Below are 72,089 nucleotides of genomic sequence, written 5' to 3'. Positions count from 1 at the left end.
ACACATATATATATATATATATATACAGTATATATATATATATACAGTATATATATATATATATATATATATATATATACAGTATATATATATATATATATATATATATATATATTTATATATATCTTTTAGACATGTATATGTATGTGACTCTATGTTTAAGTCCTGTCTGCCTTTTTTTCCCCTAACCCCTGATACCACATATCTTTGAGCCCTTATAACATTTTTGTGCAATATTTTTATTTTATTTTTAAATAATTTTTATTAGATGGTGGTATCATTAGTGTAACTGTGCTTTGAAATTAATTTTTTAAGTTTTTTGTGACACTTTTTTTGTTTTGCAAAAGAGCTAACCAGAGCTCTGAGGAAGCGTTATCCCGAAGCCTGTTATTTTCAATTGCGCTCAAGCGATATTGTTTACTTTCAACTTGTAATATGAGTGCTACATCCAACGCACGCAAACAGCTGTGATAAAACCAATGTCACTTGCGCGTAACTGTTAGCGCTCCACTCTGGCCCATAATGTATGGGATTAGGCATTTGAATTGTAGGGAAAAGCATCTAAGGCAGGGCTGCCTTGGTACTTTCAAGTGTAGTAATTCTAGTCTTTTTTTAGAAGAATAAGTAATCTTTATATGCTTAAAAAGGTAACTTTCTATAAAATCCTACCAAATTATAGAGGGACTCATATGCCCTTTTAGGTATTTTATAGTACTGCTTCTATGCACAGTAAAGAAACAGAGCATTCACAACACAGAAATAAAGATACTAAAGGCTATACTCTAACTCTCTTTTAGAGTGAGCGTATGAGAAGCAGGCATACATGTGTAAGCTCCTGTCACTGGTTGTGTCCATAGCTGGAGCAGGTGGGGGATGTTCCTAGAGTGATTTGACTCTTGATGGGTTACAAGAGACATCAAATCTTACATTTTCCTTGCATAACTCAGATAGATAATACCTTTTTTTTTTTTAAAGTTTCTAAGGTACTCTTATCAAATGTGCCCATGTTTTTTTTATTATTATTATAAAAGAGCACACCTAAGTAGCACACACTTGCCTGTAGTAGTCAATGAGGCCTATTTAACAAATGTCTTGCAGACAGCAGACCTGATCCGACAGTGCGGATCAGGTCCGCAAGAGATCTCCGTATTCAGCATTGCACCAGCAGCTCTTGTGAGCTGCTAGTAAAACGCCGCCCTCTGCAGACTCGTGGCCAAACGGCCGCCAGCAGGGGGTGTCAATCAACCCGATCGTACTTGGAGCAGGCGGACAGGGTTATGGAGCAGCGGTCTTTGTGACCGCTGCTCCGTAACTTGTGTTTCTGGCGAGTCTGAAGACTCGCCAGAAACACGGGCTGTCAAGCTCCGTTCGGAGTTTGATAGATAGGCCCCATAGTCACAAGTTTGTACAGACACTGCTCTCATCTACTTCTCTTGCACATGTATAACACTGTTAAAAGCATTCTTGCAAATCTACTGCCTTCTAGTCCTCTAGATACTTGCACGCTCCTGAGCCTACCTACCTGGCTTTTAAGCAATGGATGTCAAAAGAACAAGGTACATTTTATAATACAAATATTTTTTTTATTATAATTACAGCCTATCCGAATCAAGAAAAAAATAGGGATCTATACCTTTAACTGGTTTCAAATAATTAAACTCGTAATAAAATAAATGCAGTGTTCTAAACAATGCCCCTTTAATATAGTAAGGCTTATCCCCAGTGCCCTATCTAACTTACTTCAACTTTTTCTGCCTAATTATGCTACAAGTACAAATGATTGTATACTGGGTAGTAATATTTCCCCTAATGCACTGTACTTCATGTACTCATGCACGTGGCAACATCATCTATCTCAGGCTGAACTCTCTGGTCTAGCTGGTGGTATGATTGCTGTACAGCACAGTCTTTGGTCAATACCCACCTCATCACTCTTGTTATAAGAACCATCCGATCTTAACAGCGTGTTAACTATATCCTCTGAAAAATCTCATTTAGTTTGTATTAAACAAAACAAAACTGTGCTGAAGTAGCTCAGCATTGTCTATTACATTATATTGATCTGCTCTGCATGTAGTTATTGCAGATATTTCTTTTCTTTTTTCATTTTATACTGTACATTACCCCAGTTGCTGCGAGTATACAAAAATAGCTATTTACTATTTCTTAACAGAAAACAACAAATCAATGCAATTAAAAAAAGCAATACATTGTAAATTCCCTTACTGCATAATGCAGTCAAATTTGTTAATTCTTTTGCGTTTATATTTTTTTTCCAGATTCTAGTCTAGCTACTGTTCATATATTTCATTGCAATCTTGTTAACTCACTAAAGATCAGAGAGGGTTGCAGCACACTGAGATTATATTATATGAAATGAGTGCAAACTGTAACTGATTTTTTCAGGAACTTGCATGATAAAATACTGTGGCTAGATTACAAGTGGTGCACTATTTAGCGCTTCCACAGGGAGTGTATACACCAGTAGAAGTAATCTTTTTGTACACACAGGTTTACGCAAGTATTAAAAGAAAAACATTTGCATACGAGCAAAACTTGATCCGTGCTAACTTCAGGATTTAAGATATGGTCACGCTAACATTTTCTCCTCCTAGACTTCAATAGAGTGCAGACGGAAAAAAACACTTATAACTTATTTCACATTCTGTATATATCTATACCTGTATATCTATTTCAATAGATATATAGGTATAGATATATATTTATTATCATATAGATATAGAAATATTTTAAAGTGAGAGAAGGTGGGGGTGGGGCAGAGTATATTATACACAAGAGATTCAGTGGTTAAGGGCAAATGGCCCAATTTGAGTTTTATAATCTCCTAACCACTAATACCTCCTGCCACAGATTTAAAGTTATGGGCAAGATACAACTAACAAGTAATTGTAAATAGACTTACAAGTAAGAGTAGGTAACTTAAATCTATGAGGAAAATTCCACCAATGCCCTCGCAAAATCAGAGCTAGATTGTTTTTAGTTAGAAAAAATGTTTTTCTCCATTCATACACTAAAGTTTATTAAAGTCAAAATTTTTAACCACACATACATTTAGCAAGAGCTAAAAATTAAAAACACTGCACCTAAGTTGAGCTGTGAATTTTAAATTAGTCTGAAATCAGTATCAAAGGTATCTGGCAGCAAAATTATAGATATAGGCTAAGCCCTTACAATCCGAGGGCTAGATTAAGTTTAAATTTTTACCAAAAATTTTTTTTGAAAATCTGAGGAAGCGTTTTTTGTGAAACGTACGTCAGGGGTCCTCTGGGAAAAGCTCTGTCTTTCCCCTCTTTTTAACTTGCTCACCTTTGTTGGTCTGGTATAATGCAGCTTTAATAATTGGTAAAAATTTAAACTTAATCTAGCCCTCGGATTGTAAGGGCTTAGCCTATATCTATATTTTTGCTGCCAGATACCTTTGATACTGATTTCAGACTAATTTAAAATTCACAGCTCAACTTAGGTGCAGTGTTCTTAATTTTTAGCTCTTGCTAAATGTATGTGTGGTTAAAAATTTTGACTTTAATAAACTTTAGTGTATGAATGGAGAAAAACATTTTTTCTAACTAAAAACAATCTAGCTCTGATTTTGCGAGGGCATTGGTGGAATTTTCCTCATAGATTTAAGTTACCTACTCTTACTTGTAAGTCTATTTACAATTACTTGTTAGATATAGAAATATATATTTAGTAATACAAATGATATTTTTTTTCTATGTAAAGAACATTGGAATGTAAAATATGTGTAGCGTGCTTTGGGTTTCTAATGCGGTTTCAGATTAGCACACATGAAGAATTAGTTAACTTAGGAAGGTTTCATATGCGCAAATGTACACTCATTTTTCATGTGCACTAACCCATGAGTTATCTTAGGGTGCATTATGTATTAATTAAATGTAAAATATTGAAAAATATTAATAAGTAATGTATAAATTGTATAATAATTATAGATGTGCTAAAAAAATCTAAATAACCTGTAGCATATATATTTTATAGTATCTATAATAATTAATAATAATAATATTTTATTTTTAATATTTCCATAAAGTGCCTTAACATAACTAGTTCTTCATGTGCGTTAACCGACACCGCATTAGACCTAAAATTCGAAAAAACAAAGTGCGTTACACGTATTTTACATTCCAATGTTTTTCTTTAAACACAAAAGGCAAGATTACAAGTGGAGCGCAAAATTGCACTTTCGCAAGCACGATATTTGTGCCAGTATCTGAAGTGGCCCGTAATGCGAAAGTGACTTTGATAGAGCTTGCTTCCATAGGCTCCAATGGGAGTCTCGTTCTCATGTCATCAAACACGGCATGAGAACTAGCACAGCAAAAGGGGTAAGTCGCACAGCGATGGGCAACAAATATAAATATATATGTACATGACTATATATATATATATATATGTGTGTGTGTTAATATGTATATATACGTAGTCACAACTCACTGTAGTGTGCACTCTTCTGTTAAAGGATTACTTTCTGTTATAATTTTTAAGCTAAACAACTAACATATTAAAGTTAATAAACATTAATTAAAACCTTCTGACCTATATTTTCTCCAAAACGAAGTTTCATAACGTTCTAAAAGTTATATCTTTTATTCGCCGATGATGTCACTTTATCCTGCCCACTATTTTCAGCACTGAGTGTTCAAAATACTTAAACCAATAACTGTGTTTAAAGCACCATTTTGAAACCTAGGTATTGTAAACGGATTGGTACAGAGCAAAGGATACCCACGGAGTGGGTTTGGAAAACAATTAAATTTGCAGACAAGATTTCTGATATACGGTAGAGATATGTTAATGAAATGCTATTGATAAAAAACGTATTTGGGGTAGTTAGTTAGTAACAGGCATAGAAAATATTTACTTACAGTGGCCCTTTAAGTCCGGTGTGTAGACACAGACCCGGCACAATGGAGTGTGGGCGGGGACAAACCCCCTTTGTTCGTCCAGCGGATAGGCTGCTACTCCGGGCGAGACTGCTGTGCACGCCCCAAACACAAAGGATATACAAATATACAGGATTCAAGTAGCGCTCAACCTCTGAAGCTAGGCTTCCAAGACAACGTATGTCAGCGTGTATACAGAACAATGAAGGCGCTCCAGGCAGCATAAGAAAAGTAAAAACAAGAAACTTTACTCTAAAAATTAAAAAGTACGTGCTTCAGCGCTGCGGAATCTGTTGGCACGCTACAAATAACTGATAATAATAAAATAATAATAATTATAGACATCCCATACAAAAGCCAGCAGTGACATAGGCAATCAGGTAGATGAACTGATCTCCACGCAGACGCGTTTCGTGCGCATGCGCACTTGTATGTATATATATATATTTATGTGTGTATATATACAGTGCAGGGAAAACACAGCTCCCCATAGACCGCATTGTAAAGGCTAGCTCGCAGTAGCAATAACCAGCCACTTGTAATGGCTGGTTATTTATTGCGAGCCCGTAAGCAGACAAATTTGACCTTTTATGGGCGAGCGATAAATTAGAGCCCCACTTGTAATCTAGCCCAAAGATACCAAGCACTGCCACTTCTGCACAGGAAATCACCAGTTTACTTCTATTATCAAATTTGTTTTTGTCTCTTAGTATCCAAAGATGAAAAGCATACCTAGATAGGCCCAGGAGAAACAATATATTACTGGGAGATAGCTGGTGATTGGTAACAACACACATATGCCTCTTGTCATTGGCTCACCATATGTGTTCAACTTGCTCTGAGTAGTGCAATACTGGTCTGAAGCTAACTGTAACTTTGTGTTTAACTCTTTTGCAGTGTTAAATACATAGCTATATGCAAGCATTAGTGCAAATATAGAATGCTGTGATACATAAGAGCGGTTTTTTTCTTTGCACTTGGAGGTTCCTTTAAGGTCAGATGGTAATAGGTTTAGTGTGATACAGATTTATGGTAAAAGTAGTATAAGTGGTTTTGCAGTGACAAGAGCAGAGTCATGTAGAACTCCCTTATGGTTACCATAATTGTGATGGCAGTACAATCAGAGGTATATAGTGTCATTACATAAATATAGAAGTGGAAAATGTGGGTTTGACTAGTTAGGAAAGTGTCAACCACCAAGGTGGGCTGCAATACATTGCTAAGCAGTACTATGACCACTTCTAGCAGCCAGTGAGCACAACTAGGGTTATGTAAAACAAATGGAAATGTTATGGGAGCGAGAGAATTAGAGTATAAGATATCCATTAATGTGATAAAGTTAGTATTATAAGAGGTAGAGGCATAAGGCTCTTTGTCAGAGGTGAACAAACCACATCAATATATTTTTTTTTAATAAGCAAAATAGTTCAGGTTGTTACATTCCACTACAATGGTCTTGCCAAAAATAAAAAATAATCACCAGCAATAACAGCTTCTTTTTGGAGTATTTGCCATTACGTATTCCTAGTTATCTGTAGTGTGGGATGGTGCTGGCAGGTTTTCTATATCTGGCACATGTAACACAACCATGGCACTTGCCCACTTTCCCATTTTAGTGAGCTGTGTAGGGGTAGGAAAGGCTGTTGTATTGCCTTCTTCCTTTGCCGTGGGCGCCAACTGCATCACGGCATACTGCTTGGTTTATTCATAGGCTTTGTTTTCCCAATGCTTTTCTTCTGTTATACAACCTCTCACAGTAACTTAGTATTTGAAATATTTGCTTGATGATTTAATTTTTCATATCACAATATAAACCGAACAGATCATGCCGCTCAACCTTTAGTATAAACAACACTCATTGTTGTTTTATGAATATGCTTAACTCAGTGGTCAAACTCTAATGACATGAAGAGAATCTCTGCATTTCAGCTTTTTCACACTTGCTGTAATTCTAATGCCAAGGCATTTAATTTTTTTACAGAGAGAATAATGTTTAACATATTTCTATACACATCATATTTCATTTCTTTTCAGCGTTACTAGTCACAAATCTGAACTGATTAATATGCATACCGCAGTAGAACCAAAATAAAAAGGCACATGTACCAAGACACAAGGTCGATGTACTAAACACCATATCCATGCCAAAATAACAAGTTTTTTTTTTGCCAAGATACAAGACTAATGTACTAAGACATGGCCAGTGTGCCAAGGCTTAAGATTCTAGTGCCAAGATAAAAAGAAAACTGTGCCAAAGTACATGGTTTATGTGACAAAATACAATAAAATGTAGAAGATAACACATAAACACACACTTATTTTATCTTCAATTAAATGGTAACTTACAAAAGGGTGAAGAGTTTATATTGTGTCAGGAGACCCTGTAGGGACAAGTAGCCTTAGGTTCACATGGTTTTCTCTATTGTTAAGACTCTCTACACTTCACTACTACACATGGTATACATTTTCTCTAATTGAGCTATTAATTTAATTTTAATTTAAGTCTATGCACCAGAAAATGAATTAATATTAGGGTGAGCATAACAGTGAAAGATGGCCAAACCTGTTCTAAGAGAGCAATTGAATATACAAAATATGCTTCCAGCTAAAATCCCAATTTATATATAATTTTAAAAAAATCCCTAATTTAAGCAAAAGGACACAAGACATGCAACAACTTTAAACTGCTACACTTACACGTAACACTGATGCCCCGTGGGGTATCTCTATATGTATTCATGTTATGCCTATGCATTAGCCCTAATTACATACCTGGCTCCATCACATTAACCCCAAACCCCTAGAACTCCCCATGTAGTTAACCCTACCTGCTCTTCGACATTACCCCCCCAGACCCCACCAATGTAAGTGACCCTACCTTTCCCATTAATACATTTAATCAGTAATGGCCTTCCACCACAGTGATATCTCCAAACCCCAACACAGTTATCTGCTCCCACTGCATAAATGATACCATTGACCCCATGCATAGATAAAGCTAACTGCAACCTGTCCTAACATCGCAAATATTCAACTCCCTTACCACACTTAGCATCTAACATATTAAAACCTTTGAGTGTCAGTACCACCCACACATTAATCCATCTCATAATCACCCCCAACTATAAATTCCCACCATATTTAGCCTTTTCTAATGCACCTTATATCAAGGTTAGCGTGTGTCCATGTAGGATCCCAGTGGCTGAGAAGTGACTCAATACAGAGTCCTAAAAGGTTGGATGAGACCCAGGATGTGACTTTAAGGATTTAAGCAGAGATGTGGTCATAGAAGCATGGTTAGCAACTTGTAGGATATTGGGAACAAAGTTCAGTTCCAGAAGAATGTCAGTAAACAGTCAGTGGTTGATAATTTACAGGCAAGAAAGAGGTCTGCAATGAATCAGACAAAGAGGTACCAAATCAGGATCCATAGAATAGTGAAACAGGAAACAGATCAAACTCTCAAAGCAAGCAGAACACAATCACATCCAAGAATAATATCTAATAAACTGGCAAAATATGGATGCAGTTGTTTCTATTTATAGCAACAAATGCATGGAAACCTTGCACAGGGAAAAATTATGTGACACAACCCGGAGCCAAGCATAGACTAGGCAGCTGTTGGACAAGCCATGTTTTGAAACCTTCTATCCTAGGAGCTAAGCTTCACTCAAATCAAGGTTCAATACCGTAGTAGCCTCAGCACCCAAATAATTCAAGATTACCCCCATGCAAGGAAACCTTCCTTGTGGATTTCCTTGCTAAATCTAGCATCTTGCATTAATTTCACAGCTCACAAAAAGGAACTAGTATCTATCTATCTATCTATCAACTGTCTATCAATCTATCTATCTATCTATGTGTGTGTTTTATTTCTTTTACAAGGTTGCCACAGTTTATACACTCTATAGTTCCCTAAAGTTTATTAAATCTGATTTCATTGTTGGCGCCAATGTTTTATATACAACCTGGAATACATGAGCTATACACAACCACCTATTGTGTATTATCTGTCTTTACAGTTTGTTAGTATGGTATGGGTTGTTTCATTAAATAAAAAATAAACATTTATTGGAATAAGCTGAAGAAGTATATTTGGGAGATTTGCCTGGCTGCCTGAACCACATGGACCTATTGTGGGTCCTTCCTGATTGGCAGGTTCCCTTTCTGTGTCTGAGACTTCTCCATTGACGAGTCCTGCCATAGCCTTGTGTTCCAGCTGGCGTGTTTGAGTCAGCCGAGTGGCTCTGAAGCCTCGGCTTGCGTTTTATTGCACTGGATGTCCAAGAATGTTTGTGAGTACTCTGCTATTCCTTTATATCACACTCACTTTGTTCTCTACGTTATCACACTATTATGCGCCTCCTTTCATCTTGTCTTTTAGGACATTATTGTTGATCTTCGTTTTGCTTCAGGAGTGCTGCCTGCTACCACCTATCGTGTCACGGATCCATAAGGACTTATATCACTACAGTTTGGACTTTTATCTTATTTTGTTGTTTTTTGTTTGTTCGTATCTGCTACAACATATATTTTTATATTATTTTGCTAATTGCCTACCACGTATATACTACCACATATATATTTTATCACGTATATACTATTCACATATATATCTTATTATAATTTGCATATATTGCACATTGTATATATATTTGTTACATTTTATTTTTTTGAGAGATATTGCTATATTATTACTGGCGCACCTCCCACACACAATATTAGGTTTTATATTGTGATATTCACAGAAGTAGATTAGTATCCCAAAACTGTGAAATTGTATGAGTGTAAAAGGGAAGTCAATAAATCTTAAAGAGGCATAAACAGTAAACACTGTTGAGATTGTTGTAGTAGTTCAGTTTTTCCTCAAATATCCCTAACAGGCTGGATTTTCATGATATCCAAACTAAAGCACACGTAAAATAATCAGATAACCAGTAACCATGGTTACTAACATGCTGCCACCCATCAGCTGATTAGGTCACCTGAGTTGAGAAACACCATAGTACTTAATTTATAGCTGTTCCTAGTATGTAAGTTTAAATGGGAAGGGGGCTAATTACTTTTATAGAACCTAAAACTTATTCTTCAATATCTAAACTAATATAATTGAAAACTAATCTGCATTATATTCTCACGCTAATTTTTCTTTGAATATCTCATTATGTTTATCATTTATTTAGTGTTTAGTGTTTCTTTAAAGTGTATTATCAAGTGTAATTGCAGTTATATAATGACTTGGATAATAAAAAAAATTGAAGACAAGCTGTTTTATAGATTTTAGAGTCACGGTCTCTAGCACTTTATTAGCGGAGACCATAAGTTGTTTTTCTAATAAGATCCAGTTGCCAAATGGTAAAAGAAATTAATAAAGCTATCATTCCCAAGTTTTCTTTTTTCCTCTATGCATATTACAAAAGTTTAAAATATTAAAAAGAAATTTGTTTTCAAATCAAATTCCTTGCTTGGTTTCCTGCAAGGTATAGCAAATCTATTCATAAATGATATTTTGTCGTGATGTATAGATTGTGGAATATACATATATTTCGGAAAAGATGAAGTGCCAACATGTCTTCGCTTGTGAAAAAGCAGAATACTCTGGGTAATGTAAGATTTCTGATTTGCTAAGCACTTTCTATACACATTGCAAAAACATGTCAGTTTTCATTATCTTCAGTGACTGCATTACATTTGCTTTAACATACATCAACCAAGATGATATTTTAGACGTGAACCTAATGTGAAATATTCAGGAGGGCTTTTCCTCTGTCATATTTTGAGCTTGATTATTTGTAGAAACGAATACTTTTATTGGCTGCTTGATTTCTCTGTAATTACACACAGATAAGGATGTACATGTATAGTTTAAAGCAGGTACAAAATATTTATAATATTTAGCAAAAGAATTAGAGTAGCATATACTGAAGATAAATGGTAAAAAGCTTGAAAAGACTGTGTAGAATTACAAGAATGTAGATACATGGAACTGTGTCCTGGAACAGATGGTAGAACTTAGTAAAGATGCAAAGATATATTTAAAATAAAGCAATCAATCACACAAGGATTATATTTAAAATTATAAATTTATAAGTGAATGTGGCAAATTAATTAATTGTAATGTTTTATAGTTTCTATAACTTCAAAAACTAATTATGAGCAAAAGAAAATTATATAATTTTTGGTAAGGCGTTTTAAATAATTTATCTTATTAAGTTTCTGTTGCCCTTATATCTATATTTATTCATCCCACACTAACAATGAAGATATTTAGGCCTAGATTACGAGTGGAGCACAAAACTGAACTTTCGCAAGAACTATATTTGCACTCCATTCAGTAATACCAGCGGGGGGGGGGGGGGGGGGGGGGGAGAGAGAGAGAGAGAGAGAGAGAGAGAGAATATTAAATATAACACAACACGGCCCGTGTGAACGGGCTTTAGGACTAGTACATATATATTTAAAGTAAAAACACAGTCCCCATAGACTTCATGGGCAGTTTTAAAAATAAATAAATAAAGATGCTCATTTATTTTTAAATAAAAGGAAATGTACACTTCATCTTTTTAATTAACCAGAGGTCTGACTCGCGGGAGCATTAACCAGCCACTTGTAATGGCTGGTTATTTAACGTGCACCCATAAATGGACAGATTTGCCCCTTACCGGCGCACGTTAAAATAGTACTCCTCTTGTAATCTAGCCCTTAATATGCAGAGAGTAGCATTAAATCTGTGTTCCCTATAAAATTATGTAAAATTGGAAAAAAGACTTCTCTATTGCTTAACTCCTGAACTGCTGATTGCCTTGTTGTTGCTGACCTGTGCCTGTTCCTGACCATTCTACTGGTTAACCTCTGTACTGCTGGATTGCCTTAATGTTGCTGACCTCTGCCTGTTCCTGACCATTCTACTGGTTTACCCCTGAACTGCTGGATTGCCTTATTGTTGCCGACTTCTGCCTGTCTCTGATCATTCTACTGGTTAACCCCTGAACTGCTGGATTGCCTTTCTGTTGCTGAACTCTGCCTGTCTCTGACCACTCTTCTGATTAACCCTGTTCTGTTGATACCTGGATATCCTACTTTTTGCCGGACTTTGCTTGTTTCTGACCATTCACTGCCTTACCCTAATTGCCGTGAAGGACTACCCTCTCTACCGTGAGTACTGCTTACCTCATTTCTTAAACTCACTTTGTTCTGAGATATTTCCTTATCCTTCCACTTGACGCCGGGATAAGAAGACTACTGGCCAAGTTTGGTCTGATAGGGAAATATCCTACGAGCATTACAATTTCTTACAATTTTGAGAAGGCGCCAATAATTTTGTCCAGTCCATTTTTGGAGTTTTGCGTGGAATGTGTCAGATTTGGCTTTTTTTTTCTCCACTTTTTTGTGCCATACCAATACACTCCAATACATTTGTAATTACAACAATTTTCTAGGCGAAATGGGTGCATTATCTGACAAAAATGCATAGATGCCAATATTTTTGGCCATGACTGTGTGTGTATATATATATATATATATATATATATATATATATATATATACAGGGAGTGCAGGATTATTAGGCAAGTTGTATTTTTGAGGATTAATTTTATTATTGAACAACAACCATGTTCTCAATGAACAGAAAAAACTCATTAATATCAAAGCTGAATAGTTTTGGAAGTAGTTTTTAGTTTGTTTTTAGTTATAGCTATTTTAGGGGGATATCTGTGTGTGCAGGTGACTATTACTGTGCATAATTATTAGGCAACTTAACAAAAAACAAATATATACCCATTTCAATTATTTATTTTTACCAGTGAAACCAATATAACATCTCAACATTCACAAATATACATTTCTGACATTAAAAAACAAAACAAAAAACAAATCAGTGACCAATATAGCCACCTTTCTTTGCAAGGACACTCAAAAGCCTGCCATCCATGGATTCTGTCAGTGTTTTGATCTGTTCACCATCAACATTGCGTGCAGCAGCAACCACAGCCTCCCAGACACTGTTCAGAGAGGTGTACTGTTTTCCCTCCTTGTAAATCTCACATTTGATGATGGACCACAGGTTCTCAATGGGGTTCAGATCAGGTGAACAAGGAGGCCATGTCATTAGATTTTCTTCTTTTATACCCTTTCTTGCCAGCCACGCTGTGGAGTACTTGGACGCGTGTGATGGAGCATTGTCCTGCATGAAAATCATGTTTTTCTTGAAGGATGCAGACTTCTTCCTGTACCACTGCTTGAAGAAGGTGTCTTCCAGAAACTGGCAGTAGGACTGGGAGTTGAGCTTGATTCCATCCTCAACCTGAAAAGGCCCCACAAGCTCATCTTTGATGATACCAGCCCAAACCAGTACTCCACCTCCACCTTGCTGGCGTCTGAGTCGGACTGGAGCTCTCTGCCCTTTACCAATCCAGCCACGGGCCCATCCATCTGGCCCATCAAGACTCACTCTCATTTCATCAGTCCATAAAACCTTAGAAAAATTAGTCTTGAGATATTTCTTGGCCCAGTCTTGACGTTTCAGCTTGTGTGTCTTGTTCAGTGGTGGTCGTCTTTCAGCCTTTCTTACTTTGGCCATGTCTCTGAGTATTGCACACCTTGTGCTTTTGGGCACTCCAGTGATGTTGCAGCTCTGAAATATGGCCAAACTGGTGGCAAGTGGCATCTTGGCAGCTGCACGCTTGACTTTTCTCAGTTCATGGGCAGTTATTTTGCGCCTTGGTTTTTCCACACGCTTCTTGCGACCCTGTTGACTATTTTTAATGAAACACTTGATTGTTCGATGATCACGCTTCAGAAGCTTTGCAATTTTAAGAGTGCTGCATCCCTCTGCAAGATATCTCACTATTTTTTACTTTTCTGAGCCTGTCAAGTCCTTCTTTTGACCCATTTTGCCAAAGGAAAGGAAGTTGCCTAATAATTATGCACACCTGATATAGGGTGTTGATGTCATTAGACCACACCCCTTCTCATTACAGAGATGCACATCACCTAATATGCTTAATTGGTAGTAGGCTTTCGAGCCTATACAGCTTGGAGTAAGACAACATGCATAAAGAGGATGATGTGGTCAAAATACTAATTTGCCTAATAATTCTGCACTCCCTGTATATACACATACATACATACATACATACATACATTATAGCCTTTTCTAGTAAAATACCTTGTCATATAGAATATCCCTTTTAACTCATAAAATATTTTTATTAAGTTTTATATCATATTTTTTACCAGTGTAGTATATGTATAAGTGTAATAGTTTATATTAATATGTTTTTGTTGTGTTTTATGTACATATTTTTAAAACCCTTACACTGTATACTAGGGGGCCGAATTGCTGCTCCATAACTTGTATAGTTCACCGCTCTGAACAGTTTAGTTCATTGTGTGCAAGAGGAATATAAATCTTTACAAACTATGGATGCACAAAAGAGTTAACCAATTGCATATAACTCTCCCATATTTCATGCCCATTTCAGGTACGCAGGAAGCTCTGGTGTCTGGCTCTTTATTTTTCTGGTGAGATCAGTATTAGCGTCTCTCTGATAGATAGGGAGATTGGCCGCTGTGACCTAGACATTCGAATTACCTCGTAAAATCAATACCTCAGGATATTGTTGCACATTAGCTCTCCAGACCATGCAAATCACATCAGAAAATGTGAGCTATCAGTATATAACATTTAGAGTTCAGCAATAAATTCCATCTTTCTGCTCTAGTGCTGAATTGAGAAAAGTTTTAAAACCAAACTTGTTAAAGTAACATTATCACATAAAACACTTTATTTCTCACAATAAATATTAAATCATATATTTGGTAAAATATCTTTTCTTTTATCTACATCCATCAGACATATTCACATCACCATTTCTCTTCTACAGCCATAAAAACTTGACATGCACAGACTAAATTTTGTTTCGGACGAATCGTTCATCAAGGGAAAAAAATAAATCTTTTGTTTCATACAAAACGAGACCATGGAGTTGTTTGTTACAATTTTGGCAACCTTATTTATTTGTTAAAGTAATTTATTAATTCCTTATTTCCAGTGAAGAGCGTGTAAAGGGCAACAGAGCAGATAAAATGGCAGCTTAAATTTAAAGAGACATAAAACCCAAAAATGATTTTGTTATGATTTAAGGCCAGATTATCAAAGGATCATGAAAATATTGCAATGCTGTAAAGGTGTCTGCATCACAAATCAAAAGTGCATATGAAATGAAGGGATCGGATGTTTGTTTGAAGATACTCTCGCAAAGAGGCATTTTAGTACATTTTGCTGTGTAATGCGAGAGTTCTTTGCCAATAGCGGAATGTTCTATACTTCAGCCTCACCATGTAGAGCAAGGGTTAATGTAAATGATCCCTTTAGACAGTGCAGAATGACTATACAATTTGCATGTGTGAACTGAAATTCTTTTGTTTGAAAGCAATGGTTAAATTTGTAAATTAATAATAAACATTTATTTCAGTTGGGGCATTGTGGGTATATGTGCATATGCATATGGTGTTTTATATATGCACTAGTCCTAAAGCCTGTTCACACGGGCCATTTTTTGCAGTACAGCGGTCCCACCCCTTGCACTCTCTCCCTCACCCTCTCTTTTGCTCTCTCTCCCCCCTCTCTTTTGCTCTCTCTCTCCCCCTCTCTTTTGAGATCTCTCTCTCCCCCCTCTCTTTTGAGCTCTCTCTCTCCCCCCTCTTTTTTGTGCTCTCTCTCCCCCTCTCATTTGCGCTCTCTCTCCCCCCCTCTCTTTTTAGCTCTCTCTCCCCCCTCTTTTGCGCTCTCTCTCTCCCCCTCTCTTTTGCGCTCTCTCTCTCCCCCTCTTTTTTGCGCACTCTCTGTCCCCCATCTCTTTTGCGCTCTCTCTCTCTCCCCATCTATTTTGCACTCTCTCCCCTCCTCTCTCTCTCCCCTCTCTTTTGCGCTCTCCCTCCCCTCCTCTCTTTTGTGCTCTCTCTCTCTCCCCTCTCTTTTGCGTTCTCTCTCCCCACTCTCTTTTGCGCTCTCTCTCCCCCATCTCTTTTGCGCTCTCTCTCCCCCTCTCTTTTGCGCTCTCTCTCCCCCCCTCTCTTTTGTGCTCTCTCTCCCTCCTCTCTTTTGAGCTCTCTCTACCCCCCTCTATTTTGCGCTCTCTCCCCCTCTCTTTTGCGCTCTTCCCCCCCCCTCTTTTGCGCTCTCTCTCCCCCTCTTTTGCGCTCTCTCGCCCCCCATTCTCTTTTGTGCTCTCTCCCCCCCTCTCTTTTGTGCTCTCTCCCCCCTCTCTTTTGCACTCTCTCTCCCCCCTCTCTTTTACGATCTTGCCCCCCTCTCTTTTGCGCTCTCTCTCTCTCCCTCTTTTGCGCTCTCTCTCCCCCCCTCTTTTGCGCTCTCTCTCCCCCCTCTCTTTTGCACTCTCTCCCCCCTCTCTTTTGTGCTCTCTCTCTCTCCTCCATCTCTTTTGTGCTCTCTCTCCCCCCTCTCTTTTGAGCTCTCTCTCTCCCCCCTCTTTTTTGCGCTCTCTCTCCCCCTCTCATTTGTGCTCTCTCTCCCCCCCTCTCTTTTGAGCTCTCTCTCCCCCCTCTTTTGCGCCCTCTCTCTCTCCCCCTCTCTTCTGCTCTCTCTCTCCCCCTCTTTTTTGCGCACTCTCTCTCCCCATCTCTTTTGCGCTCTCTCTCTCTCCCCCATCTCTTTTGCGCTCTCTCCCCCCTCTCTCTCTCCCCTCTCTTTTGCACTCTCTCCCCCTCTCTTTTGTGCTCTCTCCCCTCTCTTTTGCGTTCTCTCTCCCCACTATCTTTTGCGCTCTCTCTCCCCCATCTCTTTTGCGCTCTCTCTCCCCCTATCTTTTGCTCTCTCTCCCCCCTCTCTTTTGCGCTCTCTCTCCCCCCTCTCTTTTGAGCTCTCTCTCCCCCCCCTCTATTTTGCGCTCTCTCCCCCTCTCTTTTGCGCTCTTCCCCCCTCTCTTTTGCACTCTCTCTCTCCCCCCTCTTTTGCGCTCTCTCTCCCCCCCCTCTTTTGCGCTCTCTCTCCCCCCATTCTCTTTTGTGCTCTTTCCCCCCTCTCTATTGTGCTCTCTCCCCCCTCTCTTTTGCACTCTCTCTCCCCCCTCTCTTTTACGCTCTTGCCCCCCTCTCTTTTGCTCTCTCTCTCTCTCCCCCCTCTTTTGCGCTCTCTCCCCCCCCTCTTTTGCGCTCTCTCTTCCCCCTCTCTTTTGCACTCTCTCCCCCTCTCTTTTGTGCTCTCTCTCCCCCCCTCTCTTTTGTGCTCTCTCTCCCCCCTCTCTTTTGTACTCTCTCTCTCCCCCCTCTTTTGCTCTCTCTCTCTCCCCCTCTTTTGCTCTCTCTTTTTCTCCCCTCTCTCTTTTGCGCGCTCTCCCCCTATCTTTTGATCTCTCTCTCTCTTTCTCTTTCTCTCTCTTTCTCTCTCTTTCTCTCTCTCGTTCTCTCTCTTTCTCTCTCTTTCTCTCTCTCTCCCCCCCCTCTGTTTCTCTATCCCCCCCTCTGGCCATGCCCCCTTCAGGTCATTCACACCCAACCACGCCCCCTTCACGCCCGGCCATGTCCCCGTCCACGCCCACTTCTGCCGCAGATCAGCTAGGGACTCAAAAAGGCAAGGTGTGTTTGTCCTGGTGCTGTCTCTACTGTGCATGACAGCTTCGGACAAACACACTTGGCCTTTTATTTTATAGGATTATACTGTTTCATACTTATTAGGGCTTGACTATAAGTGGAGCGCAAAATATCGATTTCATGAGGGCGATATTTGCACTACACTTAGTAATACCAGCGCACGTAAATGTGCACTAGAATTACAAGTTAGCCACATATTAACACATAAATATATATGTATATAAGCATATGCATATATATTTATAGAGAACACACAGTTTCCCCATTGACCACAATGTAAAGGCACTTTTCAGTGCTGTTTTTCTTCTAATACCCCACACCTGCTCACTTTAACCCCTCAAAACTGCTTCATGCAGTTATTATTTTAAAAAATAAAAATACTACTCTTTTTATTTAATACACTACACTCTATTTTGGGGACAATTGGGGGACATTTTGAAAATTTACCAGAGATCTGTGATGGCTGGTTATTCATTGCACGTCCGTACGGGCAAATTTGCCTGTTTACGGGTGTGCAATAAATTAGTGTTCCACTTGTAATCTAGCCCTACGTAATTTAATTAACTTTATTGATTAACAAAAATGTGTTTTGTATTTTGCCATTTTTTTTTTAAATATCCAGTACGGGATATTGATATCTTGCAGAAAAACATGGCAGCAACTTTACCCTTTTAGTTACAATAGCTAGATTTACATACAGCTAGATTACGAGTTTTGCGTTATGACTCAAAAAGCATTGTTATGGCCCATAACGATGCTTTTTCCCTAATGCGACTATTACAAGTCTTGTCAGAATAGGTGTACCACACACCTTTTTGGCCGGCACGCAACATCAGTACCGCACTTTTAAAAAAGTCCTTTTTCAATGGGAGTTCCATAGCGCCGGTATTACAAGTTTGCCTGGGAGGCCAAAAAGTGAGCGGTACGGCCTAAAATGACAAGATCCATACCGCCATCTAAAGTCAGTAGTTATGAGTTTTATGCTACAAAGTTGTACCATAAAACTCATAACTAAACTGTCACAAAGTACACTAACACACATAAACTACCTATTAACCCCTAAACTGAGGCCCTCCTGCATCGCAAACACTAAAATAAAATTATTAACCCCTAATCTGCCTCTCCGGACATCGCTGCCACTTAAAAAATATATTAACCCTTATTCTGCTGCTCTCCGACATCTTTGCCACTATATTAAACCTATTAACCCCTAAACTACCGCCCTCCCACATCGCAAACACTATTTAAATATTATTAACCCCTAATCTGCTGTCCTCCCATACCGCTGCTATAATAAACCTAATAACCACTAAACCACAAGCCCCCCACAACGAAATATACTAAATTAAACTATTAACCCCTAAACCTCTGGCCTCCCACATCACTACATAAATATAGTAACCCCTAAACCTAACACTAACCCGAACGTAAACCTAAGCCTAAGTCTAACCTTAACACCCCCTACCTTAACTATAATTAAAATAAATCTAAATACAACTTACAATTATTACCTAAATATTTCCTATTTAAAACTAAATACTTACCTATAAAATAAAACCTAAGCTAGCTACAATATAACTAATAGTTACATTGTAGTTAGCTTAGGTTTTATTTTTATTTCACAGGTAAGTTTGTATTTATTTTAACTAGGTAGACTAGTTAGTAAATAGTTATATAGTTATTACCTAGCTAAAATAAATACAAACTTACCTGTAAAATAAAACCTAACCTGCCTTACACTAAAACCTAACATTACAATCAAATAAAATAAATTAAATTAATCAAATACAATTATCTAAATTACAAAAAAAAAATAAACACTAAATTACAAAAAATAAAAAGCCCCCCAAATATTAAAAAAAAACCTAGCCTACACTAAACTGCCAATGGCTCTTAAAAAGGCCTTTTGCTGGGCATTGCTCTTTTACCTGTAAAAAAAAAATACAAACAACCCCCCAACAGTAAAACCCACCACCCACACAGCCAAACCCCCCAAATAAAAACATATATAAATAAACCTAAGCTAACCATTGCCCGGAAAAGGGCATTTGGATGGGCATTGCCCCTAAAAGGGCATTTAGCTCTTTTACATTGCCCAAACTCTAAGCTAAAAATTAAACCCACTCAATAAACCCTTAAAAAAAACCTAACACTAACCCCCGAAGATCCACTTACAGTTTTCGAAGACCGGACATCCATCCTCATCCAGCCGGCAGAAGTCCTCATCGAAGCCGGCAAAAGTCTTCATCAAAGCGGGCATAAGTTTTGTTCCAGACAGCATCTTCTATCTTCATCCATCTGGCGCAGAGCGGGTCCATCTTCAAGATTTAACATCAAAAAAGAGTGGAGGCACCGGGTAGTTTCACAACACAAAATCGTCCTTTATTAAGGTGATAAAACAGGAGACACTTCGGAAAAAGCCTTAAACCTCTGGGGCAATGATGGAATGGAGGTGCCCCACGTACCCTGGTGCTGACATGTTTCGGCAAATGCCGTAATCGTAGCTAAAGGGTGTAAGCTTGTTTGCTTATTTAAATACACAAATCACATGTGATAGGTTAAAAACTAATGTGCTACGTAGGTAACACCCACCTCCACCTGTAGTTAATATATATGCCCTAATCTAGGATGCAATACCATACTATCCACTTTGTGCACAATTTTATCTGTCATAAATATAAACCAGATTAATATGATATAAGTAATATCATTCACAGAACATTCCTTATCATGTTTATATGTATGAGATAATACAAAAATTGAAGAAACATTGGTAAATAATAAAAAATATACAAATGAAATACAAATGAAACTAAATAAATAAATAAAGATAAAGATAAGGATTTGTAAATAGATACAATACTGGAGGCACCAGAGAGTTATCCTTAGCAACTTACACAAGTGGGCATTTTTGCATATAACTATATTTCAATCTAGTTTGCATATACTAGGATATATTTAATCATTTTATTAGCCATGTGTGTGGTTGCCTAAGGGGAAATTTATCCAAGAAATATGTATATACATAAACTTATAAGCATATATCAGCATTTTAATGCTATGTCTCGAATACACAGGTTAACACCAGAAATTAATTAAATCATATTCAGAATTAAGCCCATTCGGCACCCTGGTGTGCAACCTGTGTATCCAAAACACCTCCCTTTTGAGGAGTAAATTCTCCCTATCACCTCCCCTATTGTGTGTATTTACCACTTCAATAATTGTCCATGACAATGTCCCTGGATCCTTATTATGTTTTATCTTGAAATGGTTCACAAGGGGGGTAGTGAGTTTGCCTTGCTTAATGTCATTTATATGTTCCCTTATCCTGGTTCTGACTTGTCGAGACGTTTGACCTGTGTACTGAATGTCACATGTGTCGCAGCTGAGGAGATAGACTGCATATGTGGACCTACAATTGAAGAGCGCCCTGTGTGCAAATGTTTCTCCTGAGTAGGCACTCCTAAATATATTTCCTAGTTTTACATGTCCACATGCTATACAGCTGCTGAAATTACATTTGTAAACCCCTTTATACCTTAACCAAGAGGATGTATTTATTTCCTCTTGTTTTAATTGCGTGGGGGCTACATAATTGCCTATGGTTTTGCCTCTTCTAAAGGCAAACCTCACCCTTTGTGTGGCAATGTGTGCAAGTTCGTCATCAGCCTTCAGCACTGTCATATGCTTGCGTATAATATTGCACACCTGATAATATTGCCTGCTGAACTGAGTAACAAAGGTTAACTGTTCAGATTTAGTGTCACATACAGATTGTTTCTCACTAAGTAGGGTGGTCCTTTTTATGGCCCTTACTTCCTCACGTGCCCTATATATATCCTGCTTGGGGTACCCTCTCTCTTGAAACTTGGTAACTAGTTCAGTTTCATGCTTGAAATGTTCACTATCTCGGGTACAGTTCCTTTTAACCCTGGTGAACTGACCCTTCAAGACTGACTTGAATACCTGTTTCGGGTGACTACTGTGGGCATGTAGGAGAGTATTTCTGGTTATTGGTTTCCTATAAAGCTCAACCTTAACATTTTCTGATTTCACACCATGAAGGGTAACATCCAAAAAATTGATGCTAGTGGGCCCATATTCATGGGTGAACTGTAGGCCAGCCTTGTTAATGTTCAAATACTCTGCAAATATCTCAGCTTCCTCCTCACTTCCATCCCAGACAAATAGCAGATCGTCTATATATCGACGATAATATACAATTTCGCCTCTTTGTCTGTTTCTATCTCCATAGATGTGGCACAGCTCCCACCAACCCATATATAGGTTGGCGTAAGAGGGAGCAAATTTTGCTCCCATGGCCGTGCCACACCCCTGGAGATAAAATGTGTTTTCAAACACAAAAAAATTATGTGTGAGGAGGAATTCGGTGACCCTGACAACAAATCCAATGAAATCATCACTGTATTCAGTAGATCTTCTTAGAAAGAAGGCTATCAGGTGTGCAATATTATACGCAAGCATATGACAGTGCTGAAGGCTGATGACGAACTTGCACACATTGCCACACAAAGGGTGAGGTTTGCCTTTAGAAGAGGCAAAACCATAGGCAATTATGTAGCCCCCACGCAATTAAAACAAGAGGAAATAAATACATCCTCTTGGTTAAGGTATAAAGGGGTTTACAAATGTAATTTCAGCAGCTGTATAGCATGTGGACATGTAAAACTAGGAAATATATTTAGGAGTGCCTACTCAGGAGAAACATTTGCACACAGGGCGCTCTTCAATTGTAGGTCCACATATGCAGTCTATCTCCTCAGCTGCGACACATGTGACATTCAGTACACAGGTCAAACGTCTCGACAAGTCAGAACCAGGATAAGGGAACATATAAATGACATTAAGCAAGGCAAACTCACTACCCCCCTTGTGAACCATTTCAAGATAAAACATAATAAGGATCCAGGGACATTGTCATGGACAATTATTGAAGTGGTAAATACACACAATAGGGGAGGTGATAGGGAGAATTTACTCCTCAAAAGGGAGGTGTTTTGGATACACAGGTTGCACACCAGGGTGCCGAATGGGCTTAATTCTGAATATGATTTAATTAATTTCTGGTGTTAACCTGTGTATTCGAGACATAGCATTAAAATGCTGATATATGCTTATAAGTTTATGTATATACATATTTCTTGGATAAATTTCCCCTTAGGCAACCACACACATGGCTAATAAAATGATTAAATATATCCTAGTATATGCAAACTAGATTGAAATATAGTTATATGCAAAAATGCCCACTTGTGTAAGTTGCTAAGGATAACTCTCTGGTGCCTCCAGTATTGTATCTATTTACAAATCCTTATCTTTATCTTTATTTATTTATTTAGTTTCATTTGTATTTCATTTGTATATTTTTTATTATTTACCAATGTTTCTTCAATTTTTGTATTATCTCATACATATAAACATGATAAGGAATGTTCTGTGAATGATATTACTTATATCATATTAATCTGGTTTATATTTATGACAGATAAAATTGTGCACAAAGTGGATAGTATGGTATTGCATCCTAGATTAGGGCATATATATTAACTACAGGTGGAGGTGGGTGTTACCTACGTAGCACATTAGTTTTTAACCTATCACATGTGATTTGTGTATTTAAATAAGCAAACAAGCTTACACCCTTTAGCTACGATTACGGCATTTGCCGAAACATGTCAGCACCAGGGTACGTGGGGCACCTCCATTCCATCATTGCCCCAGAGGTTTAAGGCTTTTTCCGAAGTGTCTCCTGTTTTATCACCTTAATAAAGGACGATTTTGTGTTGTGAAACTACCCGGTGCCTCCACTCTTTTTTGATGTTAATACTTGAATGGATATGCTTAAAGGCACGGGTACTCACACTTTCTGATCAGCAGTGAATCACCCCAGCAAAGACACAGCGTCACGCTGCAACAACGGTCTCCTTTGGCCGTGGACTCTCTGTACCTGCGGATCCTTCCGCTCCCAGTTGTGACGTCACACAGTTCCGGATCAACCGCACACACGCTGAGACGCTGTAGGGACCCACGCCGCGGCTCGACCTCCAGGCTATCGCTGTGAATTCACAGAACTCGGAGAGAGGGGATTTGGAGCCAAGAAGGTTCAAGGTGGGTCCCCAGAATCAGCGCTACATCAGAATATAAATTGCAGGTCGTATGTGTGTATAAACGGAACTTTTGGGGGCTACTGTGATGTGATGAAATTTGAAGCAGGTATCATACACTAGGGGTGAATTCATAAATAAGTGAGCAACTCAATAATACGATCACAGGTGCTGCGAATCTATCTTATCATCCATCTTCAAGATGTCCGGCGTGGAGCATCTTCTTCTTACGATCACCACTGGTAAATGAAGTTTCCCTTTAAGTGACATCATCCAAGATGGCGTCCCTTACATTCCAATTGGCTGATAGAATTCTATCAGCCAATAGGAATTAAAGGGGAAAAATCATATTGGCTGTTGCAATCAGCCAATAGAATTGAGCTTTCATCCTATTGGCTGATAAACTTCATTTTACAGCGGCGATTGTAAGAAGAGGATGTTCTGCGCCGGATGTCTTGAAGATGGACCCGCTCCACGCCGGATGGATGAAGATAGAAGATGCCGTCTGGATGAAGACTTCTGCCCGCTTGGATGAAGACTTCTGCCGGCTTCGATGAGGACTTCTGCCCGCTTGGATGAAGACTTCTGCCGGCTGGATGAGAATGGATGTCTGGTCTTCGAAAACTGTAAGTGGATCGTCAGGGGTTAGTGTTAGTTTTTTTAAGGGTTTATTGGGTGGCTTTTTACTTTTAACTTAGGGTTTGGGAAATGTAAAAGAGCAATGCCCATCCAAATGCCCTTTTCAGGGCAATGGTTAGCTTAGGTTTATTTAGATAGGTTTTTATTTGGGGGGTTTGGTTGTGTGGGTGGTGGGTTTTACTGTTGGGGGGTTGTTTGTATTTTTTTTTACAGGTAAAAGAGCTGATTTCTTTGGGGCAATGCACCACAAAAGACCCTTTTAAGGGCCATTGGCAGTTTAGTGTAGACTAGGGGTTTTTTAATTTGGGGGGGCTTTTTTATTTTGATAGAGCTATTAGATTAGGAGTAATTCGTTTTTTTTGTTGATAATTTCGTTTTTTATTTTGTGTAATTTAGTGTTTATTTTTTTTTTGTAATTTAGACAATTAGAAAACTCTATTGGAACATTTCACCTGGCATGAGCTTAGCAAGACTGGCAAGACAGAAAAGAACATTTGTCTTTGGATACAGCAACCCTTTGATCATCGGGCCCTAAGACACAGCATATAGTTTCAGAGGCGTAACTAGAAACCTTAGGACCACAGTGCAAGAATCCATGAAGGGCCCTCCTTCCTTCCCAATTCTGTACCTACAAAATAAATAGATATGCATACACAATGAAAAAAAAAATACACACAATTCCTCTAATATACACGTTTTTGTGTATATATATATATATATATATATATATATATATATATATATATAACCAAAATACCAGAGAAGGCACTCGCCGTTTACAAATCCGTTTTAATGGTAAACGTTTTCGGGGTCTCCCCCGTCCTCAGACCACTGAAGTGGTCTGAGGACGGGGGAGACCCCGAAAACGTTTACCATTAAAACGGATTTGTAAACGGCGAGTGCCTTCTCTGGTATTTTGGTTATGTGAGTGTTTGGAAGTGCACCCCGGCAGCTGAAAGTGAAAGTGTGCTGGTTCCCTGCTTGTATACTCGACTTCTGCGTATTACAAGTTGAAAGTAAACCCGACACGCACAAAGTACAGAAGTTACAATATCGCAACTATGTTAACTTATTCTCCCACTGACTTCAATGGAGAGAGAAAAGTGGAAAAATTCTAACGCCCATATTCGCATGCTAACCGAAATCGTCATAAGCCCCCTACTCTAATAACCTCTAACCCACCGCATAGCCAGCCAAAGTCCTCACTACTCTATTAATCCCTAGCCCACTGCATAGCCAACTGCAAAGTCCACTCTACATTATTAACCCCTAACCCATAGCATAGCGCATTGCAAAATTCAAAACTACACTATTAACCCCTAAATCCCCACACATCCCCATTACAAAGTAACCCACTACACTATTAACCCCTAAACCGCCACACTCCTAATTACAAAGTAACCCACTAACATCTAAAACCCCTAACTTAACATCCCTAAGTTACCCCAAAACAGACTAACCTTACCTGTAAAAAAAGAAACCTAACAGTACATAAAAAAAAAATCAACCACCCCAAAATAAAAAAGCCTATTCAAACACTAAACTACAGAAAAAGCCATCAAAGGGACATTTTGTAAGGCATTATCCTAAAGTGTCAGCTCTTTTTCTTAAAAAATAAATCTACACAACTCTACAATTAACCCCCCAAAAAAGGCTATCTAAAAAAACTAATCTAAAAATTGCCTTGAAAAAAACATTTGATTGGGCATTGCCCTTGAATGGGAATTGAGCTATTTTGCTAGGAAAATAAAACAAAGAAAATAAAAACAAAAATTCCCCCTAACCTAAAAAGTGCAAAAGTTAAACTATAATAAAATGTATCTGAAGTATAAAGTGATATAAAAAAGAAAGCACAAAGAGTACATGCATAAAATATAATATAAAATGTAATGTGTAAATGAAGTAGAACTATCATGTCATGCAGTGCTATATTGCACTGGGTTTGTCCCTCCTTCACATTTAGAAATGCAGGGAATGCCCCTGGGAGAAGTAAAACAAAATCTTCCTTTTAAAAATCTCCCTTGTGATCTCACAGTGCTGGAGGATCATTTTAGAATATCTCACCTGAGTGGAGAGGTTTTGAATATCAGGGCCTAACAGTTTTCAAGTCTTTTGTCTCTATGGTGGTTTAGTACACATAAATTGATGACTTGCCTTCAGTGAAATAGAGTCCATAGGTATTAATAAAACATTGCAAACATGAACTATTATTAATACATTTCAATAAACAAAGTACATGCCTAAAAAAAAGTGATTGGTTCCTGAATCACTAAAAACTTTTAGAAAAAATACAACCAATATATCCTAATTTTGTTGTGATCCTGAAAAATAGGAAAAGCATTACAGCCAATCGTTATTGCAACAATAGTGATATTATCCCTCACTACTTTTTTTATAAATAAACAACACACACAATAAACCAGACCAATAAAAGTAGGACCGGATACTACTCAATCACATGCACTTCCCTTTTATACAAATGGGAAATTTCACCAAAAGCACATCCTCTCTACTAGTGCCCAACTGCACAAGTTATACCGTCCTTAGTCACAATGAGAAGGCTGAGGTTCTTTTAACTGATGTTTACTGCACATATCAAGTTCTTACATTGACATTTACATCAACCTGTAGCACTTATAAAGAGAACAAATATGAAGGATAAGTCATCAGACATACAGTCAATTACATTTAAAATACAAGTTATTTGAAACTCATAACTAGACAGAAATGATCTACATACCACTTTTGCCTGCTTGTGAGCTAAGAGAGGGGTTTGTATCTTGAAGGTTCTTAGTCAGATGGCTCAATTTGTACACAAAATAATACTTAAAATGTGAAGAAAACTCTGTTCAATCTCCTTTCCTTTGCAATAAAACAGGAAGTGACTTGTAATAAAGCATGATGGGAACAATAAATAAACAATTAATCAAACATGCACCATCTAGAGGAAATAAACATTATAGACACAGAAACTTTTTGAATTCGAATAAACTCCCACCATCACGCAACGTGTGAGTCTTTATGGAACTCAAGTTATCACAAATAATTTAACATGAATCTATAAAAACATTTAAAGGATGAGCATTCTATACACATTAAACAAATACCGGTAAATTACACATATTACTTTAATCTGCTTCAAGAAATAACACTGTTTTGTGTATGGATCATTCTAGATACACTGGCTTACTTGTGCGTGCCCCCTTGCTATCTATTGCTCTGTCATTAACAAGACGTTTACATTTTCTGACCCTGCCATCAGTTCCTGTGAAGACTTCTACTACTTTGCCTAACCTACACTTATTTCCTAGTGCCAAGTCATCTTGGTGTAGTACAATGTTGTTTGGTTTGGCATTTCGTCTGCTCTTATTCCATTTATTTCTCTGTTGCAAGTTCAACAGATATTCCTTCCTCCACCTGGTCCAAAACTCATTTGTCAAGAACTGAACCTTCTTCTATCTTTTCTGAAGATAAAGATCTTCTTTCACAAACTCTCCAGGTGGTGATGCAAGGATAGTGGATTTCATTGTTCGTATATGATTCGTTGTTAATGGTTCTGGTCCTGCTGGATCATTGATGGTCTCTGAGGTTAATGGGCGACTATTCACAATCATACATTAATGTTTTTAAGAATGAACTGTACAGTCTTCTGGCAGCCTGGTCTAAGATGGATGCTAAGACACTCCTCACTGTTCTAATCTGTCTTTCACAGACACCACCCATGTGACTAGAAGCAGGTGAATTCATGACAAAGTTACAGCCTAACTCTTTCACACGTTCTTGATCTAATCTCTTTATTAATTCCATGAACTCTCCCTTTGCACCGATAAAGTTGGTACCTTGGTCACTTTGGAGTTGACTTACATTGCCATGTATGGAGAAAAAAAAATGCAGTGCGTTAAGGAAGGCATCAGTACTAAGATCATCTAGTACCTCAAGGTGGACAGCTCTCGAACACATACAGGTAAACAAGAGTCCGTATCGCTTCAGCTCTTTTCTTCCTTCCATAGCATAAAAGAGTCTGAAACAATCCATACCACTATAGGTAAATGGAGGAGTGATTTCCATCCTTTCTAGTGGTAGGTCAGCCATTGTTCGTTCTTGGTTGTGTTTTCTTAACTTCTTACAGTTAATGCATTTGTAAATAAGAGATGATACTTCACTACTACATCCCAGGATCCAAATTCCGCTGGATCGGATTTCATTGATGGTCATAACATGACCTTGATGTTTCACCCTTTCATGGAAGTGCTTTATGAGTAGATGAGACACATGATGCCCCTTTGGGAGGATGGCTGGGTGTTTGACATGGGGATGGAGAGTCGCCTGTGTCAATCTTCCTCCCACCCTTAGTATATCATGGTCATCCACAAACAGACTTAGTTTATACAACGTATTCAACTGGTTTGAATGATTTATTTCCCTTGCTTTAGAGACTTAATTTCATCATTAAATACTTCTTCTTGGACTATTCAAATTATGAATTGTTCGGCGTCCTTTCTTTCTTCAAGTGTTGTTGAGTCATTAGATCTTTCTTTCTGACCTCTGACACACTTTGCACAACGTTTAAGACTCTCTATGGCTTTCACTAACCTTTTCCAATCCAAAAACTTTTTTAAGCGACTTAACAGAGGCCTTTCCTCCCTTGACTTGACCGTATGTGCTTGTGCCCCTTTGAGTTCCTGGTCTCCAACAACAATCTCTCCCACCGTAATGTCTTCTTCTTTAGAGAATTCCTTCACTTTGTTTATTATTTTCTATAATGTTAGACTATTTTTAATTTTTTTAAATTTTAGATTAATTTTTTTTTTTTTTTAATTTTTAAAGTAATGTTTGTTTTTTTATTTTAATTGTAATTTAGTATTTTTTAATTTTAGCTAATTGGGGTTAATTTGGGTGGTGTTAGGTTAGGGGGCTTAGTATTTTAATTAGTCCTTTGCATTGTAGGGTTTGGCGGTTTAGGAGTTAATAGCTTAATTAGGTTAATTGCGTTGTATGGGGTTGGCGGTTTAGGGGTTAATATACTTTATTAGGTAGTTTGCAATGTTGATGAATGGCGGATTAGGGGTTAATAGTTTAATTTAGGCATATTGTGATGTGGGGGTTCGGTGGATTAGGGGTTAATATACTTTATTAGTTATTGCGGTGGGGGATTGTGGTTGACAGGTAGATATTGCGCATGCGTTAGGTGTTTTTATATTTTCAGGGAGTTACGGGAGTTACGGTGCTCACATTTTCAGTGTAAGGCATGCTGTGCCTGCCTAGCGGCTAGATTATGGGTCTTGCGGTACAGCTATACCGCTGAAAAATTGCCCATTGCACGTGGAATGGCCAGGAATGCATATTACGAGTCGCGGCGGTATAGCTGTAACGCAAGCATATTAGCCTGTAACGCAACGTCCATTCCACACTCAAAAAATTGACATTTGATTATGGGATTTTCATAGTGCCGGTATTACGGGTTGTGGGTTCAGGCTAAAATGATTGCGTTACAGCCTATACCGACACAATCCATACCACCATCTGAGAACAATAGTTATGGATTTTGTGTAACAAAAATGTTTTATAAAACTCAGAATTAAACTGTTACAAAGTACACTAACACCCACAAACTACTTATTAACCCCTAATCGGCCGCCCACCCACATTACAACTCTTAAATAAATGTATTAACCTTTAATCTGCCGCCCACCCACATTGCGACTCTTAAATGTATTAACCCCTAATCTTCCGCCCACCCACATCGCCAACACTATTTAAATATATTAACCCCTAAACCGCCGATCCCCAACATCGCCGCCACTATAATAAAGTTATTAACCCCTAAATCTCTGGCCTCCCACATTGCAAAACACTAACTTAAACTATTAACCCCTAAACCTAACACCCCCCTAACATTAATTTAAAATTACAATATAACTATATTTAAATAAATAAAAACGTACCTGTGAAATAAAAAAACCTAACATTACTATTATAAAAAAAGAAACTACCAATTAAAAATCCTAAATTACAAATTAAAAAAAACTAATCCTACAAAAGTTTTAAAAAAATCTAAAATTACAAAAAAAAAACACTAAAATTACGAAAAATTAAAAAACACTAAAATCACAAAAATAATAAACAAAATTATCAAAAATAAAAACAATTACACCTAATCTAATAACCCTATAAAAATAAAAAAGCCCCCCTGAAATAAAAACGCCCCTTAGCCTACAATAAACTACCGCTCAGGATGTCTTACAGGATAGCTCCGCTCCACTGTGGGGCTTGGTTAGGGGTCTGAAAATAATCACATTCATCTAGATTATGAGTTTTGCGTTCTGGTTTTAATGCTGAGAAAATGGCCATGTCAGCGTAAAAAACGGAATAAAGCCATTACGAGTCTTGTCGGTATATATCGCAAGCATTTTAGCCTGTAATGCAACGTCAATCCCGCACTCAAAAAAATGACGTTTTTGCGTGGGATTTCCATAGCGCCGGTATTACAGGTTGTGCGGTGAGGCTAAAATGCTTGTGTTACAGCCTATACTGACACGATCGGTTCCACTATTTGAGACCAGTAGTCATGAGTTTTGCACAACAAAAATGTTACACAAAACTCATAACTAAACTGTTACAATGTACACTAACACCCATAAACTACCTATTAACCCCTAAACCGAGGACCTCCCGCATCGCAAACACTATATTAAACTTATTAACCCCTAATCTGCCACCCCCGACATCGCCACCACTAAAACAATTTATTAACCCCTATTCCGCCTCTCCCCGATATCGTCATTACTATAATAAAGTTATTAACCCTATTCCCACGCACCCCAACATCGCCCACACTATAATAAAGCTATTAACTCCCACATCACGCCACTAAATAAACCTATTAACCCCTAAACCGCCAGCCCCCACATCGCAAAAAACTAAATTAAACTATTAACCCCTAAACCTAACATTCCCCTAACTTTAAATTAAAATTACAATATCCCTATCTTAAAATAAATAAAAACTTACCTGTGAAATTAAAAAAACCTAAGTTTAAACTAACAATTAACCTAACATAACTATTATACTAAAATTTAAATGACTACAAATTAAATAAACTAAATTACACTACTAAAAAAAAATAATTCTAAAATTACAAAAAATAAAAAATTCTAAATTACAAAAAATAACAAACACTAAATTACAAAAAATAACAAATGAAATTATCCAAAATAAAACCAATTACACCCTATAAAAATAAAAAGCCCCCCAAAATAAAATAAAAAACCCTAGCCTACAATAAACTACCAATAGCCCTTTTATAGGGCATTGCCCTAAATAAATTAGCTATTTTCCCTGTATAAATATAAAATACCCCCCCAACAGTAAAACCCACCACCCAACCAACCCCCCAAAATAAAACACCTAACTCTAACAAAAACCTAAGCTACCCATTTTGCCCTGAAAAATGCATGTGTATGGGCATTGCCCTTAAAAATGACATTTAGCTCTTTTGCATTGCTCTGAAAAGGGCATTTAGCTCTTTTAAGAAAGCCCAAACCCTAATTAAAAAAGAAACACCCAAAAAAAGTAAAAAAAAAACCTAACACTAACCTCCGGCAGCTTCAGTGCAAGCTGCACTAAAGCAGGAAGGAGAAATAGGCAGCAGACAGTTTTTGAAGTCCGGACATCCAGGCAGCGAGAAGTCTTCATCCAGACGGCAAGGTCTTCATCCAGACGGCATCTTCTATCTTCATCCAGACGGCATCTTCTATATTCATCTAGGCGGCATCTTCTATCTTCTTCTTCTATTTGATTTTTGAAATTCAAATCAGCCAATAGGATGAGAGCTACTGAAATCATATTGGCTGTTCAAATCAGCCAATAGGATGAGAGCTACTGAAATTCTATTGGCTGATTTGAATTTCAAAAATCAAATAAGCCAATAGGAATGCAATTTTGAAAAGTCTCCCTTGCATTGAAGATTCAGTGTACGGCGGCGACCATATGAAGAGGACACTGCGCGCCGGTTGTCTTGAAGGATGGACCCACTCCGCACCGCCGGGATGAAGATAGAAGACGCCGCCGGGATGAAGATAGAAGATGCTGCCTGGATGGATGAAGACCTCACCGCCTGAATGAAGACTTCTCGCCGCCTGGATGTCCAGACTTCAAAAACTGTAAGTGGATCATCGGGGGTTAGTGCTAGTTTTTTTAACTTTTTTTGGGTGTTTTTTTTTATTTAGATTAGGGTTTGGGCTTTTCTTAAAATAGCTAAATGCCCTTTTCAGGGCAATGCAAAAGAGCTAAATGCCCTTTTAAGGTCAATGCCCATACAAATGCCCATTTAGGGGCAATGGGTAGCTTAGGTTTTTGTTAGAGTTAGTTTTTTTATTTTGGGGGGTTGGGTGGTGGATTTTACTGTTGGGGGGTCTTTGTTTTTTTTTCAGGGAAAAGAGCTGATTTCTTTAGGGTAATGCCCTACAAGAAGCCCTTTTAAGGGCTATTGGTAGTTTATTGTAGGCTAGGGTTTTTTATTTTGGGGGGACTTTTTATTTGTATAGGGCTATTAGATTAGGTGTAATTGTTTTTATTTTGGATCATTTGGTTTGTTATTTTTAGTAATTTAGTGTTTGTTATTTTTGTAATGTAGTATTTTTTATTTTTTGTAATTTTAGAATTAATTTTTATTAGTAATGTTTTTTTTAATGTGTAATTTTGTTTATTTAATTGATAGTTATTTTAATTTTAGTATAATTGATAGTTATTTTAATTTTAGTATAATAGTTGTTAGGTTAATTGTTAGTTTAAATTCACAGGTAAGTTTTTATTTATTTTAAGATAGGGATATTGTAATTTTAATTTAAAGTTAGGTGGTTGTTAGGTTTAGGGGTTAATAAATTAACTTTATTTAGTGGCGGTGATGTGGGAGGCCAGAGGTTTAGGGGTTAATAACTTTATTTAGTGGCGCCCATGTCAGGGAGCGGCGGAATAGTGGTTTATATCTTTATTACCGCTGCGGCGATGTTGGGGTGCGGGGAATAGGGGTTTATAACTTTATTATAGTGGCGGCAATATCAAGAGCGTCAGATTAGGGGTTAATAAGTTTATTTCGTTGTCAGCGATGTCGGGGGTGGCAGCTTAGGGGTTAATAACTTTATTTAGGTGTCAGCAATGTCGGGGGCAGCAGATTAAGGGTGTTTAAACTTGGGGTTTATGTTAGTGTGTTAGGTTTAAACATAGCTTTTTTTTCCCCATAGACATCAATTGGGTTGTGTTACAGCGATTGCCATTCCGCGCTTTAGGTGTTAGTTTTTTCTCTAACACTCTCTCCCCATTGATGCCTATAGGGAAAGCGTGCATGAGCACGTCAAAGCAGCCCTTCGATTTTGTGCGGTATTAAGCTTAACGCCACCATATCGCACACACAAGGCAGCTTTTCAAAAACTTGTAATGGCAGCGTTATGGAGGGTGAAATAATGCAACTTTTATTGCGTTCGTTTCACACCCTCTATAGCGCAAAACTTGTAATCTAGGTGATTGTTATTAAAAAAATAAGCAAAACTATGCATTGTTACAAAAACACTCTCAGATGGGCTATATAAGTGGATCATATACAAAACATTTATGAAAAGAAAAATCTAGTGTCCAATGTCCCTTTAATGAGTGTGATGCCTTACTGTTTAACAATTTTTTTAGCTCTGCATCCGGTAACTGCCATCTTGTAGAAGCTGTATTTCTTGGTTTGTTTGGTTTGTCTGATCATTTTATACTTTTCATATCATCAAAAGTAAAGTTCTGGAGTTCTCCATTGAGATTTTAAAATGTATTCTTAAGCATATTATAACATAGCATGGAATTATACAAAGACTAAAATGATATAATCCAGGATACAACATATGGCTACCAAATGAGGACTATGGGGCCCATTTATCAAGCTCCGTACAGAGCTTGAAGGGCCGTGTTTCTGGCGAGCCTTCAGAGTCGCCAGAAACACCAGTTATGAAGCAGCGGTCTAAAGACCGCTGCTCCATAATCTGTCCGTCTGCTCTGATGAGGCGGACAGCGATCGCCAGAAATCAACCCGATCGAATGCGATCGGGTTGATTGACACCCCCTGCTAGCGGCCAATCTGGCCGCGAATCTGCAGGGGGCGGCGTTGCACCAGCAGTTCACAAGAGCTGCTGGTGCAATGCTGAATGCGGAGAGCGTATTGCTCTCCGCATTCAGCTATGTCTGTTGGACATGATCCGCTGATCGGATCATGTCGGACAGACATTTGTTAAATAGGTCCCATTATGTTAAAATACGTCTATTTTTTAATTACATTGTTTACCTTTTATAATGTTTATTTCAAGGACATATTTACTATAATCACCAAAAGATGCTATACTATAATTAAATAAAACAGTTTTAATGCCAATGCATAACTTACACACATATGTGTTCCTTTAAGCGCAACGTTCTATCGTATTTCTTCTTTGGATTTTTCAGACACAATATAAATATTCATTAGGGTGCAGTGTGAAGACATTGCAAAGAGAAACCTTGTGATTATTACTCAAACCATCTTTTATCTTGCAAACTTCAGCTATCGAGAATGAAAACACTTCTGCTTTTCTCTCTGAACATTGTATTCAACGGTTTGAGAAGCTTTGTTGTAAATATCTCATCTTTTCCCCCCATTCACTTGTGACTACATCAGTCTCACATCTCTGCTTTTATTGCTGTCAATACATTTAAACAGCGCACTGTTAATTCTGCTAATTAACAAGCTGATTGTTCTACCTCGTCTGCGCCCCCCATTTGTCTGGTTCGGTTTGTAAAATATTATTGTTGTAAATCTATATGTAGAGGAAAGTAATTGCATTCCCTTTATAGAAAACAATATTTTTACTCAGTTTGTTTAAATGAAATGTCTGCAGGGGTAGAAAATAAAAGTAAAAGCGGTGATTGTGGAGGAAATTAAAAGTGTAAAATTTAATTGGCATTCCTAAAACAACCTTGAACTAAGCTGTGTAGGAAAGCAAGAGAAATGTTATAAGATTGCAGATTCTTAAATGTCTTTTTGTTCTTCTTTTGCTTGTCTATAACTGTGATGGTCTTAAGTACCCTATTATGTTACTTGGGTGGAAGAAAACAAGCCTTACCATTACCTGCTAAAAAAAAATTAAAGGGACATGAAACCCAAAAATGTTCTTTCATGATTCAGATAGAACATACAATTTTAAACAACTTTGCAATTTACTTATATTATCCAATTTTCTTCCATTTATTTTCTCAACATGTCACATAGATCGGTTGCTAGTCTATACTTTATTCATATCCAATCTGACGCCCTTTGTTCCTCTTATGGGGTCAACAAGATATTTTTCAGCACTAGTGAGCGTGTTTTCTTTCAGAGGTCTGCATTTTTTTTATACATTATTGTACAATGATGACCATGTGTACTGTATATATATATATATTGATTGATTTAAAGAACCACGCGCATATTTGTTTACTTTTTGGTTGGAGGAGTCTCTATATGGAGGTGTGTAGAAATGCATAGGATCCAATTGACTAATAATTCACTTCCCAATTTGTGGGGGTTTGACACGCCTCTCTAGGTCACGGCAAAGAAAGGCTTTCTATTGGTGGCCATATCAGTTGTTTGCATTCATCCTTGATTAAAGGCACCTATCCGCATGATCATACTCTGCTACAAAGTCCAATCATAGTTATGCTTGGTATACACACCGACCATTTAGCAATTCCTCCCATCACTTTATTGTCACTGTTCTTCCCTATTTAAGACCGTAAATGATACGGCAGTGTTATGTCGGATGAAACAGCAGAGTTATACGCCGAGAAACGTATTGCAAACTATTTGGAGACATTTATGATAGATGTACTCCGTTTCAGCACTATAGTTACTATGTTGGTTTTTATCATGTTTGAATAAATGTTTTTAAACTGGAGCTGAATTTCTTGGAAAGACAGTTGTAGCCACCAGACGGTTGGAGTGTCTGGGAATCAGCCAACTGACAGGCTGAGAGTGTGCCTATAATAGCACAAGAGAGTGCTTCAGCAAATGTGAGTACCCTTATTCCCAGTGTTCAAACGCCACAGATTGTTGAAGATTTACACGCAAATGGGTGCCTATTTGTTTTTATTTTATATCTTCCTTTCCTTGTTAGCCTTTATTGAAAAGCAGGGATTTAACTGTGATTTTACTGTGATCTCATGAGATTTCCCTTAACTCTGATGAGATTTCATAGTAAACTTCCTTAAACTGAATAGGGAAATGACATGAGTGTGCATGATGCTCACTCCCTTGCCAGTCCTGGGACAGGCATACTGATTTGCTACTTAAAGTTCTTCACAATGGGGTGTGAATACTTAGGACATTTTGAGGTAAAATATCTTTATTTTTTACATAGAGATGTGCAGGTGATATTTCCTAGTTAGCTTTTTACAGCTATGCAGCAGCACTTTCAAGTGTTTCAACATTTGGGTATCATGGCCCTTTAACAATAAAGACATTTTGGGACACAGATAAATTTATTGTAACTGGCAAAACTCTCAAACCATGGAGGTGCATGTAATTTGTTTAATATTGGTCTATAGGGGCCAATTTATGAAGCAGTATATGCTGCTGCTTTTGCGCGAGCCTTCAGGCACACCGAAAACTTAAGTTAAGAAGCAGCACCTTAAGACCACTGCTTCTTAGCTCATCCGCCACCTCTGAGGTAGCGGACAGCAATCATCCCTATCAGGATGATTGCCACCACTTGCTAGCGGCCGATTGGCTGCAAATGTGCAGGGGGGGCATTGCACAAGCATTTCACTAGAAATACATGTGCAATGATAAATGCCGACAGCATATGCTGTCAGCATTTATCGATGTGGGGCGGACATGACCCACTACATTGAATCATGTCTGCCTGCACATTAATAATTGGCCCCTTAGTCTTGGCATAATCCATGTATTTTTACCTTAGATGGGTGTCAAGTATTTCTGCCAACTGTCAGCATATGTATGTGTATATGGCTTGGCAAGGATGCCTGGAAGCTGTAGAAATCAAAACATTCCAAATAATGTAGAAGCAAATGTGAAGTCAAATAGGTTTATTCAGCACAGAAGACACATGCAACATTTCTGGAACTCCTTCCCTTAATCATGCAATAAAATTTTGTGGTACAAAACATCCTTTGTACCATCTTTATTTTCATTGATATTTTGTTACCACAATCAGTTCGTGCACCAGGTGGAAAATAAATCCCTGTATCGATATGGAGGAAGCACAGACAAGTTTAAATACTTTTTCATACTCTGATACTGAGGCAGCAAGGATTACCACTCAACAAAGGGCTCAAGAGAGTTTCTGAAAATGGCACCTTCAGAGTCAATCATTAAGGACTATGAGAAACTAGGGGGTAGTGTTTTTCGTTAATCTGCTATTATTGCATAAATATTAGTGGTGCATTGGATATAAGAAATTAATTTCTAAGTGATTCTACATATACACTCTAAACATGTTTTAAATATTTTTAATAAAGGTTAAAATTTCCCATTTATACATAGATACTTGTATGAAATAATTATTAGAGACGTCTCTCTATTATATTGGGGATCCAACCAACAATATCACAAATCAGCAAGGTTTATGCAATCATAAGAAAATTTGTATGATTTAAGAAATGTATCAGTTTATGACAATCTATACAGTGTTAAAAAATTAAAAATTAAAAAATTGTAGCAGCCTTGTATATAAAAACAATGTTGAATGAACTTAGTTGTGTTCTTATATAAGAAAGCTCCTCTCCATTTGGAGAGATATAGTAGCTGGAGTTCTTTTACAGCGGTGCTGTGAGAAACTAGTTTAGTGCGTCTGAGTACAGAGAGTATTAAGTTAAAAGTTTTTTATATGTATAAGCGTCCCACAGATACAGTGTTTCTCAGATGATATTTGTTATCTTCTAGTGGTAACGTACCTCTCTTTTCTGGTATCCATAGGCCGTGAGGTGAGCTGTGTTTCTTCCGCGGCTTGTCTTTGCCTTGTGAAACCGGCGTCTGACGTCACACCCGGTTATCCACAGGAGCCGCCCCACAGGTGTGGGACGCTTATACATATAAAAAAACTTTTAACTTAATACTCTCTGTACTCAGACGCACTAAACTAGTTTCTCACAGCACCGCTGTAAAAGAACTCCAGCTACTATATCTCTCCAAATGGAGAGGAGCTTTCTTATATAAGAACACAAATAAGTTCATTCAAAATTGTTTTTATATACAAGGCTGCTATAATTTTTTAATTTTTTAACACTGTATAGATTGTCATAAACTGATACATTTCTTAAATCATACAAATTTTCTTATGATTGCATAAACCTTGCTGTTTTGTGATATTGTTGGTTGGATCCCCAATATAATAGAGAGACATCTCTAATAATTATTTCATACAAGTATCTATGTATAAATGGGAAATTTTAACCTTTATTAAAAATATTTAAAACATGTTTAGAGTGTATATGTAGAATCACTTAGAAATTAATTTCTTATATCCAATGCACCACTAATATTTATGCAATAATAGCAGATTAACGAAAAACACTACCCCCTAAGATCTTCAGCAACTAGCGCCCTTACTATCCACTCTCTTTTTTAAGTACATCATTGTTGCTTAGATTGAAGGATCTAAGCATACCCAGTAAGGTGTTTGATCTCCTCCCCTGACACTAGCGCACTATTCCACTCACCTTTTTACTATGAGAAACTAGCCAAAAAGAAACTGGCCTATGATTTACACGCCGCTACCCTGAGTGAGTACCATAGGGTGAAGCGGATTCCCCGGGGATTAAGGATGCCTGCTCGTCCCACATTGACTCGTAATACCGGCGCAAAGGAAGTCCCATTGAAAGAGGAATTTTTAAAAGCTGCGTTAGTTATGTTGCGTTAAGGCCAAAAAAGTGTGCGGTGCCCCCAAAACCTGCAAGACTCGTAATACCAGCTGTAGTAAAAAAGAGCCATAACGCTGCTTTTTCACTCATACTGCAAAACTCGTAATCTAGCCGATGGTTATTTTACCTGCTCTCACCAAGGGTAATCCTGAAAATATGGCCTGTTGGGGAGGTCTGAGTACAGGATTGAAAGCCAGTGTATTATAGTAACGGAGCAATTATTAAGGGTCTACCACAAGCTGTTTTTCTAAATTTTTCTTCAAAGTAGGAACATTGTTGAATCTTAAACCGTGTGAATCTATGGAGATACAAATGTATGTTTACAAAAATGCTAGTTCATACAATAGTTGTAATTCTGTACAGCTTAGTTGATCCACTCACAAAAACATAAGACTTTAGTAGATTGAGACGATTAGCTGTAACGCCTTGGAATAGATCATTTTCTGTTGCCCTGATCTTCCCAAACCTGGCACATTTTCTAAAGTTGGGGTTTCAATACCAAAAAGTATAATTTATAAGTGTAAATTTATAACATAACATGACTAACTTATCAATATTGAGAGTAATAGCTAATTAACAGCTTATTAACTGGTCAAAATGAAAGGGGTTAAAAAAATAAACCGCTCTACTGTGTTAGAAAACATTATTATTGCACTGTTACTTACATATTGCAGTCAACCCCTGTAAAGGTGTTAAACACAAAGCTAAAGTTAGCTCTAGAGCAGCAATACATTATTGAGACCAAGCTGAACACATCTGGTGAACCAATAACTAGAGGCATATGTCTGTAGCCACCAATGACCTGTTAGCTCCCAGTAGAAAGTTACTACTCTTGAGCCTAACTCAGGGAACCAGGAATCAGACTGAGATGTGAAATGCAAAAATAATCACACCTTTGTTAATAAAAAACAAAAAATAATAAAGAGTCCAAAAGCAAAACAACAAGCCAGGAGTCAAAACCAGAGCTGGTAGTCAGACGAGACGGGTCAGGAGCCAAAGCGAGTAGTCAGACAAGAACAGCAGAATCAGGAAAAAGCCAGGGATCAGGAACCAGAAGGGATGTCAGCCAAGCCAGGTAATACACAGGAACTGGAACACACAAACTCACAAAGAAGTCTGAACAAACGCAAGGGCAAAAGCATACTGAACAGAGGCCCTTTAAATAATAAGTGATGACATCATAATTCTGGGACTGCAACCTGTCTCACACTGATAATGTTCACCAGTTTGGCCATAAGAGGGCGCCTAGGTGAGTGAGCAGCAGCAAATAGCAAACAAAGCAGGGTGAAACCTTGACAGTATGCTTTACAATAAAGGACACCAAGAAACAAACATTTGATAACATAAGTAACCATTATAAAGTTTAAATGTTGCACCTCAAACTTATAAAGACATTAAACACCTATTGCTTTTGTGTCAAACTGTGCTTGTTCCAAGCTCACTGGGAAGACAAAAAGCAAATTCTATAACCTACTAATGCTGAAAAGCAAAGCTGATTAAGGCAATATACAGCATTTTGAAAACCGAGGTTATAGATTTTGCTTTTTGTGCTGTCTGGAAAGTGTGAGACAAAGCACAATATTTACACAAAAGCAAGAGGTTTTTAATGTCCCTTTAAGATTATGGACAATGGGCTCCATTTATCATTTGACGGTTGGACGAAGTTCTCTGTCATGAACATGGTCTGCCCAGTTTCTGTTGCCTGCATTAAAGATAGCACAAGCATGTGCAAGTCCTAAAGTCTTGCAATAAAGTAAACATAAAATAAACATACCGGCTGAGTGAGAGCATATTCATAAAACGTTAACACTTTGATGCATTTGTTTTTCATATGCCAAACTATCTGCACCACTTGCTATATTTGGATAAACTAATTCAGTCATGTTACTGGAATAGATACAGTAAGTTTTGCCATTATTTCTCTGTTAGCAAACTTATATTGCTTTGCAGTATCTTATCTTATACCCTCTGCTGAGGACCATTAGGGACAGATAGTTAGTGCTAGATTATGAGTGGAGCACTATTTAGTGCTTCTGCTCACGAGTTAACTTAGCTAGACAGAGGCTTTTTGCACGTGAGGGGTTGTGCTTTCTGTACAAGTTGAAAGCAAAAATTTGCGTGCAAGTGTAAATCCAACGCATGCAAAAAATTATCATGACTGCATTATCTTCAGCTCCCATAGGATTCAATGGAGCATGAAAACTGCAAACAAAAAAACAACTAACACCTATACTCGCGCGCTAACCCGACTGTGTATATTTACGAGAGCTAAAACCGACATGAAATATTTATATTTTAATTTCCAATGTTCTATTTATTCTTAAATACATATTTCTATATATAACTGTATATATATCTATACCTATATATTCCTATAGATATATAGGTATTGTCAGGATTTTTTCCCTGATCTGTTTGCCATGTGCTGCTGGCAGCCATTTTACTCACCTCTCTTCCTGACTCTGATGCATACTGTGTGATGCTGCTCATTTCCTGCACTTCCTTTTATAGCCAGACTGGTGTACATTATCCATGTGCGACAGGATGCAGTCTCAGAATTGTGATGTCATCACTTATTATTTAAAGGGCCTCGGTTTAGTATGCTTTGCCCTTGCGTTGTCTCAGACCTGTTTGGGAGAGCTCCTGTGTATTAACTGGCTGTCTGACGTCCCTCCTGGTTCCTGATCCCTGGCTTGTTCCTGACTCTGCTGTTCTCCTTGTTCCTGATACCGGCTCATCTAACTATTCGCTTTGGCTCCTAACTCGGCTCGTCTGACTACCAGTTCTGGTTTTGATTCCTGTCTTGTTATTTGACTTGTGGACTTTTTATTATTTTTTGCTATTAATAAAGGTGTGATTATTTTTGCACTTCTTGTCTCAGTCTGATTCCCGGCACCCTGACTTTACGCAAGGGCCATGAATCCTGATGGTGCTAATAATCCACCTTTACCTGCCATAACTTCCAGGATGGATGAACAGGATCACCATTTGGATCAATTTGCACTATCCCTGAAAACCCTGCTGACTCGCACTGCATATTTTGACCAAAGTGCCAAGCAAGTTATGGCTGCTCCTGTTTCCGCTGCTGCACCTAGTCCTGCCAGGAGCATATCCAGTTCTGCACCTCTACCTCAGTGATATGGAGGTGATCCTAATCAGTTCAGAGGGTTTTTGAACCAGGTGGGCATTTACTTTGAGATGTTACCTCAGGCGTTTCCCTCTGACAGTGCTAAGGTGGGATTTCTCATCTCTATACTCTTGCCTGGGCTAATCCCTTGTGGGAGACTAATAAACCTGTGATTTCAAATTACCCTGAATTTGTGGCCTCCTTTCAAAGGGTATTTGATCTTCCGGCTCACTCCTCCTCTGCTGCTAAACGACTCATGTCCATTCAGCAAGGTACAAGATCTGTTGCTCAGTATGCCATTGAGTTCCGTATGCTTGCCGCAGAGGCCCCTTCAGCCCGCACTCGTTACTCACGAAACTGCTCCATTATCCATGGCTGTTGGGGCTCTCCATTTTGAAACCCTCCAGTTCCAGGTGATAAACTCTCCACATTTTCCGGTTATTCTGGGTTATCCCTGGCTCCAAAAGCACAATCCCAGTCTTGACTGGCGCAGGTCCGAAATTTTGTCGTGGTCTCCGCAATGTATTTCCACTTGTCTTCGGAAACCAGTTAAAGTCTTGTGCACATCTTCAGTATCTCAATTGCCAGAGGAGTACCGAGAGTTCCTAGACATTTTTGACAAGGTGCCTGCCGGTACGTTGCCTCCTCACCGGTCTTACGATTGTGCCATAGACCTGGAACCGAGCCATTCCTCCTCGGGGTCGGGTTTACCCTCTGTCTGTTGCGGAGAATTGTGCTATGGAGGAGTATGTTGCCGATGCTCTGTCTCAGGGGATCATCCGCAAATCCTGCTCTCCTGCAGGGGCTGGCTTCTTCTTTGTGAAGAAAAAGGGTGGCGAGTTAAGACGACCACCTCAAGGGAGCTACAGTCTTTACTAAACTTGATTTGAGAGGAGCATACAATCTCGTTAGGATCAAGGAGGGCCACAAATGGAAAACAGCATTTAACACCAGGAGCGGACATTATGAGTATCTTGTAATGCCCTTTGGCCTATGTAATGCTCCTGCTGTTTTCCAGGAATTTATTAATGATGTCCTACGAGATATGTTGCAACAGTGTGTTGTGGTGTACTTAGACGACATCCTCATACACTCACCTACACTTGAGGCTAATCGTTCTGATGTTACACGGGTTCTTCAGAGACTATGTGAGAACGGCCTGTTTTGTAAACTCGAGAAATTTGAGTTCCATCAGACTCAAGTAACCTTCCTAGGTTATGTTATCTCCGTTGCAGGGTTCTCCATGGATCCTGACAAGCTATCTGCAGTTCGGCACTGGCCTCGCCCAGTTGGTCTTGTCTATTCAATGTTTTTTGGGGTTCGCCAATTACTATAGAAAGTTTATTAAAAACTTTTCTTCCTTGGTCAAACCTATCACAGAGATGACCCGTAAAGAGAATGATCCACTCCATTGGTCACCTACTGCCATTAAGGCCTTTGATAGTCTGAAGACTGCCTTTGCTGCCGCTCCAGTTCTGGCTCATCCTAACCCTGTCCTGCCTTTTCGCGTGGTTTCTTCTCTAAGAAATTGTCTCCAGCGGAGTGCAATTATGAAATTGGCGACAGGGAATTACTGGCCATAATTTTGGTACTCAAGGAATGGAGGCATCTTCTTTAGTGTACTAGCGTGCCAGTGCTCATTCTTACTGATCACAATAATTTAACTTATCTATCTGAAGCAAAACGTTTGTCACCCCGACAGGCCAGATGGGCGCTATTTTTGTCTTGGTTTAAATATGTGGTCTCCTACCTGCCTGGTAGTAAGAATGTTAGGGCTGATGCCCTCTCTTGACAATTTTCGCCTCTTTCCAAGGAGGGGTCTGTACCTACTCCAGTTATACCTCCTGACCATATTTTGGCTACCATATGTACTAATTTGACTTCTCCCTTGGGGGAGGAGATCCTGGCTGCACAAACCAATGCACCTCCTGAGAAACCTAGTGGTAAGTGATTTGTTCCTCAGAATCAGAATCTTCGAACTAAACTTTTGCACACTTACCACTATCCTAAAGCTGCAGGTCACCCAGGCAAGAATCAAATGATTTGATCTGTCACTCGACAATTCTGGTGGCCAGCTCTTCGTTCTGATGTTGCTGCATATGTTGCCTCCTGCTCAGTTTGTGCACAGAATAAGACCCCTCGACGTCTTCCTGGGGGTCTTCTTCAACCTATTGCTAATGGTGAGTGTCCTTGGACACATCTTTCCATGGACTTCATTGTCGAGCTCCCTGTTTCCAATGGCAATACTGCTATCCTTATTGTGGTTGACCGTTTTTCTAAAATGTCACATTGCATTCCCTTGAAGAAGTTGCCTACCGCTCAGGAGCTTGCTTCAATTTTTGCCCGGGAGGTCTTCCGTTTACATGGGTTATCCAAGGAGATAGTGTCGGACCCGGGTAGCCAGTTTGTCTCCAGATTTTGGAGTTCCTTTTGTGCTCAAATGGGGATCCAGCTTTCCTTCTCCTCGGCATATCACCCTCAATCCAATGGGGCTGCGGAACAGTCTAATCAAGCTCTGGAACAGTTCCTCTATTGCTATGTCTCAGATCACCACAATAATTGATCTGAACTGTTACCTTGGGCATAGTTTGCTTGTAATAGTGCTATTAATGCTTCCTCCAAGTTATCCCCGTTCATGGCGAAATTTGGGTTTCAACAATCCTTGTTGCCCAATTCATTCATGTCTCAGGGTATTCTGGCTTTGGAGGAGCATCTCCGGCAACTCCGTTCCATGTGGGTGCAGATTCAGGATTGCCTTCATCGTTCTATGCAGCGCCAAAAGTTCCAGGCTGATCGTAGGCGTCTGCCCGTGCCTTCCTACCAGGTTGGTGAGAGAGTTTGGCTGTCCTCCCGCAACTTGAACCTTTGTGTGCCTTCCAATAAACTGGCTCCCTGTTATGTTGGACCTTTTCGAATACTCTAACGGGTCAATCCTGTGGCCTACGCTCTTGACCTTCCTCCTGCAATGCGCATCTCCAATGTTTTTTATGTCTCCCTCTTGAAACCATTGGTTTGTAATTGGTTTACCACTGTGTTGCCTCATCCCCGCCCTATCTTTGTTGACAACCATGAGGAGTATGAGGTCAGCAACATTATTGACTCTTGTATGTCCAGGGGCCGTGTACAGTATTTGGTTAACTGGAGGGGCTACGGTCCAGAGGAGCGTTCATGGGTTCCCTCCTCTGATGTTCATGCTCCCGCCTTCCTCCGTGCCTTCCATGTCCGTTTCCCCAATAAGCCTTTTGTCCTTCCGCGGGGGAGGGGTCGTTGAGGGGAGGGTACTGTCAGGGTTTTACCCCTGATCTGTTTGCCATGTGCTGCTGGCAGCCATTTTACTCACCTCTCTTCCTGACTCTGGTGCATGCTGCTCATTTCCTGCACTTCGATTTATAGCCAGACTGGTGTACATCATCTGTGTGAGACATGATGCAGTCTCAGAATTGTGATGTCATCACTTATTATTTAAAGGGCTTCTGTTCAGTATGCTTTGCCCTTGCGTTGTCTCAGACCTGTTTGGGAGAGCTCCTGTGTATTACCTGGCTGTCTGACATCCCTCCTGGTTCCTGATTCCTGGCTTGTTCCTGATTCTGCTGTTCTCCTTGTTCCTGATACCGGCTCGTCTGACTATTCGCTTTGGCTCCTGACTCGGCTCGTCTGACTACCAGTTCTGGTTTTGATTCCTGGCTTGTTATTTGACTTGTGGACTTTTTATTATTTTTTGCTATTAATAAAGATGTGATTATTTTTGCACTTCTTGTCTCGGTCTGATTCCTGACACCCTGACAGTTATATATATATATATATATATATATATATATATATATATTAGATTAAAGGGAAAGTCAACACCAGAATTTTTGTTTTAAAAGATAGATAAATTCCTTAATTACCCATTCCCCAGTTTTGCATAATACACTTTTTACCTCTGTGATTACCTTATATCGAAGCATCTGCAAACTGCCCTCTTATTTCAGTTCTTTTGACAGACTTGCATTTTAGCCAATCAGTGCTCACTGCTCGGTAAATTCACGTGCATGAGCTCAATGTTATCTATATGAAACACATTAACTAACATCCTCTAGTGGTGAAAAACTGTCACATGCAGAGGCAGTCTTCAAGGTTTAAGAAATTAGCATATGAACCTCCTAGGTTTAGCTTTCAATTAAGAATATCAAGAGAAAAAAGCAAAATTGGTGATAAAATTACATGCCCTATTTGAATCATGAATTTTTTTTTACTTGACTGCCCCTTTAAAAGTATCAATTATATATATATAGAAATATATATTTAATAAAAAGTACATTATTTTCTATGTGAAGAACATAGGAATGTAAAATATGCATTTAGATCTAAAAGAGGTTGGGTTAGCACACATGAAAACTTATTAATCTTAAAGTGAAAGTAAAGTTGGTCCCCTTCGAACACATTAATTTTTTCTACTACCTTAGTATATTATGATCGCTAACTTTATTTTCATAAATGTATCAATAATTAGAAGTTTTATTAAAAATCTAATTTCCTACCGTATTTATTCCAACTCCTCCCATCCTCTACTTCCTATATTTCTGGGTTCTGACGTATAGAGCGGTCCCAACCCGCTCTATACGTAGCTCCAAAGCGCATTCACAGTGCCTATTTGTATTGCGCATGCGCTAATCCGGTACGGCTCCATCTACTGCGCATGCGCTTCTTGATGAAACTGTTTGTGCCCAGAGAAACTGGAGCGCGCTCCTGATATCTTGGTGTATGGCCATGTATTGCGCATGCGCAAATCCAGTACGGCTCCATCTAGTGCGCATGCGCTTCACGGCAAAACTGTTTGTGCCCAGAGAAACAGGAGCGCGCTCCTGATATATTAGTGTCTGGCCAAACATTTGCGCATGCGTAGATTAATAAGTAGGCGGGTGACGTGTTTCACTGCCGCCTAACGGCCAGATTTTCAATTGGCTGTTGACAACACGTGACCCGGAGTGAATTTTTTTATTTATTTACGGGTTGAATTTGGATAGGTTAAAAAGTTTTGTAAATAAGGCGATAACTTTGATTCCAGCTCCATTAAAAAAAAATGATGAATGAAAGTCATATTATTTATGCCCAAAGACTGCTACTGAGGATCGCAAACCAGGTAACTTTACTTTCACTTTAAGGCACATTACTGAAATATTACATTAAAAAAGTTTTATTAAACATACTGTAAAATATTCTAAATCATCAATAGAATATATCAATATATTTTACAGTATTTTTAATATTTTTATTATTTTTTGTAATATGTTATATTTAATATTTCCTTAACGTACCTTAAGATTACTAGGTTTTCATGTGCGCTAAGCCGACTGCACTAGGATCTAAATTGTGAAATGCGATGCACAAAAAACATTTTTTACATTCCAATGTTCTTCACATACAATATAATGAGCTTTTTTATTATTAAATATATCTCTCTATATATATCTAATACTGTTCATGTAAAAAAAAAAAAAAAAAAAATATATATATATATATATATACAGTATATATATATACACAGTATATATATATATATATATATATTAAGTGTAGAGAGTTTTTTACCTTAATCAAAAGTTTTTTACATGTAGTAGACCTTTATGTCTTTTAGTAACCTTCAAAGAAAGGTAATGGTGCAGACCCTTTAAAAATAAATTATTTAGATCATTTAAAGCAAGATGTCGCGAACCTAAAAATTTGGGTTCGTGAACGGCAAACGCGAACTTCCGCAAAAGTTTGCGAACGGGCGAACCGGGCGAACCGCCATAGACTTCAATAGGCAGGCGAATTTTAAAACCCACAGGGGCTCTTTCTGGCCACAATAGTGATGGAAAAGTTGTTTCAAGGGGACTAACACCTGGACTGTGGCATGCCGGAGAGGGATCCATGGCAAAACTCCCATGGACAAAAACATAGTTGATGCAGAGTCTGGTTTTAATCCATAAAGGGCATAAATCACCTAACATTCTTAAATTGTTTGGAATAACGTGATTTTATCGATCAGGTAGTGTAAGGGTTATGCCCGCTTCACAGTGCGCAGTGTAGGTGATATACCTGCCCTGACCATGCTTTGAAGACCAGGTATCAGTGATCAGATGGACCCTTGCCCCAACACTGTGTGAGAGACATGCCATTATAGCAGACTTATATGGCTTTGGCGTTGCTTTTTGGTAATTAGAAGGCTGCTAAATGCCACTGCGCACCACACGTGTTTTATGCCCAGCAGTGAAGGGGTTAATTAGGGAGCATGTAGGCAGCTTGTAGAGTTAATTTTAGCTTAAGTGTAGTGTAGTAGACAACCCAAAGTATTGATATAGGCCCATTTTGGTATATTTCATTTCACCATTTCACAGCCAAATGCGATCAAATAAAAAAAAATTGTTCACTTTTTCACAAACTTTAGGTTTCTCACAGAAATTATTTACAAACAACTTATGCATATATGGCATAAATGGTTGTAAATGCTTCTCTGGGATCCCCTTTGTTCAGAAATAGCAGACTTATATGGCTTTGGCATTGCTTTTTGGTAATTAGAAGGCTGCTAAATGCCACTGCGTACCACAGGTGTTTTATGCCCAGCAGTGAAGGAGTTAATTAGGGAGCGTGTAGGCAGCTTGTAGAGTTAATTTTAGCTTAAGTGTAGTGTAGTAGACAACCCAAAGTATTGATCTAGGCCCATTTTGGTATATTTCATGCCACCATTTCACCGCCAAATGCGATCAAATTTAAAAAAAACTTTTTTCGCAATTTTAGGTTTCTCATTGAAATTATTTACAAACAGCTTGTGCAATTATGGCACAAATGGTTGTAAATGCTTCTCTGGGATCCCCTTCGTTCAGAAATAGCAGACATATATGACTTTGGCGTTGCTTTCTGGTAATTAGAAGGCCGCTAAATGCTGCTGCGCATCACACTTGTATTATGGCTAGCAGTGAAGGGGTTAATTAGGTAGTTTGTAGGGAGCTTGCAGGGTTAATTTTAGCTTTAGAGTAGAGATCAGCCTCCCACCTGACACATCAGACCCCCTGATCCCTCCCAAACAGCTCCCTTCCCTCCCCCCCCCCACACAATTGTCCCCGCCATCTTAAGTACTGGCAGAAAGTCTGCCAGTACTAAAATAAAAGGTTTTTAAATTTTAATTTTTTTTTGCTTATTTACATATGCTGTGGTGTAGCATCCCCCCTTAGCCCCCAACCTCCCTGATCCCCCCGAAAAAACAGCTCTCTAACCCTCCCCATCTGCCTTATTGGCGGCCATCTTGGGTACTGGCAGCTGTCTGCTATTATTTCACAGTCAAAAAAGTGTTGTTGTTTTTTTTAAATGTACATTACTGTTACACCAGATATTAGTGGTGGCACTGGGCAAGTGGGCACAGTATACGCTGTGAGCCTGACACACACGCTGGCAGGCAGGCAACTGCAATTAGATTACACAGGAAAAAAAAAAAAGCAGACATGCTCTAGCCCTAAAAAGGGCTTTTTGGGGTGCTTTCCTTACAGCAGAGATCAGATGAGTCCTTCAGGATTGTAGTGGACACTGAATACACTAGCCTAGCTATCGATTTCCCTATTAAATCAGCAGCAGCTACACTGTCCCTCCTCTCACTAAGAATGCAGCTTCCAAATGAATCTAAAATGGATGCTGTCCAGGAGGTGGGAGGGTCTGGGAGGGAGGGTCTGCTGCTGATTGGCTGTAATGTGTCTTCTGACTGTGAGGTACAGGGTCAAAGTTTACTTAATGATGACGAATAGGGGGCCGATCGAACATCGCATATGTTCGCCCGCCGCGGCGAACGCGAACATGCTATGTTCGCCGGGAACTATTCGCCGGCGAACTATTCGCGACATCACTAAGCAAGATTTATAAAAAGATGGGGTTTAGCCATCTTTTCATATAGAAAGGGAATACAGCACTCTTTTACTTATTTTGTAGCATATTTATTTATTCATCTAATTTTGACCTCATATGACCACACCAGATTCACTGTGAAAAAGTGAAAAAGTCAAATAACCCAAACATCATTATCTATACATTGCTGGAATATAAAACATGATTGCAAAGTTGAAAACAAGCAAATTTTCTAAAGCCTAATATACAACTAAAACCTGAAAACCTTGCTGGTATATGAAACAATTATATTGCATACAATCCCTACTTGCATACAATGTGGAAATTGTTTCTTAAAGAAATGAGTGATTGAATTAGGAATAACAAAAATGATACATGGGGTTTGGGAGAGTGTATGCCTTATCCGTCAAAGGATACAAAAATAATAAACCTTTATATCCCGTTAATATGGTTAGATATTGCAGCCTCTGATGAAGAAGGTATCATTGCTTAAGCCTTCGAAACGCGTCAAATGTTTGATTTTAAGTGTATTATCAATTTACTAACCGCAGATCATTTTATAAATTTTTCATATTTTATATACCGTAAATTGGCCATCTGGAAGTAATTCCTGGTATAATCCTGGGAGTGTTGCTTTCCGTGGAGTCCTTTTAATATTGCCTGTTCGTTACCTCATACAATTGAGGGGTTTTATGTGAGTGCAAATTTTTGCCGATGGTTTGCAGTGATTTTGTATAGCTCAATAAATTGTGTCATACTGTATTGCACTATTATCGCATATGGTTTTTATTTCCACATACTGCCTGAGACCAAAAATTGGTTTGTTGTGAGATCTCTCCAGGGAACGTACCCATACAGCTATAAGTGGCAGCTACGCCTTATCCTTTCCTCATTTTGATTGAGGGTAGCTCCTGTGAGTATATTACCTTATGGGCCTGTGTGGATTCGTTTTACTATACTGAGATATTTGAATATTTGGGACTTTATTTTTCGACATCACACATTCTTATTGTTGACATCACAATATTGGACTGTGTCTATTTATCTGGTTTTCTTATTTTATTCTGACACGCGTATATTTATTGCTGTGCTGTTTTATTTTATATACTTTGTTTATTATAAGGTATATTTATATTTGCTTTACTATAGTAATATCACATTATAATAGCATATATATTTTTAAGTACAGTACACAGTATTCTATAACACAATTTGTGTGTACAAACGCAACTGTATTTACGATATTTAATGATTTTTCTTGCTCTTCCCTTGGTGTTAGTTTTTTACCACCTCTAGCGCTTTTTCATAGCCCCCACTCTCCTCTATTGTATTTTTATGATTTCTGATTAGGAGTAACTGGGAAAGGATATTCTGCCTTGTGGGGGTCAGTGTTTAGCGGCTTTTTGTGGGGACAGATTGACACCTTTTGTAGACATAAGGGACATTGATTTTATTGGGTGTTTAGTGTAAGTTGCATACCATATATACACCCTTCTTTATACATATATATTTTATATCATTCATAATCAGAGCTTTGACTTTGTGTGATTTACCATTAATGTGGATTTACATGTGCATGTTTTTTATGTAGACTTTTCATTTATTTATTAGGCTTACTTCCACCAGTATTAATATTATTATTATTTTTTTGTGGGATCCCTTGTGGTTGCGCTCATTTGGCTCCAAAGCTTATATCACTGTTTGTCAGTGATATATTCTATTTTGTGTATGTATATATATATATATATATATATATATATATATATATATATATATATATATACATACCTATGGAAATCAGGAGACAGCACTCACTGGTCTTGACAATACTGGATTTATTCAGTGACGTTTCGGGGAATACACCCCTTCATCAGACCGTGTATTCCCCGAAACGTCACTGAATAAATCCAGTATTGTCAAGACCAGTGAGTGCTGTCTCCTGATTTCCATATTCTACACCATATTCTAGCACCCTGGCATTTGGAACTAAAGTGTTAGTGAGAGTGCACCTGCCAATACCTGCTATATACATACCTATATATCTATAGGAATAGATATGCAGGTATAAGTATATATATATATATATATATATATACATATAGAAATTTGTATTTACAATAAAAAGGACATTATCCTGTAAGAGAAGAACATTGGAATATTGCATTTGTATAGTAAATATACAGTAAAACATAAATACATATGTACACAGACACACACATATATATATATATATATATATATATATATATATACTTATTTAGACATGTGGATGTATGTATCTCTATGTTAAAGCCATATAGTCTATATTTATTTTAAACAAAAAACATTACCCTTCTTATTAAAGTTCTGTACTATCTTTCAGAGGGTACTGTCCATACATCAGTATTAACAATGACATAAAACTACCTTTAGGTTACATGTATAAGTTGTATAAATATATGCGAATATTGCCTAAATGACATAAGATATTGTTGTTACACTGGATGGTTCTATCCCCTCTCCAAACTGTCCCATTATAAAAATGCAAATATTCTAAAATCCAAACATTTTCTGGTCCCTTATACTGTGTCTTTAATGTTTCCAAAAGCTAATTTGTACGTGTGAATCAGTCAAGCATTTTAAGTTTGATACATGAACCCTTTACCTGCTTTGTGCTTTTGTGTAGATGCTGGTAAATAAATCACAGTAATAAAATACAAAACACACCAAAAATGTAGCTATAAAAGTATGGATTGAATTGTTTCACAGGAAAAAAAATAAAATCTTATTTCTCAAAATAACAATACACATTTCAAAAAGGATGACTGAAATTGCAATGGGAAATGAAATTCAAATAATCAGTTGATTTTATTGGGTAAGCATGTCTACATGAAGAAATATAGTCAGTAAATTTAATTCTTGTAATGTAAAAACTCCATGGGGAAATTTGCTTCCACTGTGATTCAAAACCGTTCTCATGAGGAACACAGGAATCTGGAAAAGGTTTTAATCTCTTGCAAATCTTAAAATCAGTAACTAAGCATTACGAATTTTCTTTTTGTAATAAAAGTATTACGTGTCCATAAACAATGGGCTATGGTAAAAACAATACATAAATCAATAAGTCAGTATGTTTGTGCGTGTTTTTAGCATGATTTAAAAAGCAGAAATAGATTAAATCCCTTAACTGTCATTGATTTTCAAATTTATATTGCATTGTATCATTTAGTTTACTGTATATGGTGTCAACAGTGTACAGCATCGAACAAGCTTATTCCGGAAACAAGAATATGCAGAAAAAAATAACATATATTTGACTTAAGACACCGAAAATATGGCATGTAAATATATGATATGGTTGGAAAACAAATCATTTTATGGAGATTCCATGGAAATAGAATTTAGTGATAAATTGTGTTAGGTGCATAATATTTTAGAGTGTAACATCATAATGGGACAGATAACAAGTGGAGCGCTATTTAGCTCTTTTGCTCATGTGCAAACACTGCTGGAAGTAAACCTTTAATGCAGAAGGTATATCAGGTATGACAAGTTGAAAGTAAAATGTTTGCGCACGAGAGAAACTCAGTGCGTACTAACTTTAGAACTTAGGATATTGCAAACTACCCAACCTATTCTATACATAGACTTTAATGGAGCTTGCTGTTAAAAAAAAAAAAAATACTTACCTGATACCTACAGCGCTAAGGTAGCTATGCATATTTTACATTCCAGTGTATATTCCACATAGAAGTAAACCTTCTGTTTATTTTTAAATATATATTTCTTCATATATCTGATTATTATGTTTAGAAAATATATATCTATACATATATGTCTATATGAATATGTACAGGTATAGATATATACAGATAAATATATATAGGCCCCTATTTATCAAAGGTCTTGAGGACCTGATCCGACAGTGCGGATCAGGTCCGCAAGACCTCGCTAAATGTGGAGAGCAATACGCTCTCCGCATTTAACATTGCACCAGCAGCTCACAAGAGCTGCTGGTGCAATGCCGCCCCCTGCTAACTCGCGGCAAATCAGCTGCCAGCAGGGAGGTGTCAATCAACCCGATCGTACTCGATCGGGTTGATTTCCGGCGATTCCTGTCCGCCTGCTCAGAGCAGACGCACAGGGTTATGGAGCAGGGGTCTTTAGACCGCTGCTTCATAACTTGTGTATCTGGCGAGTGTCTGAAGACTCGCCAGAAACACGGCACTTCAAGCTCCGTACGGAGCTTGATAAATATGGGCCATAGTATCTACTAATATATATTTAAATTTTAAACCATAAGAGAAAGAGATTCCGAAGGAGGGTGTGATACTCTTTTAGTTCAAATAAGTCACATTTATGAAAGGATCACAAAACTTTGAATTTTTATCCATAATTACATTATCAAATTTCAATCAGGAACATTTATATATCTTATCTAACCAACTTATACACAAAAACAAAGTTTATAAATCTAATATAATTATATTTTATTTTTCGATTCTGACGTACCTGAAGCCAAACCCCCTATTATGGGCCGTCCACTAACAAAACTATTCTCCTATTAAAATTAGTTTTTATGCATATCATTAGAAGCCAATGTCATCCTCATGTGCATGTGCACTTCGTTACTGACATGCCGATGTCTTCATCATGCGCATGTGTACTTCGTTACTGACATTCGTGCATGTGCATATTATACCGGTGATACCAGAAGATTCAGAGCATCTGCTGTTTAGACGTATTCGATGACAAGGTCATACAATCGCGCATGTGCATTGCGGCGTAATTCCGACATTTTGATAACTCAGGTTATCATGGATGATTGGTGCATGTAAATGAAGATTCGAGTGGTGGGTTTGGAATTCAATAAATTCTTAGAGCAGAATATCTTAATAGCGGTAAAAGTATAAAACACAAACCAGATTACAAATATAATTGATACATATTGATTTAGCAATTCAAGATGACTTTATATTAACGTTTAGTATCCCTTTAATAGACATTTTTCTCTCTCAAAACATAAAAAATGCCTATTTATAAATAAAACTGACAAACTTGCAGCCAAATTACGAGTTTTGCGATATGAGGGGTGCGGTGTTAATTTGCACGTTATTGTCACCGCTCACTTACCTACAGCATTACAGGTATTTCTAAACCCGGCGTTAAAAGACAAGAAGTGAGCGTAGAGCAAAATTGAGCTCCATACCGCACTCCAATACCAGCGCTGCTTAAGTCAGCGGTGAGCTGGTTATACGTGCTCGTGCACAATTTCCCCATAGACATCAATGGGGAGAGCCGGCTGAGAAAAAGTCTAACACCTTTAAAAAAGCAGCATAAATCTCATTAACGCAGCCCCATTGATTCCTATGGGAAAACAAAATTTATGTTTATACCTAACACCCTAACATGAACCCCGAGTCTAAACACCCTAATCTTATACTTATTAACCCCTAATCTGCTGCCCCCAACATCGCTGACACCTGCATTATACTTATTAACCCCTAATCTGCTGCTCCGGACATCGCCGCCACCTACATTATATGTATTAACCCCTAATCTGCTGTCCACAACATCGCCAACACCTACATAATGTTATTAACCCCTAATCTGCCGCCCCCAACGACGACGCCACTATAATAAACATATTAACCTCTAAACCGTCGTACTCCTGCATCACAAACACTAGTTAAATATTATTAACCCCTAATCTGCCGCCCCAATGTCGCCGCAACTATATTATATTTATTAACCTCTAAATCTAAGTCTAACCCTAACACCCCCTAACTGAAATATAATTTAAATAAATCTAAATACAAATTCCTATCATTACCTAAATAATTCCTATTTAAAACTAAATACTTACCTATAAAATAAACCCTAAGCTAGCTACAATGTAACTAATAGTTACATAGTAGCTAGCTTAGGGTTTATTTTTATTTTACAGGCAAGTTTGAATTTATTTTAACTAGGGAGAATAATTACTAAATAGTTATTAACTATTTAATAACTACCTAGCTAAAATAAATACAAATGTACCTGTAAAATAAAACCTAACCTAAGTTATACTAACACCTAACACTACACTACACTACAATTAAATAAATTACCTAAATTAAATACAATTAACTATATTAAATAAAATTAGCTAAATTACAAAAAAACCCCACTAAATTACAGAAAATAAAAAACAAATTACAAGATCTTTAAACTAATTACACCTAATCTAATAGCCATATCAAAATAAAAAAGCCCACCCAAAAATAAAAAAAAACCCTAGCCTAAACTAAACTACCAATAGCCCTTAAAAGGGTCTGTTGCGGGGTATTGCCCTTGCCCCAAAGAAATCAGCTCTTTTACCTGTAAATAAAAATACAAGCAACCCCCCCAACAGTAAAACCCACCACCCACACAACCAACCCCCCAAATAAAACCCTAACTAAAAAAAACTAAGCTCCCCATTGCCCTTAAAAGGGCATTTGAAAGGGCATTGCCCTTAAAAAGGGCATTTAGCTCTATTGTGGCCCAAAGCCCTAACCTAAAAAAAAAACCCACCCAATACACCCTTTAAAAAATCCTAACACTAACCCCCGAAGATCCACTTACCGGAAGAAGTCTTCATCCAAGCGGCAAGATGTTCTCAACGAAGTCGGCAGAAGTGGTCCTCCAGACGGGCAGAAGTGGTCCTCCAGATGGGCAGAAGTCTTCATCCAGACGGCATCTTCTATCTTCATCGATCTGGCGCGGAGTGGCTTCATCTTCAAGACATCCAGCGCGGAGCATCCTCTTCTTCCGACGTCTTCTTGCTGACTAAAGGTTCCTTTAAATTACATCATCCAAGATGGTGTCCCTTAGATTCTGATTGGCTGATAGAATTCTATCAGCCAATTGGAATTAAGGTTGAAAAAATCCTATTGGCTGATGCAATCAGCCAATTGGATTGAAAATCAACCCTATTGGCTGATCCAATCAGCCAATAGGATTGAGCTTGTATTCTATTGGCTGATTGGAACAATAGGATTATTTCAACCTTAATTCCAATTGGCTGATAGAATTCTATTAGCCAATCAGAATCTAAGGGACGCCATCCTGGATGGCGTCATTTAAAGGAATCTTCATTCAGCAAGAAGACGTTCAAAGAAGAGGATGCTCCGAACCGGATATCTTGAAGATGGAGCTACTCCGCGCCGGATGGATGAAGATAGAAGATGCTGTCTGGATGAAGACTTCTGTCCGTCTGGAGGACCACTTCTGCCGGCTTCGTTGAGGACATCTTGCTGCTTGGATGAAGACTTCTCCCGGTAAGTGGATCTTTGGGGGTTAGTGTTAGGATTTTTTAAGGGTTTATTGGGTGCAGGGTTTTTTTAGGTCAGGGCTTTGGGCCGAAATAGAGATAAATGCCCTTTTAAGGGCAATGCCCATCCAAATGTCCGTTTCAGGGCAATGGGGAGCTTAGGTTTTTTAGTTAGGGTTTTATTTGGGGGGTTGGTTGTGTGGGTGGTGGGTTTTACTGTTGGGGGGTTGTTTGTATTTTTTTTTACAGGTAAAAGAGCTGGTTTCTTTGGGGTAATGCCCTGCAAAAGGTCCTTTTAAGGGCTATTGGTAGTTTAGTTTAGGCTAGGGTTTTTTTTATTTTGGGTGGGCTTTTTTATTTTGATAGGGCTATTAGATTAGGTGTAATTAGTTTAAAGATCTTGTAATTTTTTTATTTTCTGTAATTTAGTGGGTTTTTTTGTAATTTAGCTAATTTAATTTAATTTAGTTAATTGTATTTAATTTAGGTAATTTATTTAATTGTAGTGTAGTGTTAGGTGTTAGTGTAACTTAGGTTAGTTTTTATTTTACAGGTCAATTTGTATTTATTGTAGCTAGGTAGTTATTAAATAGTTAATAACTATTTAGTAACTATTCTACCTAGTTAAAATAATTACAAACTATTAGTTATATTGTACCTAGCTTAGGGTTTATTTTATAGTTAAGTATTTAGTTTTAAATAGGAATTATTTAGTTATTAATAGTAAGTTTTATTTAGATTTATTTTAATTATATTTAAGTTAGGGGTTGTTAGGGTTAGGGTTAGACTTATATTTAGGGGTTAATAAATTTAATATAGTGGCGGCGATGTTGGGGGCGGCAGATTAGGGGTTAATAAATGTAGGTAGGTGGTGGTGATGTTTAGGGCAGCAGATTAAGGGTTAATAATATTTAACTAATGTTTGTGCGATGGGAGTGCGGCAGTTAAGGGGTTAATATGTTTATTATAGTGACGGCGATATCGGGAGTGTTAGATTAGGGGTTAATAATTTAAATTTAGTGTTTGCGATGCGGGAGGGCCACATTTTAATGGTTAATAGGTAGTTTATGGGTGTTACTGTACTTTTTAGCACTTTAGTTATGCTACAGCTTTGTAGTGTAAAACTCATAACTACTGACTTTAGAAAGCATTACGAATCTTTACGGGGTAGGCAGTACCACTCGCTTTTTGGCCTCCCAGGACAAGCTCATAATACCGGCGCTATGGAAGTCCAATTGAAAAAAGACTATACGCAATTTGCGTAAGTTGATTTGCAGTAAGGACAAAAAAGTGTGCGGGACAGCTGTACCTACAAGACTTGTAATAGCAGCGGTAGTGAAAAAGCAGCGTTATGAGGCTTAACGCTGCTTTTTTACTCATAACGCAAGACTCGTAATCTAGCCGATACTTAATAAGGGTGGTACCACCAAAATATTGTATTTTTAAATGTAGCATGTCAGACAGAGTAACAAACGTCATAAAAATACAAAGATGCAAAGTTCAAATGTTGCACCCTTATTTCCAAAGTGCAAATCTTTACACTTTTTCCTTGCTGTATCATATCATGTGAAGAAAATAGTTTTCCAAAAGGAAAAGGTAAATAAAAAGTTCACAGACTTCCAAGTATGCAAATCAAAACCACTTCTGAGGGAGGGCGGAGCTAGCCAGCCAGGAAGATCGCCGCGGCTTACTAGAGCTCCTGTGCCCAATCTGGCTGAGAGGCGATTAAAAACAAGCCCAGCGACAACAAAGGAGTCACAAGTGCGTAAGATCATAGCACATTAAGCACTGCTCATGAATTCGGCCGAATTGTGAATCATCGGCACCCCAGAGCGATGTGAACAGTACCCGTGGCGCACTCCACCCACGCCAGCATATCCGTTCTGGAGCATAAACACGCTACACGCCGGGCCCTGCAAACACATGCCTCAACGGGTCAGCGGTAAGACAGTTTGAAAAATTGGCTATTTGTGAGATAACACGCAGGGGTCTGCAAAAAGCAACTATCACGCAGCCCATTTTATCGCTCATGCTGCACAGAGAAGGGGCGCGGTAGGCCGCGCTTCATAAAGTTTACCTCCCCTAGCGCTTTAGAGATGAAGAACGGGGAAAGCAGAATCACTTATACATTTTTGGGTTATAAACCCCTCTAATACCCCCATTCCCTCGATGGCTGGCCAATTTTATTAGTAGAGACAAAAGGGAGGATAAACAAAGCACGCACATTCATGAGCCCACGTAAAGGAGTATAAATCTCAAGAATTAGCCTACAACAGAAAAATGATAAGGGTCTGGTGGCCTCATGCTTTTGAGCCTATGCTATAATCAAACTACACAGACAAGGCCTTCAGCTCCCTACAGCACAAAACCGGAATAAAGGGAAAATCATCAGCACAGTGGCCTTTTTCTACATATATTTTTCCTTTTCCTGCACCTGACCTGCCTTTAATTACTCTGGAGACCCACTAATAAGCAGTCACCTGTAGTCCCTGAAGATTTCATTTTAAAGCATTTAAGCAAGATCTGAGCAGAGTAACTGAGCACACAAAATTCAATCATGTCACCTAAAAAGCTTAGCAAAAAGGGTTTAGGCCCCAAGCCACGCAGCCACACAACCCCATCTGTTAACAGCTACTTTAAATCAGTAGAAAATCAAGCTGCTGCTGCCAGTATCACAGAGGATCCTGAATCACTTGCTGCATCTTCTTCGTCAGAATCTGACACGGAGACTGTAACTGACACTATCACAATACCAAAAGCTTTGTTTGAATCTCTCCCTTCAAAAAAAGACTTCTCTACCTTAATCTCACAAGTAAAGCAGTGCATTAAAGAGGAAATCAGTGATCTTAAAAGGGAAATGGGAGAGATCGGACACAGGGTAGAAGCAGTGGAGAGTACACAGGATGCCCATGCCTCAGCAATAACAGACCTTCACAACATTATTCTTAAACAGCACGGGAGATCCATGACTTAGAAGAAAAAATGGATGACGCAGAGAATAGAGGCAGAAGGCACAACATTAGAATAAGGGGCATTCCCGAAGCTATCTTGACTGCAGACCTAGATCAATATCTACAAGACCTCTTTAATTTCTTAAAGCAAACAGAGCCTCCTGCAAAAATAGACATTGATAGAGATCATAGGGCTCTGAGGCCAAGACCCTTGGACTCGCAGCCCCCAAGAGACGTGATTGTCCGTATAACAAACTTCAAGGAAAAGGAGGATATTATGAAGCAGGCCCGGGAGAAACAACCCATAAAATATGAGAATGCAGAACTACAATTCTATGCAGATCTCTCCCAAAGGACCCTTGCCAAAAGAAAGGAATTTAAACCGCTCACCTTATCACTTCGAAAGATGAACATCCCTTACAGATGGGGATTCCCCTTTCACCTAATAATCCTAAGGCAAGGAAAAAGATACTCATGTTCCTCACTGGAAGAAATCCCAAAGATATGCACGGAATTAGACATTCCAACCCCAGAAGGGGTGACAACACAGGCTACTCAGGAACAATCAAGCTTAGAGACCAACGGTGGTCCTTTGCCACAGAGGAAAGAGTGGCAACAAGTTCAGCCTAAGAAGACTCGTCGACCCAGCACACATAGTCAACCACAATTAAAAGAAAAGGGTTGATTGAGACTGTTTGTGCTGTATCCTTTTTTTTTGTTATCTTGCAATGTAATCTTTATATTAAAATTCTTTGTCTAAATGCTGTAGGGGTAGGCCCCCCCCTAGTATACTTAAGCATGTCGCGAGACATAGGTAATACCCAACATACGGGTAGGGGCCATATAAAGTTCTTACTGTTAGAAGATTAATCTCAGACACATGTTGGTAGAGTTAATAAATTACAGTCTGACTAAGTTTACTTAGACTTAATAATGTTCAATAATTACATGTTTAATCTCACAAACCTAGAAGTTGAGCCATGTTTGGCTTATTGTTAGATTATTCAGTTCTCTCAGCCAGGCGGGAGAATTAGTCTCCCCTAGTGTTGATGTTGCAACAAGCGCTCCCCCTGTTTAGAGGTAGCGCTTGGAATGTTAAATTGTTAATTGTAATTTTCTTTTTCTACTTTGTTTTTTTTGTTCATGTTTTTGTTTATATTTTTCTACACAGAGTACAGTACCCGGGTTTTCATCTTGGTGAGTGTGGCAGGAAATCTCATTTCACTTACATAATTTCTGTCAAAAAGCACAGGTATGAATAGGAATAACACACAGGATGTAATCATCCTCACCCAAAATGTTAAGGGCTTCAATAGTCCAAATAAGCGCAGAATGGCCTTACTAGACCTACACAAGAAAGGGGGGCACATCTTAATGTTACAAGAGACACATTTTAAGTTTGGTCATGTTCCTAAGTTTTTTTCTTCTAACTACCCCTTGCACTTCCACAGTTCCAACCCATCCAAAAAAATCAATGGTGTCAGCATTTTGATACATAGGTCCATTGCTTTCACTAAAACCCACATAGAACATGATAAAGATGGTAGATTCCTATGTGTTACAGGTCTTCTTTTTGGAAAACCTGTTACATTAGTGAATGTTTATGCCCCAAATAGATCCCAAAGCTCGTTCATTAATACTACCACCAATACCATCCTGTCACATATTAAAGGATCTTTAATCCTAGCGGGAGATCTCAATGTTCCCCTAAATCCTAAATTGGATTGCACCAACCCAGACACGAGAATTAAAATACCCAAAATGCAAACTATATGGCAGAATCTCAAATTGCTAGGGGTACATGATACATGGAGGTACATGAACCCACAGAAAAGGGATTTTACCTTTTTTTCAAACCCAAATAGGTGTTACTCCAGGTTAGATTACATTTTAATTGATCACTTAGTACTCTCCTACATGAAAGCAGCCGACATCTCGCACACCACTTGGTCTGACCATTCTTTGGTCTCTTGTAGACTAACATGGCCCTCAGCCCCTCTCAGAACATTCCAATGGAGACTGGATGAGTCGTTACTAAAAGGTAAAACACAAATAACTAATTTAGCTAAACACATTAAATCCTATTTCGCCCTGAACGACTCACCCGAGGTTAATATCACCACCCTTTGGGAGGCTCATAAAAGCACAATTAGAGGGGAGCTTATCAAGGCCAAAGCATACGTGACGAAGAAGAGTAGGGAGAAATTCTCTTCTCTAGCGAAAGATATAGCTGACTTGGACTTTCAACATAAACAATACCCAGACAATCCATCTACTTTGGATAACCTTAACGCCAAACGAGACCAATTAAATAACTTACTCCAACTGTCCACTCAGAGACAACTACTGTCCTTCCAACAAACATTTTATAGTGAAGGAAATAAACCAGGGAAATGGTTAGCGAGAACCTTGAAGAAAAGGCAACAACGCACATATGTACACTCAATTAAAAGCAAATCAGGCAGACAGGTAGAGGATACCCATAAGATTGCGGAGGAATTTAAGGCTTATTACCATAAACTTTATAATTTATACCCAAATAGGAACACTCAAGCTCACTCCTATCACTGCAAGCAATATCTAGATCAAATACAAGTCCCACAGTTAAATGCAGAACAGTCTAAAGCACTGGATCAACCCTTCACCCTTAGAGAAGTGCTAGATGCAATAAAAACCCTTAAGCCTAACAAAGCTCCGGGCCCAGATGGCTTTTCTGGGCTTTATTATAAAACTTTCTCCAAACTCCTCGCCCCATATTTGACTTCTTTATTTAACCATGTATAAGATAGCACTTGTTTCCCAGACACTATGCTCCAGGCTGTGGTGACAGTACTAGAAAAACCAGGTAAAACACCAGATAATCCGGCCAACTTCAGACCAATTTCGTTACTTAACACAGATCTAAAGCTATACGCAAAAATTCTAGCCACCCGAATAAACAAATTACTACCCCTAATAATCCACCAAGACCAAGCTGGCTTTGTGCCGTCTAGGGAAGCAAAAGATAACACAGTAAAAGTCCTAAATCTATTAGAATACGTACAATTGGCTGACATCCCGACTCTTTTTGTATCCACCGACGCCGAGAAGGCATTTGACAGACTTGACTGGACCTACTTACAGATGACTCTCAGACAGTTCAACTTTCCCAATCACTTTATACAAAAAATAATGGCTCTTTATACCACCCCTTCGGCACAGATCAGGGTAAATGGGACCTTGTCCGAACACTTTGAAATTAGAAATGGATCCAGACAGGGCTGCCCCCTCTCACCTTTACTATTCATTCTCTCTCTAGAACCCTTAGCAATCAAACTCAGATCAAATAGCCACATCAAGGGAATACAGTTAGGATCCAGGAACCATAAGCTGGCCATTTATGCGGACGACTTGTTACTTACACTGACTGATCCGTTAGAATCTATCTCTCATGCCCTATTGGAACTTGACTCTTTCGGTAAGGTGTCTAATTTTTCAGTCAACACGTCAAAATCTGAATTCCTGCCGGTGAGGGTACCACATCCGGTTCTAGAAGCTATTAAGACACAATGCCCCCTTAAAATGCAGTCCAAATGCCTTAAATACCTAGGTATCTATCTTACCCCAGACAGACAATCCACACATAAATATAACTATGAGAAACTGATTACTGAATTTCATTCACTAACCTCCTCCTGGCTTTTAAAAAATGTCTCTTGGTTGGGCAGGATCCAGGCAGCGAAAATGGTGTTATTGCCCAAAGAATTATACATATTACAAACTGTCCCCATTCAAAACATTTCTAGAGAGATTAATATACTACAAAAAATAATGAATGACTATATCTGGAGGCGCAGACCTCCACGTATTAGTAAAAGCACGATTTATAAACTCATGACACAAGGAGGTTTGGGCGTTCCCCACCTCAGCTCCTACAAGTTAGCTATCTCGCTCCAAAGAGTAGTGGACTGGTGCAGATACGAGATTGATCAATCCAAGGGTTGGGTACAGATAGAAACATCTTTAGCGGGCACTGATACCATTGGCAGTTTGTGTTGGAACCCCTCAGCTGTGAAAAGTCCAACAATCTCCCAATTAGGTATTACTAATGAAACTTGGAAGGATTGGCTATTTGTCCTTAAAACAGATCCGAAAATCTCCACTAAATTCTCCCCGCTCACGAATCTACTGTCAAACCCTGAATTTCCCCCAGGCTTGCAAATAGAAAGAAATACAAACACTAACTCCCCTCTGAGTGCACAGATCCAAATTCACACCTTATTAGACAAACATCAACTAATGACAAAGCAGCAAATTGACCTATTATCTCCCCCCTTTTTTACCTCCTGGTTCACCTACCATCAGGCCAGACACTTCATCCTCTCACACAAATACAAAGCGGACTTCACATGTCCACTTACACAATTTGAACAAGCCTGCTCAAATGGATCAGAAAACCTGAGATCAATCTCCTCACTATATAAATTAGTTTTAGAAAATAGTTTCGACAAGCTGCCTTCATATACTATAGGGTGGGATAGAGAACTAGTAGCACACACGCCCCCCACAGAATGGCTTTCTAGATTCAAAAGACTGTCACAGTCAGCACACTCTTCTAGAGCAAAAGAGACAAATATTAAAATCTGCATGCGCTGGTATATGACTCCATCAAGACTGAAACAAATATATAAAAATAGTACAGGTAAATGCTGGAGGGGGTGCGATCAAGAGGGTAATATGAAACATATCTGGTGGGAATGTGATCCAATTAGACAGTTTTGGTTTGAGATCTTTAGAGATGTCAATAAGGTTCTTTCCACTCAATTAACCCCTGGTCCGGAGCTAATTTTGCTTCAAGGATCTCCCCAGGTAGCATGCAAGCTACGCAAACAGTTATTCCAAATCATGATAAACACAGCAAAACAAATGATACCCAGATATTGGAAATCAGCCACAATCCCAAGTATCAGTGATTGGAGAAAGCTTGTCAGCACTGACCTAATCCTAGAAAGATTCCACTATCTCAGATCGGATAATCTAGATTTTTTCGATAATATGCTTTTTCTTTGGGAGTCCTTCATTCTAGCCTTGCCCAAATAGGGGATGCAGCTGTGCCTAACCTCAAATTCTTCTATATAAACTAACAACATACTCCCCAAGACTCCTGCCACACGACACGCTAAACACTTTCTGATGTCCTGCCGCACCACCTACCCGGGTACAATTACAATTACATTTACACTCAACCTTTTATATTTAACATTTTAATTTTTATTTCAGTCCATCGAATTTATCTATTTCTATTTGTTTTGTTTTTGATTTGTGTTTTTGTTTTTTTTTGTTTTTTTTTTGTTTTGTTTTAAATGTTAGAGTCTATTATAACTCTGAAAAAAGGTCAGATTGAAACCAGACCTGGCAATTGTTCATTACCATCGAACTTTAAACTTTCATACATGTTGATACTTGCCAGGATCATCCTTTTTTGCTCATATGAAAAGACTAAATATCACCTGGACTAGTCATTTTTAGACCAAGGAAGCCCATGACTTCCCTTACGCTTAATAGATGTCATCTAATGTTTATGTATGTATCACATCATTTATTCTTTTTCTGTCAATTGTATTATTATTTGCTTTTATTGTTATGTGAAACTCTAATAAAAACCAAATATATAAAAAAAAAAAAAAAACCACTTCTGAGCTTAATTTAGGAAGTGAATTCAGTTTGAGCAGGTATATACTGACCGCAGTTTGTTAGACTGCACTTAAGGTCCCACCTGCATGTGTGAGCACTTTGTTACCTTATCAGCCCTGTATAGACCAACTAAGATCCAGGTACTGTATTTCAAGGTCCATTCATTTTCTCTGGGGCTTAATCAGGGCTGTCACAGGAAACAAGGCCTTCATAGGTGAGAAGATTCTTTTGGAGGAATAGCCCTGATGAAGCCCCAGAGAAAATTAATGAAGGGGTGAAACGCTCAAGACCTGCATACCTGCATGCTAAGTAACATTTCAAGGCTCAGCTCTGTCTGCCTTACACATCCAGATCAGTCTCTAAGGGGGCGGTAAACCTGGAAGCAACAACTTGCTAACACCTTGCTAACACCTAGAAACCAGATGAGAAGTGAATCCTAACAGAGATATGAGATGAGCAATGGCAAGTAAAGACAAGGGTGTTTTTAAGAACAGATGTTATGCAGCTGGGACCTTGAAATACATTTATGTGTATATGTACATTTATGTACAGTATATGTTTGTATATGTATGTATATGTATGTATTTATGTATGTATATGTAAGTATGTATACACAGTCATGGCCAAAATTATTACCACCCCTGCATTTCACTTATGAATGAAATTCTAAAGCTATCTAAGATTATAAATGATCTTGAGAAAGGTCCCTGTGAGGACCGAAATATTGACCTGACCTCATTCTGGATATTAAAAGTATTCAATAAAAATTGTAAATATTGGATCAATTTAAGACCTGAGAGTGCCTCTTCTTCACTTCAATTGTATAACACATCTCCTTGAGAGCACCCAGGCATTCAACCTGAAAAGGGAGTGCTTGGAACACCCAACCCCGAAGTATATATTTATATATGTATATGTATATATACAGTATGTACAGTGTATGTTTGTATATGTATATATGTATGTACTGTATGTATGTATATGTATGTATGTATATACAGTCAAGGCCAAAATTAGTGGCACCCCTGCATTTCTGTCAGGTAATGAACCACTTCGCCCAGAAAATTGTTGCAATTAATATGTTTAGACATTATCATGTTTATTTCTTTTATTTGTATTGGTATGACACAAAAAAGTGGAGAAAAAAAGCCAAATCTGACACATTCCACCCAAAACTACAAAAATGGATTGGACAAAATTATTGACACCCTCAATTTGGTAGCACACCCTTTGGAAAAAAATAACTTAAAAATTAATCACTTCCTGTAACCATCAATGAGTTTCTTACACCTCTCTACTGGTATTTTGGACCACTCTTTTTTTGCCAAACTGCTCCAGGTCTCTCAGATTTCAAGGGTTCCTTTTCACAACTGCTGTTTTGAGATCTCTATGCTCTATGGGATTGAGATCTGGACTCATTACTGGCCAGTTCAGTACTCTCCAGTGCTTTATCTTAAACTATTTCTGGGTGCTTTTTGACATGCTTTTGGTCATTGTCCTGCTGTAAGACCCATGACCTCTGACAGAGACCCAACATTCTGACACTGGGCCCTACATTGCCCCACAGAAAACTTTGGTAGTCTTCAGATTTCATAATGCCATGGACACAGTCAAGACATCCAGTGCCTAAAGCAGCAAAGCAACCCCATAACATCATTGAACCTCCATTATGTTTGACTGTAGGGACTGCATTCTTTTATTTAAAAGTCTCATTTCTTTTTCTGAAAACAGTAGAATGATGGGCTTTACCAAAAAGCTGTAATTTTGTTTCATCTGTCCACAGCACATTCTCCCAAAATGGTTTTTGGCTTCCTCAGGTAAGTTTTGGCAAACTCCAATCTGGCTATTTTTATGTTTCTGTGTCAGCAGTGGGGTCCTCCTGGGTTTCCTACCATAGCATCCCTTTTTTATTCAGATGGCGACGTACAGTGTGAGCTGACACATTTGTACCCTGTGCCTTAAGGTCAGCTTGAATTTGTCTGTAAGTTGATTGAGGTTCTTTATCCACCATTTGAACAATCCTTCATTACATTTTTGATAAATATTTATCTTTTGTCCATGTCCAGGGAGATTAGCTACAGTGCCATGGGCTGTAAACTTCTTGACAATGTTGCCCACAGTGTAAACAGGAACATTAAGATCTCTGGAGATGGACTTGTAACATTGAGATTGTCCATGCTTTTCCATAATTTTTGTTGTTAAATTCTCAGACAATTCATTGCTGCTCTTTCTCTTCTCCATGCTCAGTGTGGCACACAGAGACACACAACAGAAAGGTTTAGCCAATATTTCACTATTTTAACTGGTTGCCGGTGGGATTTCTATATTGTCAGCACCTGTTAATTGACACAGGGGAGTTTAATTACAAATTACAGGAGCCTCACAATCTTGTAATCTTGGATTTTATTTCTCCACTTTTTTGTTTCATCCCATTACAAACAAAAGAAATAACATGAGAATGCCTAAACATTTGTAAATAATTGCAACAATTTTTTGGGCAAACTGGTGCATTATCTGACAGGAATGTAGGGGTGCCAATATTCTTGGCCGTGACTGTGTGTATATATATATATATATATATATATATATATATATATATATATACAGTACTGTGGAAAAGTCATAGGCCAACATTAGATTTGTTGTTTTAGCAAAGTTTTAATAACCATCCATATTTAGTCTCTTTATTAAGACACAAACAGAAAATACAGGATATATGTATACAAAATATAAAAAACACAAGTTTCAGAACAAAATAGCTTCTTCAGTCAAAAGTCAGTATTTACCGTGACCTCCCTTGGCACTAAGCACATCTTGAACTCTTTTAGATAGACTGTCCTAAAGTTTTCTGAAATTATCTTCTGGTGTATTAGACCAGGCTTCTTTCAGCACTTTCCAGAGTTCTTCTTTAGATTTAGGTTGTCTTTTATTTATTTCTCTATGCAGGTGATCCAATACTGCCTCCATAATATTCAGGTCTGAATTGTGTGGAGGCCAGTCCATGACTGACAGTTTTTTATCAGCTATTTTTCATTTCAATCTTTGTGAAATTTAGCATATCTTAGCCTTTTCACCCTAATCCCCTTCCAAAAAGTGTTTTCTTGGCTGCTACCCTTCCACAAAGACCATTCCTGATTAAGCTTCTTCAGACTGTAAAAGGGTCAACTTGGCATCCTAATGAAGCTGCAAGATGCTGAGCCAGGTCCTTGTTGGACTTCTTCCAGTCTCTCAAAGAGGAAACTCTGAGAAACTTCTCATCAGATTTTAAATTTTGCTTTGCCTTCTAGTCCTTTTTTTGCTCTTGACCTTTCCTGATTCTTCAAATTTCACAGCTTGAATACCACATCTTGACTTTCCAGTTTGTTTGCTGATTTCCCTTTGAGAGTGGCCTTGCTGACCAGGGCCGCCACTAGAAATTTTGGGGCCCCTGACTTAACCATTGATCAGGGCCCCCCCCCCCCTCCTTTGACATGTGCAATTTTTTACCAAGTGACTAAAACGTATATGCACTTTATTCTTAAGTGTCTATTTAAACTTGAAAATGTTGTAAAGGTAGTAACATACACAAACACAGACACACTCATACACTGAAACACACACACTCACACATAAGGATTTACATATAGACACTCTAGCAGACACGCAAAGAAACACACTCAGACACAGAAACCGAAACAGACACTTAGCACTTGTTTACATTGACCTGACAAGTAATGAGGTAAACTACAATTTTGTAAAAAAAAAAAAAAAGGAGATTTAGAAAACAAAATATGGCGTTCTGATTATCTTTTTGTAAAGGAAGATGCCAACTAAATGATGACAACAGCATGCAGTAGCTGAAAGGAAGGGCCCTGAACTGCCTAAACAATAATTTAAAGGTTAAATGGTGAATTAGTGACTTCCGGAAAGGTCTTGTTAGCTCAAAGTCTATAGAAAGATGTGAATAATCAAAATGGTCAAAATGTCCTAAAAAGGAACAGACAATGGACACACACACAAACTTGCACATACACCCAAGGAAACACCAACCTCAGAAAACACACAAAGACATACACAGACACACAGAGACACCCACAGAAAACACACAGAGAGACAACCTCATAAAACACACAAAGGACATGCATACAAACACCCTAACTGAGAAATCCACAGAAAATACACAAAGACATACACACACCCTCACAGAGACACCCACAGAAAACACACCCTCACAGAGACATCCACAGAAAACACAGACATACACACCCACCCTCACAGAGGCATCCAGAGAAAATACACAAAGACAAACATACACACACCCTCACAGAGACACCCATAGAAAAATCTCAAAGACATATGCACACACCCTCACAGACATCCACAGAAAATGCACAAAGACATACACACATACACAATACATACACACACCCTCACAGAGACACCCATTGAAAAATATCAAAGACATATGCACACACCCTCACAGACATCCACAGAAAATGCACAAAGACATACACACATACACAATACATACACACACCCTCACAGAGACAACCATAGAAAAATCTCAAAGACATATGCACACACCCTCACAGACATCCACAGAAAAGGCACAAAGACATACACACCCACCCTCACAGAAAAAAAATACATACACACTCATAGAGACACAAACCAAAGCACAAAGACATAAACACAGACCCCCACAGAAACACTCACAGGAGGAAAGATTTATGCACCTTGCATCCCCTAAATCAACAGTGTGTAACATGCATGATAAATAAATTGCAGCAATTAAGAGATCCCTTTTTAAAGAATCATATTTGTAAATGTGCAAACAAAAATAATTCTGTGAATTCAAAATTGTACATTAATGATCTGGGTAGATTGCTAGATGAAGAAAAGTACTTTTAAAAGATTGACATATGTTTGTTTGTTTTTTCCCCCTTTTCCTCAAACAAAGAGCACCACTTCAAATATAGTGTACAAATGTTCCCATCTGTCAGCTGTACTTATGGATTTTGAAAATGCTGTACTCTATATGGCCTTGGTGGAACCATAAGCTGTGGTACTCATACCATTAGATCTGGTTAAATGCAGGATTTAGGCTTGTTGGTATGCATTTCAAAATTAAGTCAGATGTAGTGTAAACTGACCAGTTTTAAGTTAACCTGTCTCATTTAAACACTGAGCAATCTTAGTCTGAGAGTATAACATTTTATGCAGATGTAAAAATATAAATGATAAAATGCCTCCTTGCATCTGGAAAGTCCTTGCATAAAAGGGCAGTAAACTGGAATGTAATATATATACATACACATATCTGCCAAAAGGGCACCTACCATTTGTGTATTGAGGAGGAAACATTTCTGCATGGTTTTAAATATAGAATTTTTACAGCATTGTCAAATAATCATAAATACACTGCTTCTAAAAGAAAATGTGTTTTTATGGACCCCTGGCCCCACCATACAACTACTACCACATTGAAGTTACAATCTAAAATTGCACAAAGAAATAAAAAACATTTGTTAAGTAAGTCCTACCTACTCTGCAAATGAAAGTGATACTTTACTCCTTGTAATAAAATTTACCATGCTCAATTAGCACTCTGCTGTAGTACCAACTGGTGGCTGCCAAAATTAAAAAAAAAAAATTATTTTTTATTTCTTGCCTCATGGGGCCCCCCTGGCTCATTGGGCTCCTGACAGGAGTCACCCCTGTCACCCCCTGATGGCGGCCCTGTTGCTGATGCAAAAGTATGATTTTATGTCTGTCAAATTCTGGGATCTTTGGCATTTTGAATGGATTGATGTGATTGAAAGTTGGTCGTGTTACCAAGCTTCCAATTAATGAGACTAATACCACATATGTATGTAATGCTCAAGCAAGCCTGGTGTAATAGACCTATATCTAAGCAGTCTTTTTGACATGAAATAGTAGGACAAAGACAGGTATTAGCAATGACATTAATAAGGTTTCTATTCCATTTAGGTTTATGAG

This window comes from Bombina bombina, chromosome 1 (assembly GCF_027579735.1).
Source record: "Bombina bombina isolate aBomBom1 chromosome 1, aBomBom1.pri, whole genome shotgun sequence".
Classification (NCBI taxonomy): Eukaryota; Metazoa; Chordata; class Amphibia; order Anura; family Bombinatoridae; genus Bombina; species Bombina bombina.
The sequence above is the reverse complement of the archived record's forward strand: the minus strand, read 5'-3'. Positions refer to the sequence as shown.